General features: G+C 52.2%; 1 protein-coding gene across 17 annotated transcripts; it reads right to left on the bottom strand.

Moving 5' to 3' along the window:
* Positions 1-23,544: 23,544 nt before the first annotated feature.
* Positions 23,545-69,778, bottom strand: TNK2 (tyrosine kinase non receptor 2). 17 transcript variants are annotated; one of them, XM_087861547.1, is made up of 17 exons: positions 48,829-48,944; positions 42,147-42,327; positions 41,000-41,070; positions 38,837-39,058; positions 37,712-37,864; positions 36,935-37,212; positions 35,346-35,472; positions 34,790-34,936; positions 34,612-34,706; positions 29,492-29,686; positions 27,994-28,085; positions 27,303-27,425; positions 26,295-26,689; positions 25,335-26,204; positions 25,137-25,232; positions 24,847-24,974; positions 23,545-24,367 (listed from the first exon to the last, which is right to left on the bottom strand). In XM_087861547.1, the coding sequence occupies exons 1-17, from the start codon at positions 48,880-48,882 to the stop codon at positions 24,361-24,363; spliced, it is 3,234 nt and encodes a 1,077-aa protein (XP_087717673.1). In that variant the 5' UTR covers positions 48,883-48,944; the 3' UTR covers positions 23,545-24,360. The 17 variants fall into 17 exon arrangements, with proteins under 17 accessions (XP_087717673.1, XP_087717677.1, XP_087717672.1 ...); XM_087861551.1 differs by lacking the exon at positions 48,829-48,944 and adding an exon at positions 69,319-69,778 and having other exon boundaries at positions 25,335-26,689; XM_087861546.1 differs by having other exon boundaries at positions 25,335-26,689; positions 38,837-39,007; positions 48,829-48,945.
* Between the last annotated feature and the right edge of the window lie 999 nt (positions 69,779-70,777).

The raw sequence follows: 70,777 nt of genomic DNA, 5'->3' as shown, positions 1-70,777 counted from the left end.
ATTGATAATCACCAAAGAATTGTAAACCCACCCTACAACTTGAAAAATAAAAGATAAAATAAAATTTTGGCATTTGACTTTTGTAAATTTCATTTTTTTTCCTAGTAATTCATTTCTTTAAAAGACTTTATTTATTTATTTGAGAGAGAGAGATGGGGAGAGAGAGCACAAGTGGGGGGTGGGGAGACAGAGAAGCAGACTCCTCCCTGAGCAGGGAGTCCAACGTGGAACTCCATCCCAGGACCCTGGGATCATGACCTGAGCCGAAGGCAGACGCTTAACCAACTGAGCCACCCAGACGCCCCAGTAATTCATTTTTAATAACATTTTTAAAAGAATAATTTTAGATTTACAGAGAAATTGCAAAGGTAGCACCGGTACCCATAGACTCCACACCCATTTTCCCATTATCGATCTCTTATGTTAGTAAATACATTAGTCACAACGAGTGAGTCAAAATTGATACAGTATTGATTAAAGTTACAACTTTACTTATTTATTTATCCATACTTACTGAGATTTCTTTAACCTAAGGTCCTTTTTCTGTTCCAGGATCCCATCCAGGAAACCACATTACACTTAGTCATCACATCTCCTTTTGGCTGCGACAGTTTCTCAGATTTGTTTTTGATGATCTTGACAGTTTTGAGACGTACCAGTCAGGAACTTTGTATTCTGTCCCTCGATAGGAATTTGTCTGGTGTCTTTCTCCTGATTAGACTGAGGTGACGAGTTTTGGAGGGGAACATCACAGAGGTACAAAGTGCCAATGTCATCACATCCTAGCAAGGGTATGTGCTCTCAACATGCCCTGTCCCTGTTGGTGTTGACCTTGCTAACCGAGCTGAGGCAGTTTGTCAGCTTTCTCTACTCTTCTTGCCCCCTTTCCATACTGTAGTCTTTAGAAAGAAGTCACTACGTGTAACCCACCCTTTAGGGCTGGCGGTATCACATAAAGTATTCAAGATTCTTCTGCATAGGACATTTGTCTTTTCTCCCCCATTTACGTACGCGTTCAGTCATTTGTTTTACATCAGTATGGATCCCTGGGTATTTATTTTATACTTTAGATTACAATCCAGTACTATTTTACTTGTTTTCTTGCTCAAATTGTTGCAGCTCTGGACATTGGGAACTTTTTCCATTAGCTCCTGTGTCCATTTGACGTACCTCATCATGGTGTTGGATTTGCATAAGCACTTCCAGCAGACGCTGCGGTTCGCCTTGTACATTTCTTGTCTCGGTCCTAAAATTAGTCATTTCTCCGAGGAACCCAGATTCCTTTTTATGGGAGAATGGCCTTAGAAACCAAGATCTTGACGCCAGGTGTACCCACTGCTGCTTCAGTGTCCCTCGGTGACTAACCCATATACAAACCCACATACATACACGTATTTCTAGATGTTCTTTCTATAGCCTTCTGTATCGGTAGTAAGCTCAACATGAGCTCGTACTGATGTCTCCAACTCCAATCCATTTCCACACGGATAATTCTCCTCTTACTTACCTGTAACTCCTGCTCCCAACAGAGGGGCACCTGGCTGCCACCATCACCATTCACTTAACGGCTCGATTCCAGTGTGTAGTGTTGTCAGGGTTCTTAGCCTGCAGCTCCACGAGAAGGGACTCATGCAGTTCCTTTTGCCTTTAGTCTTAGAGACTTCACTCATTTGGAAAGATTGTTTTGTACATTTGCAAGACAGTTATGTTGTGTTGACACATTCAGTATTCCATGGAGAGGGGCAAGAATTCTTGATGGAGATGTGAAATGTGGGAAAGAAGCTGAGTCCAGAGGTACCAAAGAAGTCAAAATAAAATCACTCTTGGTGACGACGATGAAGATGGAAGAATTTCAGGTAGACTTTGGGTTTCATTTGACCCCAGAGCAACCAACCAGTAGTAACTTCAAGCGTTGGCACTAGGCAAAGCCAGATTTTGCGGTTCCATGGCATTGACTCTGAAGTCACGCTCTGTAACAAAAAGCTTGGTAGCTCTTCTCATAATACCGTATGGATATGAAGCTGAGCGCACTCCTCACGTGAAAATGCAAACTTGTGCACTGCAAAGAGGGCGATCGATTAACACGAAGGGTGACCTGACCTTTGTCTCTGTGGGCACAGACCTGATGCAGCCGAGGGGGGGGGTCTCTGTGGTTCTATGTGTTGATAACTGGCCTCTTTCCTGAGTCAAATACCACAACGACCACGTACTGGCCAGTTCCACTGATGCCTCGCACACGCTCCGAAGGCACATCGCCCAAACAAACTCACTGTGTCCTGAGTCCGCTCTTTTTTTCATTGAAGTTTTTTATTGATATAAAATTCACATAACATAAAATTTATCGTTTGATCCATGTGAGTGTACAATTCCGTGGATTTTAGTATTTTACAGTGTTGTGTGGTGTTCATCACTAATTCCAGAATATTTTTATCACCCCCAAGCCACCCTGCACACAAGAAGCTGTCACTCCCCGTTCGTCTCTCCTCCGTGCCCCTGACAACCACTCAGCTACTTTCTGTCCCTACGGATTTGCCTGTTCTGAACCATTCCTGTAAACAGGACCATACAACATGCGTTCTTGCACGTCTGACTTCTCTCAGCAAATGTTCTCAAGGTTCATCCGTCCCGTGGCACATGTCACTACTTCGCTCCTTTTTAGGGCCAAATGATATTCCACACTACAGATCTAGTACACTTTGGTTATCCTGAACCTGTTCTTGCGCCTGCCTTCTGTATCTCCTGAGTGGCCCCACCCTTCCCGCAGGTTCCAAACCAAAAATCGGGGTGCCTTTTTTAATCTTTTTCTCTAGTTCACCCTCATAACCCATTCCAATAAGATAGAAGTCTTGTTAATTCTATCCCTCTATCTCCCCCCACCCCTCCCCCAGTGCAGGACACCCTCCCCTCTCACCCAGATGACTGCCCCACGGCCCCAGGCTGTCACCCTGCCTCCAGCCCTGTCCCTTCCATCCACCCTCTATGTCATGGTGGGTGTGATCTTCCTTATTTTCAGAGCTGACCATGTCTGCACCCTGCTTAAAATCCTTCCATGCCTGCCCACTGTCCTTGGGATAAAGTCCAAGTTTCTCAGCACGGCTTACAAATCCCTGCTGGCCGTGTGCCCTGCCTGGCTCTCAGGCTTGTCTTGTATCCCACGCACCAGCCCACCGAATGCCCTGTCTTGAGCCAGCCAGGCTGTTCCCCTGACGAATAGCAGCTTGTCGATCGAGACTCACGTCAGTGGCCACTTTCTGTTTCACGCTCTTCGTCTCTTGCCCAGGCTCCAGATCCAACTAGACCCCACATAAGCCTCTCCATGGCATTTGGATCCCTTCTTGTTCACATCTCCACTCAGATGTCACCATATCACCTCCGTAGACAGCCCTTCCTTGGCAACGTCATGCCGCCATCCACCCTGGGTCACAACATTTCACTTTTAGCACTTACGACTGTCTATTTCCCCACACCAATATAAGCGCCCTGAGAACAGGAATCTTACGTTTCTTATTTATCTTGGAACCCCAACTTCAGAACACAGCCTGGCACACAGAAGGGACTCAATAATCACATATCAAATGGCTAATATACGGGGATGCCTGGGTGGCTCAGTCAGTTAAGCATCCACCTTTGGCTCCGGTCATGGTCCCAGGGTCCTGGGATCAAGTCCTGCACTGGGCTCCTTGCTTGGTGGGGACCCTGCCGCTCCCCCTGATTGTGCTCTCTCTTTCTGTTAATAAATAAAGAAAATCTTTAAAAAAAAGATAAATGACTAATATATATTTAATGTGAAAATAGATTTTGTTTGTTTAAAATCACATAACGAATTTCAATTGAAGTAAAATTGGCATAGAACATTATATTAGTTTCCGGTGCACACCAGAATTCGATCTTTGTATCACCACAAAAGGATCGCCACGAGTCTACTCACCATCAGTCCCAGAATGACTGTTTTTAAAGTCATGAATCTGAAGAGCCTTTGCAGAAATGGAAGGCCCCCGTATCACTACCTCGCCCGGACTTCCTCCTCCTTTCCGAGACTTTCTGCTCCCACCTCTGTGGCCCCGGGGCTATCCTGGTTCTTTCTCACTCTGTGACTGGGCCTTTGTCTACTTTCTGTTTCCTCTTCCTCTTGCTTCCCCTCCCAACTGTGGGCTTTCCTCAACACCTGGGTCTTAGTTCTCTCCTTTAGTGGGTAACGCACACCCTCGCGATGCATTGGGGTCCCTCTGTGTGAACAGCTCACCCATTCGTCCTCCCACTACCTGCACCTGCAAGGTCCCACTTGGAACTCCCCATGTGTCTTTAAACCATGTGATAGCAGACCAATGGCTCCTAGCAACTAACAAGGTGATTACAAACTAGACTTGTAATGATTACAAACTCACCACGTTGAAACCTCATCATAGCATTTTTATGCAATTGCATACACCATGTAGCCATTGAAAAGAATGAGACAGCTTCACATGTATTGATTTGGAACAATTTCTGCAATGTATTATGTGAGGAAAAAAACAAGATGTAGAATAATGTGCAGACCCCTATGTTCATAGCAGCGATGCCCACAACAGCCAAACTATGGACAGAGCCCAGATGTCCATCGACAGATGATGGATAAAGAAGATGCAGTCTATATATACAATGGAATACCACTCATCCATCAAAAAATGAAATCTTGCCATTTGCAATGGTGTGGATGGAACTAGAGAGTATTATGCTAAGCGAAATAAGTCAATCCGAGAAAAGACAATTATCATATGATCTCACTGATAGGTGGAATTTAAGAAACAAAACAGAGGATCATAGAGGAAGGGAGGGAAAAATAAGACATAATCAGAGAGGGAGAGAAACCATAAGAGACTCTTAACCATAGGAAACAAACTGAGGGTTGCTGTGGGAGAGGAGGCTGGGGTAACTGGGTGATGGGCATTAAGGAGGGCATGTGATGTAACGAGCACTGGGGGTTACATGCAACTGATGGATCACTGAACTCTACCTCTGAAACTAATAATCCACTTTGTGTTATTTAATTGAATTTAAAGAAAAAGAAAAAAAACAAAAGAAAGAAAGAAGAAAGAAAGAAAGAAAGAAAGAAAGAAAGAAAGAAAGAAAGAAAGAAAGAAAGGAAGGAAGGAAGGAAGGAAGGAAGGAAGGAAGGAAGGAAGGAAGGAAAGAAAGAAAGAAAGAAAGAAAGAAAGAAAGAAAGAAAGAAAGAAAGAAAGAAAGAAGAAAGAAAAAATAATGTGCAGAGTCGTGCTGCCCAGCAGAAATATAATGTAAGCCACACATGTAATTTTAATTTTCTAACTGCCACATTTAAAGTAAAAGGAAACAGGGGCCCCTGGGTGGTGCAGTCGTTAAGCGTCTGCCTTCGGCTCATGGCGTGATCCTGGCGTTCCGGGATCGAGCCCCACATCAGGCTCCTCCACTAGGAGCCTGCTTCTTCCTCTCCCACTCCCCCTGGTTGTGTTCCCTCTCTCGCTGGCTGTCTCTCTCTGTCTAATAAACAAATAAATAAATCTTTAAAAATAAATAAACTAAAAAGAAACAGGTGAAATTAATTTTAACAATACAGTTCATTTAACCCAGCATATCCAAAATAGTATCATTTCAACCTATCAATATGAAAAATTATTAACGAGATATTTAACTTCTTTTCCCACACGCAATCTTTGAAATCCTCAGTCTTCGGGGTGTGCTTTATGCTGACCGCACGCCTCTCTTTGCGCTGGCCTATGTCGGGTCTCCTCAGCCGCCTGCGCCAGGGGCCGCCGTACTGGCTGGTGCTGACCGTGCGCACGGCAACGCTCAGCAGGAAACAACTCCGTGGCCTCCCCAGTCATCTTTCCCACTATGGGACATTGGTGACTGACCATGGGCCACGGGAGCAGTTGGAGGAGCCCTTAAACGTATACTCTAGATCCCTCCCGTGGCCCTGCTTAGACGCCTCAAAAGGGCTGCCATTCAGGGGTCCATGAAGACTCCTCGCACTTGTGCCCAGACTCTGTGTCTCCCCTAGGAAGCAAACTAGCCTCATCCCAACCCCATTTTCATCATACACTTTAGGGGAAATTGGTCAAAATCGATCCATCAGCCAGTCCATCCACAGCCAGTCCTTGTGGGCTTACTTCATGCTGCTTGCTTGCCAGGCCCTGGGCGTGTGAGACACCTGCTTCCCGCCCTCTCGGGGCTCCCAGTCTAGCGGGAACTCTGTCCCCAGCCCCCATCACCCACTCCCTCTGCCTGCCCCTGCTCCTACCCTTGATCCCCTTCCTGCCTCTCTCAGGGCCTCAGATCTCTGTCCTGGCACCCACAGGCAATGACAGGCGGCTCCCCCAGGTGCCGACCACACCCTTGCTGGGCTTGGTTTCCATCTCAGAGTTCAGGCTGGTCTCTGCTCTTCCTGGGGAGGTTTCTGTGTGTTAGTCACTCTGCTCAGGGAGCACAGGACGGCAGCGATGATCGGGTCACTAGGAGGACAGGGAGGAAGTCCGGCCTGCAGAGCAAGGACTTGGCTCGGGCCTCACAGCCCCCAGGGCTGCTCTGGAAGGACGAAGGCCCAGCTCGCCTTGGAGAGGGAGGAAAGCACAGATGGACGTGGGTCTAGTTGGCGCTGGTGCTGGGTGTGGGGCTCCCGCAGTAACTTGCCTGATTGCCCGCACACCCGGAGGACAGAGGAACTGGCTCCCCTGGGGTGTCCGGACCCGCACAGACTCTTTGCTCCTGCAGGTCTGTAACAAACCAACAGACTTCGGGCCCTCAGACCTGCTCCTGGCAGCCGTGCAGCCGCCTCCCTCATCACCTCACTCCCTCACTCTGGTTCATCCTGCACCAACCACCCTGCTCACCTTCACCCGACCCTCCTCCGTGACTCCTGCTGAACAACCCTGCTGGGTCCCTTGCCCTGGCCTCCACAGCTAATGCACCCGTACCTTCACAGCCGTCTCTCCTGCTAACCCGCGAACGACGGGACGGACCACCACGTTCACCCCACCCCAAACTCTGCCTGAGAGGGGTTCTTCAGGGAAATGGAGGAGAGACATAGAGAGGCTCTCAGCATAATAATGTACCACAGCTGTGAGCTGTGGCAAGAGCCGTGTTGGCAAGAGAAAGGCGTGCTGGTTTTGTGGGTGGGCCTTTCTGACACTGGCCATGGAGGGTCATTTCCTTCATCCTCTCCTCCCACACAGCTTCTGAAGTCTCCTTGCCAGCCCCATGAAGAGGAGACTCTGACAGAGCCATGACCCTGGGCTGATGGGAGTTTGATTGGGGTGGGGGGGGGGGGGCGTGGAGAGGGGTTGTTCAGATCAGAGCAGAAAATCCCCAGTGTCCCCAGCTCCCAGTCAGCAACTGACTATGGCAGGGATAGAAACCCGTTCCTGAGAGACACAGGCTCCAGGACTCCCTGACAACTTCGTCAAACCTTCGGTAGAGTCCTGGAGGTCTGTGAAATTCCACGCAATTTGTCCCTCCCCTCTCCTCCCCTGGGGTTCAGGTCTGCACAGCGGCCTGAAGCTCTCCCTGCATCTCCAGCTCCCTCCCTTCCTAGTTCCTTTCACAGTCACCCCCCCCCCCAAATAAAACCCCTGGGCATTTAATCCCAGCCCTTGGGGGGTGTTTTGTGGAGGATCTGGCCTGACACAATCGGGCTGCGGGGTCTTCCCCGCTCATCGTAAGCCTCAGCCAAAATCAATCCCCGGATTCTACCAGCAGGGGGCGTAGCACACACAGAGAGAGTGCCCCTCTGCCCTCCTCCACCAGGCCCAGTCAGGGAAGAGCCCACTGGGGAGAATGTGCTCCTTCGTCCTCCCATCTCCACCCCTACCTCCAAGCCTTTGTCAGCTCCCTCTCACACCTGCCAAACTTAGCTGTCCTTCAGAGCTTCCCTCAAGGTCAAGTCAATTCAAGAGGAAGCTGTAGGGCGTCAGCTGGATACTGGAGTGCCCTCTGCTTGCTCTAGGACCCAGGTGTGGAGGGGTGGGGAGGACCTGCAGAGCCGCTCTCACTGGCACCTCCCTGGTCTGGGCCTGCCAGGTCTCTGTGGGGATCTGTCTGTGGTGGTTGGGGAGGGGGGTGAGGGGGGGAAGAGGGGGAAGTCATCTGCGGTGCCGCCTGAAGAAGGAGGCCTTGGGCTGTATTTCCGTCCGCCCACCCAGGCTCTGAGGGCACAGCACAGTTAAGGCAGGTCCAGCTGCCCTCAGCCTCGAGTTCCTGGCGTCGCCCTGTGTCCACGTGGAGGGTGCCCCCTAAATGAGGTTTATTCTTTTCTGTGATAAACAAACCCGGCCATAGCGTAGTGGCCATACCACTGGATAAACGAAAAACACCTGCAAAGCAACCTGTAGGGGGAAACCGGCAGACTTGGGTTCAAATCTTACTTGCTTCCCACTGACTAGCTGTGTGAACTTGGACAAATTAACTTTTCTGAACTTGAGTTTCTTAGCTAAAGAGGGGTAATAGTAACACTTACCCCCCAAGCTTATTGGGAGGATTAGATGAATAACATGGCAAGTTCCAAGCACAAGGTTTTCTCCAGGGGACGGATGGTTCGAAATGAGGACAGTGATGACCCCTGGAGGACAGTTTGGGAAGTGCTGGGGGTGGTTTCCGACGTCAGCGTGCCTCAGGCGGCTGGTGTAAAAGGCCCGCAACACACGGAGCAGTAAAGCACGAGGAAATGTCCTCTATTCTACATGGCAAAGCAGGTTTTTGTGTAATTTTAAGACACACGGAATCTTCCAGGAAAGCAACTACTGGGTAAATTGAGGAAATTTCATGTGTTTTGTTTCGCAGTTTACCAAGAGTTGTTCACTGATTTAGAAAATCTTACCACTGACAGTATTGCCACTTGTGGTATTTGGCCATAAAGTGCACTTTTCATACTCTACTGTGCACACGCATCCGCTGGGGATGGTGCTAAAGGTTCCGATTCCACCCGGCAGGTCAGAAGTGGGAGCTGAGGTCTGCATTTCTCCCAAGCGCCCAGGAGGGGCCGCTGTTGCAGAGCCCTGGCGCAGCCGCACCTGAGCATCACAGACAGAGAACTTGTATTCCTCTTTTATTCCTCCTTTGAATGACAGGGCACCATCTTAGGGTGAGTTCCCCAGGAAACAGACTCTGAGAGACTTTTGTGTGTCCCTGGGGTATGTTCTCGGAAACCCCGTGAGGGGTGGGAAAGGCAGGATTGGGCAGAAGAAGTTGTGCCATGATGCGGTCACAGAGAGGCCACTGCTGATCCCTGAAGAGCTCAGCACCTGCGGTTGGCCCTTCAGAGACGTCTCACATCGAAGCAGGAGGGGCCGGCTTTTACCCCACATCAAGCAGTCACTGGACGCGATCGGGGCATAACCTTGGCTCTCTGGTCTCGGGCAAGTCCTAGGGAGGCCTCAGCTGTGAGCCGTCCACAGCCAACACCCCTGCCGCTGGAGGAGGGGGGAGGGCCTCTCCTGGATGAGGGATCCCGGTGGGACACCTGGCATCCTGTGTGAGCGGTATTCAGAGTTTTTAAATAGTATATGTGAATGGATGATATTATCTATGAAATTTCATTTTACGGTAGTAAAGAGGATGTTTCAAAATATTTGTTACAGAAAGGGAGCTTTGGGTTTAATTAAGAACCTTTGAACATAGTAATTGGTATAAGTGTCTATTAATAAAATAATAGTTCACCAAACTTGACAAACATTTATTGGGTGCTTACTACGTGTTTTAAGCACTTGAAGATCCATCAGTGAACAAAGCAACAAAGCCCCCTGCCCTGTGGAGGTTATATTCTAGCAAGTGCCAAGGGGTTACAGACTGTGATCCCAGTTTTCAGTTTTAGGCCTGCATCTGCCCTCTGGGTGGTCCGCCACCCATCCCTCAACCCGGGCCAGTCAGTGCTTACCTCATTCACAGAGAAAGCCTCTCCTGTCTTCCTGCTCCAGCCAGGCTGTCTGCGTATAACAGATTCTTGTCCTTTTGGCCTCATCGCTCACCTCAGTCAAGCTCTCATTACTAGCCACAGAAACTACCTCTGGCTACTTCAAACAGAAAAGGAATGTGTCACAAGATACTGGGAGGGCCAGAGGGCCACCTAGTAATGTGCGACAGTGCTAACTCAGCCCCAGCTTGATCGCACCCTACATACCCAACAAAGGAAAGTAGGAACGCTTCTTAAAGGAAGATGCCGTCTGAAGCCTCTTCGGTCCTCTCTACACACTGGTCAGCAGATAATTATCCTCAGGCACAGAAAGAGCTCCCCCCCTACCAAAAAGTGGCTACCCTGGTGGGAAAGTAGACAACAGAATAGACAGACCCACACACGATCCCAATATTGACGGCATTACTCAAGGACTCGAGGACAACTGTGATTACCATGTTGAGGGAAACGGAGGAAAAATGGCTGAGAAGGGCCTTTTCAACAGCTGAAAGTACTTGTCACCAACCAGCTTGCACCGCAAGACGTACTGAATGAAGTTCTCGTACTAAAGGAAAATGGCCGCAGTTGGAAGCACAGACCTGCAGGAAGAAAATGAGATTAGAAAGAATGAACACACACTGAAATGATTATGCAAGAATGCATAACTAAAAAAAAGCTAACAAAGGAAAAAAAGTGGAATAAGAAGTCTGCCTGAGTTTTAAATGGCTCAGAGGTCTCTAGAAGAGAAATCACATCTAACATGGCTGAGGAGAGTCTCCACAGAGCCAGGACTGTGGCCCGGGGCGGATCTGGGAGAATGTGTAGGTCGTTTCCTTGGGGGAGGGGAGGGTCGAGGTGGCAGACGGTGATGGATTTATTATTGGAGTAGTCTTCTCTGCCCCTCCCTACAGCACCCTCTTTACATGGCGCCCCCTGCTGCCAACCTCGGCCCTGTGACTTGCTTTTCGCCATTGGAGAGGAACTGAAGTGTGTGCATTTTGAGGCAAAAATCTCCAGGATTTCTACTTTTGTGCTGTTTTTCGCCCCCCTCTGCAATGAATCTGGTATGTCCGAGAGGGGATCCTTCATCAGCCTGGGGCCCAGAATGAAGGACAGAAGATAAACTTTGTTTCGGTGACGTTAGGGGGGTGGCTCAGGAGTGGCTCCGCCTCAGCTCCAGTGGAAAACCTCTCCCACGGTTCTGCTCTGACGCTGGGCGGTTTTGATGATTTCTTGCCCAACCTTTCATTCGCTCATTCATTTATTCATTCAATTCTTACTAAGTGCCTGAACCCAAAGGTGCTGAAAAACAAAGATGACTAATTCAGTCCCTGCCCCCTCGTCCTAGCCGGCAGGGCAAGAAGTAAACAGCTCTAAGAGAGCGCTGGACTCACAGATTTCCGGGGAGGGGGGGGGGAGTGTTGAGTCAACGCAAACAATTTAATAAGAAAGCAATAGTAGGGGCGCCTGGGTGGCACAGCAGTTAGCGTCTGCCTTCGGCTCAGGGCGTGATCCCGGCGTTATTTGATCGAGCCCCACCGTCAGGCTCCTCCGCTATGAGCCTGCTTCTTCCTCTCCCACTCCCCCTGCTTGTGTTCTCTCTCTCGCTGGCTGTCTCTATCTCTGTCGAATAAATAAATAAAATCTTAAAAAAAAAAAAAGAAAGCAATAGTAATAAGATAAAGACCATTAAATCCCCCTCAATCTCTTCCACTCCCGCCAGTGTCCCCACAGACATGTTCTATAGCTGTCACCAGCATTCTGGGACCATTGGAGGGACACTTCTCACTGCTTTGGCAAAGCCCACACACAGGCCCATGTGGATTCAGGTGGCAGTTTGAGCCCCGTGTTTACTGAAATGCCGAGGGCCTGGGAGGTGCTCAGACCCTCACGGGGGGGCCAAGTGCTAGTGGGGAGTCACATGCTCAGGAGATGGGCACAACTGTGGAGCCAGATGACTGTCATGCCAATGAGTTTGGGAAGATAGGGGACATTTCCGTGAAACTGGGGTGCCCACTGCTGGGCGAGCCAGAGGCCACCTTGTAGGGGTCTCCAAGCCCCCTCTAGGCCTCTTTCCCTCTGCAGCTTTCCCCCCACTAGATCATCCTGCACCCAGGCCCTCCCTGACCCCTTTCTGGAAGAGACGCGCCCACACTGGAGCCCCGTCAAGGAGCTAAAGAGAGGGTCCGCAGCAGCAGGCTTTTCTACAGCAACCCTGGGCACCACTGGCCCCTCCGTGGGGCAACCCCAGTTTCTGCCCTGAGTCTGGATCCCCAAGGCTCAGTCTCAGTCCCAGGGCCCCAAGGACCGCCAGGTAAGGGCCCAAGTGGGGGGACAGAGCAGTTGTCTTTGCAAATGAACATGTACGTACTTTTCTGCGTTTTTCGGAGAGTCCAGGAGCTTGGGTTTCCGGCCGGGCGCCTCCATCGACCCTCTAGGGAATCAGGAACCATCAACCTCAGATAATTTTCTAACTCGCTAATAAATGCAATGATTACAATTGGTCTATTTCTATAATGTTTGATTTCCTTTGAGTACAAAATTATACACACACACACACACATGCACGCATACATGATTTAGAAAGTTGAAAAACTAATTATGTAAGTTATGAAGAAGAACTAAAGAGTACCCACAGTTTTGCCACCCACAGTCAGGCACCACTAACTCAGGATGAATAATCCACTAGATTCTTTCTCTGCGGTTACAATGGAACTGCTATCAATAGCTATTACAACCACAACTGCATTCTTACTGAGACCTTAGCACTCGTTCTGGGAATACGCGTTTAAGCAACAACACTGTTCACTAATTAGGGCCCCACTGTAGCCACGAGCCCGCTCCCGGGACCCTCTTCCGCGACCCTGTTCTCCAGATGCTCTAACCTGCAGTTTGTGCCAAGAGCTTTACATTCTTATTTCATCGAATCCCTACAACCACCTTAAAATGTTTTATTATGCCCATTTTATGGGATGAAGACACTAAGCCTCAAAGAAACTAAAGAGTCTGCCAGAGGCGGCAAGTGGAAAGCCCAGGTCTGTGGGTTCCAAAGCTCATGCCCTTTCCACAGCAGCACGCAGCCTCTGGGGAAGCCCTCTGGGGATTGCCAGGGCTGGAGAAGAAGAGGCTGAGGGAAGATTCGGGAAACATCTTCTGGTCCATGCGGAGGCTTAACTGGAGGGGCTATGCCTGCTCTGTCCTGAGAACAAGGCTAAGCATTTGGCCCCAGGCGTGGCTAAGCATCCCCCAGTGGTAGGGGAACTCTATTTTAAGCCAGGGTCTGCACTAGGCTGCTTTTGAGAGTGAAACGAGAGGCAACTAGCAATACACAGGAGCAAGAGGCATGAATGGAAATGTGCCGGGGAAACTGGGATGGCAGATCACCCTGCTCAGTGGAGGCAGAGGGTGACAGAAGGACTCTCTTACGGGGTTCCCCAAAAGGCCAGAATGCACCATCTCATTCCCTCGGGTCTGTACTGGCCACTAGGAGAGGCTCTAAGAAGTCACGTGGTTTCTTCGGCTATCCTCTGACTCTTCATGACGGGGTTCCCAGGATCCAGTCTGGGGGTGTGCTGCGTGCCTAGCAGGCAGGGAGGTAGGTGCTAGAGTAACCCAGACCTGAATTTGGATTCTAGCACCATCTCTTTCCGTGATTTTGAAAAAAAATCACTTAATCTTTCTGAGTCTCTGTTTCCTTGTCTGTAAAATGGGACCAATAACATCTAATTTGTGGGGTTATTGTATTCGATGAGATGAGGTCTGTGGAAGTGCCTACTGCTTAGTAAATGCTCCATCAAGGTAGTGGTAGCCTCTGAGATGGAGTTTACGGGCGGGTAGGGCTGGGGTCATCAGGGCGATGCTAATTAAGTGACGGGGCCAATGCAAGTTTTCTAGACGGAGATAAATCCTTGACTGACCCGTGGCTTTCTCCTATTTGCACACCCTCAGGAGTGCCAATCTGAGAGTCGGATCCCTGTTCTAGTCTGAGGTCTGCTATTTAAGGCTCTGAAAAGTAAACGGTGGCAGGTGGATTGGGGAAGGAACCCAGACCCCGAAGCAACAGCGAGCCAGCGGCGATGCTTACTTTTTTCTCCCTCTGGCATCTCCTAGCTTGGACTCAAAGACAGCTGAAAACTGGAACTGTGGTCTGGGGGCAGACAGAAGGAGTTCCAAAGAAGCTCTCTATTTCTGGTCCAAGGACTAGAAAAGGGACTCATGGGTTCCAGGGAGTGGAGGATATCTACACTCGTCGGCATCCTGTCCCCGCTCCCTGGCAAACCCGCACCAGCAGTGACGGTGGCAGCCGGAGAGGCAACCACAGCTCCAACGGAGGGAGAGCACTCTTGTCTCTGACCCGACAGCCTGTGGTCCCAGAAGGATGGGAGAAATCCCATTGCTTTCCCCCTCTCTCCATGCCCTCTTTGCTTGGTCCAAGGCAGTTGTAGTCGTGGGAAGTGCATGATAGAGCAGACTCAAGTCCTGGCTATCACACCAGAGGATCAGAAAGGGGGGCCGTGGAAAACAAAAAGGGCAAAGGAGGGGCGCCTGAGTGGCTCAGTTGGTTAAGCATCTGCCTTCAGCTCAGGTCATGATCCCAGAGTCCTGGGATTGAGCCCCACATCGGGCTCCCTGCTCAGCGGGGAGCCTGCTTCTCCCCCTGCCCGCTGCTCCCCTTGCTTGTGTTCTCTCTCTGTCAAATAAATAAATAAAATCTTCTTTAAAAATAAACAAAAAGTCTATTAAAAAGATCATTTCAGGAGAGAAATAAAAAATTTAAAGAACCAAACGGAAATTACAGTAGTGAAAAATACAACCACCAAAATTAAAAATTCACTGGATGAGCACAATATCAGAGTGGGCCACAAGCCATGGGCTGCACAGGCAGCGCCTAGGGCTCCACAGATTTGCAAGTAGAGCCACTGAGGCCAGCAACAAACCAAGTGGGTTTGCTCCTGGAACCCTTAGTGCTGCGGCCACAGAGGCCTACCTCTTGTGAATCCACCCGGTCCTCCCCTGCCCGTGCTCACTAGCTCCCCGCTCAGAACCCAGTTTCGCAGTGGCCCTTCCAGCCTACCATTAGCATTTGCTTAGCCACCTCCTCTGTGAGCCCGCCTCCCCATCCTTGGGTCCGCTCCCTGTGGGAAGGGCCTGGTGGGTTTTCTCTCTCTTCACAGTGCTCTGCACACAGCAGGAGGCACAAAAGGGGATCTGGCAGACTAAGGACTCACCTCCAACTTGGCCTGTGGGGGAGAAGCCGAAGTTAGCAGGTAGTAAGATCTCACTGCTGGAAGCCCTGACACCTTGACTCTCTCGCAGTTGCTCACCCCCATCTCACCAAGAGGAAACTGATGCCTGGAACGAGGGTACACAGGAGCGGCAGCCTGGGGCCGCACCAGGGCTTGTCTAGGAGCCGGGCCCCTACGCAGTGCAAGGAGGGGGGGGGGGCAGATGCGGGCAGAGCGAAAGCATCAGCCTCTCCTCCCTGGGCCTGGTTCTCACAGCCCCAGGCCGGGAAGGGCCCTCTTCCAACCCCGTCCTTTCCGGCCCAGGGAAGGAGAGGGACTTGGCTAAGACCATACAACCAGTGGCGGAAATTTCTGCATTCCTGAGCTCTCTGTATTTAAGGGGAATTAAGTACAATAAGGCTTTTCGAAGTTTCTTTAAGGATTTCATTTTTGCCAAAATGTGTACCATTTAAGAAAAAATGTTCTTAGTTAGGTGTAGACATACTTGATCGATACCTTGCTAAAACAGCATGATGGGTAATTATTTTGTAAGGAATACACCAGATCGGGGCGCCTGGGTGGCTTAGTCGGGTTAAGCGTCTGCCTTCAGCTCAGGTCATGATCCCAGGGTCCTGGGATGGAGCCCCACGTTGGGCTCCCTGCTCAGCGGGGAGCCTGCTTCTCCCTCTCCCTCTGCTGCTCCCCCTGCTTTGTGTTCTCTCTGTGTGTCAAATAAATAAAATCTTTTAAAAAAAGAAAAGAAAAGAAATACACCAGATTAATATTAAGCACTGAGAGAAGTTGATTAAATAGAAGAAAAATGGGAACTACTTCCATACCCGACCAAGGGGAATGACTAAGGACATTTTGGCGGGTGTTCTCAGGGGACGATGTTAATGAAGGTACAATGACGTGAACACGGGGAGGGGGGGCAGGGGGGCAAACAGCAAGATGTTAAACAGTGGTTGCATTCAAGTGTCAGACTACATATGAGTTGGAGACCTTTTTTTCTTATGTTCCAGAAATTCTAACATGAGAATGCTCTTTTGGCAAAGAAGGAAATGTTTTGGGGGGAAGAAAAAGCCCACTCTGTTTCTTTTGGTAGGGGACTGGCTGGAACAATGGCTTGTCGGAAGTTAGGCAAATGGCTTGCCTGGTAGCTCATTCCCCATTTGCTCCTGGCTGTACCTCAAGCTTCTGGATCAGGGTCAGGTCTATGGTAGGAACGCGCGCAATGTTGGTTGAATAAATGCATGGATGACATATGTGGAAATATTTGATACTTGACATTTCAAAATACCTAGCAGAGACATAAAGGGGTTGAGAATAAGAATTATTTCAAATGGGAACTATGTAACTGAGACAAAGAAAAATAAATGCACGTGAGAGGAGGCTGTTAGCCTGTCACCTGTGGGTTAGGCTGTAGGGAAACAGAGCGTAAGCACCAGACAAGCACAGAGCTCATAAACCCAGGGCTTTGGGCAGCCAACCACTTCTCCAAAACATAGGCCAGACATGGATTTTCTGCAGCTCTGCCATCCTTCTCTGACCAGCTCTCCCTTACCTCCAAGGCCAGAACCTTCCTGAGGTTCTGAGGGAAGCAGGTGAGAGAGCTGGGCAGTTGACAGGCCAAGAAGAGCGAGGGTGGGGGGCTTCCCCTGAGGCTGAGTCCTTCCGGAGGCCTGCCCCTGACACGGGGTCCTCGCTGCACCCAGGGGCCTCCCTGGTGCTGGCAGGGGAGGAGGGGACTGGGGAGCCAGTGATCTGCCTTCATAGACAGGATGTCTTCATTAATACAATTAATGTATTCTACGTACCGCCAGCAGCCACTCACTCAGTTCCACCAGGGAGGAAGGGTGGAAGGAGAGAGGGAGGAAAGGAAGGGAGGAAGGGAGGGAGGAAGGGCTGGGAGGGAAGAAGGGGAAGGGGGAAGGAGAGAGGGATGGAGGGAAAAGGAGGGAGGAAGGGAAGTGAAATCAAAATGCTAACCCATAAAACAACAAAAGCAAATAACTGCCACTCTTCCAGGAGCGCACGCACGAAGAGGAGGAAGATACACGTCTGCTCGTTAGAACTTAAAACCTAATCACAGAAACAAAACCATCCCCTGAGGTCACCTTTCCAGCTTTTTTTCTGGGCTCTCCCCTGCTTCCAGGCACCCCGGGCCAGCCACCCCTTCCCACCACACGATTGTTTCTGCGATTTCAGATCTTTGCTCCTTCTAAGCTGCCCCTTCCTTTCAGTGACTGAGAGCCCAGAGAGCTCGCTACGAGCTGCACAGGACCCACAGGACCGCTGGGCAACCCCTCCAGGCCGTGGGCTGCGCAGGCATGCGCTGGAGGCCGCTGGCTGGAGCGGCTGGGACAGCCGTGGGGAAGGTGGCACTCCACAAGGGTTGGGGACCATCCGCAGGACTGCAAGCAGTCCCTGGACAGGTGTAGAGCCAGGCTAGATGGGGATGCCGAGAGACACGTGCATGGTCCTGCTCCTCCAAGAACAGGCTGATAATACCCCGAAAAAGACACAGCCGCCGCAGAAGGAGCGCGTGCGTGCGTGCGTGCATGCGTGTGTGTGTGTGTGTGTGTGTGTGTGTGTGTGTGTAGGGAGAGCCAAGCCCACGTTGCATGCTTGGAGAGACAAGCAAGGCAGAAAGCAGTGTTCCCAAGGCTGGTGAATCCAGATGGTGAGACCTGAGGCCCAGGTCACGGCGCCTAGCAAAGGGGCAATTAGGACAACAAAACCCAATCACCCAATTAAGAAATGGAAGACAGACAAATGACCACGGGACGGGAAGGATGCTCCACATCACTAATCATCAGGGAAATGCGATCAGAACCACAGGACACCACCTCACGCTCATTAGGACGGCTGCTATTAAAAAAAAAAAAGCATAAGTTTCATGGTATGTGTATTTTACAATAAAACAATTGGAAAAGCAAACTATAACAGGAAGCCATTTTGCAGTAGAACAGGATACAGAAGTTTAAAAAAACTCATATCTCAGAAATAATCAATTTTAATGTTAATTGAATATTAATCAAATACTCTTGTAAGAATTCTTTGATTTGCTGTGTTGATCCCCATTCTATGGATGAAATAGTTGTATCTGACCAATCCCCTATTGTGATACATTCCGATGGCTCCCAATTGTTTACTATTATAAACGCTTGGCAATTAAATTCCTTGCCAATATTTTTAAGTGAATTATTTATTCAAAAAGGGCAGTTAGGATGGGTGATGGGTGATGGGGGTGGGTCAGTGGGACAAGGCAGGGAGCACAGCCCTGGCCTAAGAGATCAGGGGCTCCTGGCAGCCAAGCAGGGCTACCAAGGCCCACCAGCTCTCCGCAACCAGAACAGAGCTGCCCTTGCTTCAAGGCTTTACGCTCTTGATCATTTCCACGACCCCCTGGTAATCTTGGTAGAACGAAGATTCTAGTTCAGTGGGTCCAGGATGGGGCTCAGGCTCTGCATTTCTAACAGGTTCCCAGGTGATGCTGATGTGGCTGGACCTCACGCTTCCCTTTCTGTAGCAAGGCCTCAGGATCAAGTGTCAACATAGGGGATGGGGCCTGTGACAAGGCTGGTGACAGGACTGGAGAGGTTTCCCTCAGGATTTGGTCCTGTGGTTTGTAAAACTCCACCCTGACTCTACCTCACAGAGGCCAGCAAGAGAAGGGGGTTCTGAACGCTCTGTGCCAGGTCACACATCCCTGGGGGCCATCCTGGTGGTGTCAGCAGGAACAGAGAAACGTGCGAGGGCAACTTCAGGGAAGACGGGGCGCCCAGTGGGGATGTCCCCAGCTGCAGACGCATGCATTTTTGCTTCCTGTTTTCTTGTGGAAAGGAACATCCACCATCCTGAGTACAATAACCCCTTATACCCCGTCATCATCCCCTTCAACAATTATCAACTCATGGCCCATTTCCTCCAACCATCTAGACTATTCTCAATGGATCACGTCACTCAAAAATATTTTACAACATATCTCCAGAATGTAAGTCCTCTCTTTACATAACATATGTGCTTTGTTTTAATAAAGAAAACAAAGTTTTCTGGAAAGCCATTCAGCAGTATTTGGTAAAAAAATTTGTCACAAAATAAGGGCATCTGGGTGGCTCTGTCGGTTGAGTGACTGACTCTTGATTTCAGCTCAGGTTGTGATCTCAGAGTCATGGGACCGAGCCCCACATCAGGATCCGTCCTCAACGGGGAGTCTGCTTGAGATTCTCTCCCTCCTCCCCTCTCCCAGCCCTCCAGAGCACATGCGTGCTCTCTCTCTTTCAAGTAAATAAATTAAAAAAAAAAAAATCATTTGTTACAAAATAAAAATGCTAACAAAACAATGTATTAAAAAACAAAATTTCGACATTTCATTTCTACAGAATGAGAACTATGCAGTGCTTTAAAATTTGACATTTAATAACATTTGAGAAAATGAATTTCAAGATACAAAAAACTGCCTGTGGTGTAAAATAAGTGTAGAAAAAGGGTTACAAAACAGTAGAAGCAGGATGACCTTAATTTCATAAAACTATAATACACACAACATGTATGTACACAGGAATGAAACTGGAAGAAAATATATCAAAGTTCCAAGTGGCTTTCTGGGTAATTTTAATTTTCTCATTGCGCTTTTCTGTTCGATGAACAATGAGTATGTATGGCAATCATAAAAACATTAACAAAAGATACAGCAGTGCCTGGGGCTTCCCAAAGGGCGCTGGTGTCTTCCTAGGACTTGTCCCCGGTAAATGACTGCATGCGCTCCCTTAGCCCGCAGCATCTTCCCAGGCAGCTCCTGGTTTCTTTCCTAGATTTAGGGGTGGTCTTCAGAGCCCCCTACCCGGTCCCTTTTCCTGGCATTAGATCCTAGCTGGCCCCTTCTGGCTCCAGATGGTGGGCAAACCGGTCCCCTCCCCTCCCAGCTTCGCTGGGATGAGTCCCCTTAAGCACCCATGGGCCCGGGGCCAGCAGCTTTTGGATTTAATGGATTTATTGGGCAATGACTTTACACAATCTTATCTCTTCACGATCTGAAATTTAGTCTGACTGCAATGTCTTATTTGGCCAATAGGTGGTGCTGCGTAACACAAAAGCACTAGTGCCCAGCAGTTCCGAAGATGGATTTCAGGGATCCTTATAATAATTACTGGAGAGAGCGTGCTAACAGCGCATAGCTACATAAGGGCTCGCAAATTTGCCACCTTCCACTATCGCTACCACCATCATACAGGAATAGCCATTTCAATGTAAATGTAGAAAGACAGAAATCTCAGAATAAAGGCAATTCTTGAACTTGAATACATTTTAAGAAAAACTCTGTTGTATGGTTCTTATTCTTATCATTTCAACTCAGACCAATGAAAACTTGACCCTAGACCAGCACGACCCTAGACCAGCACTGGCGCTGAAATGGCCTTTGGGAACACCTGCTCTAGCCAAGGATTCCAGGAGTTAGAGGTCCCTCCATTCCCCAAGGTCAGATTTCCATAAAAATTAATTTGCTTCAAATTAAGAACACCGTTGTGTTCCAACTGTGCAGTGAGACACGTCTACTAGACCTTTCCTCCACTCCTGGTTAAAGGGGAGCAGTGAGCCACTTTTAAGCAGAGCATTCTCTCTTAAAAACACAGGTTGGGGACTCCTGGGTGGCTCAGCCAGTTAAGTGTCTGCCTTCAGCTCAGGTTATGATCCCAGGGTTCTGGGATCGAGTCCTGAATCGGGTTGCTTGCTTAGCGGTGAGCCTGCTTCTCCCTCTACCTGCCGCTCCCCCTGCTTGTACTCTCTCTCTGACAAATAAATAAAATATTAAAAAACAACAAAGCAAAAAACAGAGGTTGACTACATCATTCCTCTGCCTATTCTCCTCTGCTGTCTCCCTTTGCCTACAGTCTAAAGGACTCAGGATATCACACCAGCAGCTCCATGATCCAGGCCAGCCTCACTCACCAGGATCAGGATCGCATAAAAGCAACCTCCAGCTCACCCCCAAAACACAACAAAAGGATGGCCTCCAGCCTTACCGAACTTCAGGACTTAAACCAGTCCGTTCCCTCCAGCTGCAATGTTGGCGTGCTCCTCACCTTCCTGACACATGCCTATTCTTACCGACAAGTCAGCACAAGGTCACCTACTCCAGGAAGCCACCTCCCCTGCTCCCAAGGCGCCTGGCACATAATGATCTTAGAGTACTTATCGCCTTGTTATAATGCCACAGTCTTCCGGGCAGATTGTCTGTTCAGCTTGTGTTCCCTCTTCAGGAGTTGACTCGGTAAGCTACCCAATGAATCCTTGCCGATTCATTGATTCTTCTTGTTGGCAAACAAGCCTGGGTCAGCTTTTTCAAAAGCCTCCCTTAAGATCTTTTCAATAAACCCGGGAGATGCTGGCAAAAGCTGGCAGGCTGGTTGGAGTGAGAAAAAAAGCAGGAAGCCCTAGGACTTAGGGAACTGGGGATCTGGCAAAAGTACATTGGGGCTCCTGATACTGAGGAGCCCCCGATCCTTTGGCGTCACCCTTGCAAAATACCTTTCTGAAATGTACTAGCTCTGCCGTCGTTTACTGAGAAACATTTTTAAAAATGGAGTTGAGAATGTCCATGATCTATAAAAAGGAATGACTCTGTAACAAAAGAACAAATTATTTCAAAAAAATAAAATGAAATTAAGGGAAATGGGAAGAGAAGACAAGTGTGGACCAGAGTGGTGGTCAGTGAGTAATGTAAGCTACTGATAGAAACCGCAGGAACATGAAAAAATAAAATGTCTAATGATTACAGTTTATTGGGTCCTTGTCATGGTCCATGCACTAAGCAAAATACTTGATCTATGCAACCTTATTTAATCCACACCTCCATTCTAGAAAGCAGGGATGACTGTCCCCCAGCTTATAAACTCGGAAAGCTTAAGTAACTTAACTGAGAATGGGATCCAGGTCTAACAGCAAAGCCCAAAATTAACTTAATATTACCTTCTTCTCTTTGGTGATATATCGTGACCCAATTTTTTTAGGGGCCCCTGGGTGGCTCATTCAGTTGAGTGTCTGCGGCTCAGCTCATGATCTCGGGGTCCTGGCATCGAGCCCCGCCATCAGGCTCCCCGCTCAGTGGGGGAGGTCTGCTTCTCCCCCTCTCTCCCCCCACTCGTGCTCACACACTCATACGTTCTCTAATAAAATCTTTAAATATTTTTAAATCACAGTTAAATTGAATTCTTGACTTAGTACACAGGGTATGCAGACATGTCTGGATCTGAAGGCTCCAGACCTCCCAGGCCTGAAGGCCCACCGGGCAGGCCAGCCTGGAGCAGCAGACACACAGCCCCAGGCCCATCCTATATGGTCTTGGTGTTGTTTTTAACAAACCTAACCCATCAGCTTCCTCTCTCATGATTTAGCTCTCTTCCTGCTCAGATGCTTGGTGAAACTCAAAGGGCTAATTCCCTTGATCCGGTCATTTTCTAAGAACTACTAACAGACTCATCATTTACTTTTTTAAATGGGCCCAGGGTATGAATAGGCGGCTCGGAGAAAAGGAAATACAAATGGCCCAAATCATTTTTCATGTTTATTCACTCATGAGAGAAATGCAAATTAAAACTAGAGAGACCTGTCTGGCTGGCAAAAATCAGAAAGCTCCGTAACACATGGAAAGCCCTCCCGTGCTGGTGGCGGTGGCTGCCGGGACACCCTCCCCCGTGGAGAGCCAGTCGGCGAGACCCATCATTTGAACACATACTCTGTGGAGTTAGTTCCACTCCCGGGCACGCAGCCTTCAGATTGACTTGCAAGTGAAAAATAATCACATAGGCCATTTATTGCAGCCATGGTTGTAATTGTAAAGGACTGGAAACAACCCAAACACCCTTCATCAAAAGGGGCCTGGTCAAACAGACTATGGCACATGCATGGAACCCCAAAGAAGAATGCGGACGTTGTTCAGTACGGCTATGAACGCTTCAAAGCACCGTAAGCGAGAAAACAAGACTCTGACGCTGAAGGCAGCCTCCCGGGAGGAGAGGTGGCGGCGGGGGCGGGAGACTTCGCTCTAGGCTCCTCCATACCTTCTGAGTTTTGAACCATAGGAAATAGAAAACCAAAACTGAAATACATACTGAAGCTTTCCTTATTTCAGAAGTTTCTGGTTTAGCTCCAGCTCTCTCTGGCAGTATACCCTGCCTCTGGGAACTCTAGAGCAAGAACATGGGGACTGTGAGTCCGTGACTACATGGGGGGGGGGGGGGCTCTGCCCTCTGCCAGCCCTGAAGGGGAGGGAGCCCCGAGGCTCACCCAGGCCGCACTTCCTCCCTCTGCCCACAGGTGGCGCCACAAGGCCCGCTGGCCGGACAGATGGTGGCCTGGGAAGCCCTGGGGCCTCGGGCTGCTGACCAAGAGGCAAAGAAACAGGCAGGCACAAGTAAGTAACGTAAAATAGAAACTAGCTTTATTTCTCTGGAAGAAGCAGGGATCCACAGCTGGGGCAGCAACTTTGGCGGCAGACGTTGGCAAGAAAACATGGAACAGCACAGGGGAGGAGCAGGGTCAAAGAGGAAGCTCTGGTGTCCCTCCAGGGCAGCTGCCCCCTTGGTCTCCTTCCAACCCTGGGGCCTTGGGCCCTGGTCCCTGCCAGAGAACAATCTGGCACCCTTGCTCTGCTTCCTGAGCCACTTAGGGCTATTTCCAGGCACAAGATCCTAAGACCAGCCAAGTCCCATAACGTATCCATGGCGAGGCCACAAGTCACATTCTCTCCGACACCCCAACTGCCCACCAGGGGGATCCCTGGAGAAGGGCCCTGCCCCGGGGAGGGCCTGCTGGGTGCTGGTCCGCCCTTCTGTGTGGCCAACACATCCTCCCTGCACGGGTCAAGCCTGGCTTCCCCGCGGGCAGAGCCTGGGGACACGCTCCGGCCACAGGCCCCACACCAGGGGCTGGAGCCAGAGGCAGGTCAGCTGCAGGGCCTGCTGAGGCCGCCACCAGGCCTGCCTTCACAGGGCTTCTTCCCACCCCTTGGCTGAGAGTACCAAGGGCTGATCCAAAGTTGTGGGGACAGCACTGGGTGAGGGAGGGACGGCAAGGCGGGGCTCCCGGTCTCCTACTGCCTTGGCCTGGCTCCGCCACTAGGAGCAGCAAGTGGCAGCAGGTCCTCCAGGCCCGAGCGGGGTCTCTCCCCACCCCTGTGAGATGGACAGGCTCAAGTGATTCCTTCAGGGCAGACCCTCTGGCTCTCTGGACATCTCAGCGCCTAAAGGACGGGAAACAACCAGAAAGCCCCTCTATCAACAGAGGGGCCGATGCAACAGAACAGGGAGCGTCTAGTGTGGGTGGGCACAAGAAGGCCTCTTGGAGCTAGGCTAATCAGTTGAAAAGTCAGCAACGATTTTGGAACTTATCGTCCTGGGATGCCTTTTATCTTTAATAACAGTAATAATAAGAACAGCAGTAACGTTTCTTACACTATCAGACTGCACAACAGGCGCTGTAAACGACCCCCACGGGAGGACAGGCTCCGGGTCCCTCTTTTACTCATTAGTTCATTTGAACCAAGGGGCTAAAAAGTCTCAAGGCGCTTAGGAGAAACCGTGTTCAGCCAGAACTGTCTGCATTCCCAGCATCGGGCTGCCTGCCCCACCCCAGGCTGGGGAGCCCCGCATCCCCGGACCACGCGTGGCCCGCGAGGTGTCCTCCGGGACAGGGCTCCTCGAGGGGACGGGGCTCACTCACTTGTGGTGGGCAGGGCCGCAGGAGCCCAGAAGGTGGCAGCCGGCTTGCTCCAGGTTCCAGTCGCACAGCTCCAGCACTTTGTGGCACTCGCTTCGCGGCCGCAGACCCAACCCGAAGAGCTGCTCCACCTGAGGGGAAGAGGGTGCGGCCATGGGACACGCGGGGCTGAAGCGCACTGGGAGGGGGCGGAGAGCCGGAGGCGGGAGGGCGGGGAGGGGCAGGGGAGGTGAGAGCGGCAGCACCAGTCTTCAGGGCCCCTGCAAGCCAGAGCGGGCAGGAGGTGGCGGTACCTTCAGATACTGGGCAGCCCTCTGCACGCTCCAGCTGTGGCTCTGCAGGGCCGCCTGGCACTCCTCTGTGGTCACCCCATGCACCATGGCCTGCAGCTGGGCACACCCACCCACCTACCCGTCAGCGCCACTTGGGCCCATTCCTCTGGGGCCCTGGGGCCCCTGCCCCTCCACCCGGCGGCCAGGCCCGGCACTCACCATCTGGATCTTGTCTGCCGGCCGTCCAGCCTCTGGCCCGTCCCCAGGGCAGCCCCTCTGTGGCAGCCGCGCCGTGGCCCTCAGGGCTGGTGGCCGGGCCCCTGGGTTACTGTTGTTGGTGGAGAAGTTGGCCTTGGGGTCTGGGGCGGCCTGGGGCATCGGTCGAACAGTGGCCGTGGGGGCGGCAGGGGCTGGGGTGCTGGGCGGGGGCAGCAGCAGGGGCCCAGGCAGGGGGGCCGGCTCTTCGGGGCTCTGCGCCTCACGCAGGAAGCGCTGATAGCGCTCCAGGTAGGGTGGGCGCTCGGGCAGCAGGTAGTAGTGGGTGCTGCTGACCTTCTTGCCGTCGCGGACAATGGGCAGGATGCAGGGACCAGCCCGCGGGCCAGGCGCCTGGATCACTTGGGGTGTGGCATACTTGGGGTCTGAGGCAAAGCTTTGGGTGGTGGGCATGGTCTTGCCCGGTGAGCTGGAGAGCCGGGGCGGCAGCGGGGAGCTTCCGGGCGGTACCAGGGGGCTAGGGGTCCTCGAGCCTTGAGGGGACAGGGGCTCCCGGGGAGGCACCCGGGGAGGGGAGGCTGGTCCAGGCCACCGCCCCATCTCCTCCTCGCCTGAGGGGGCCGGCGACAGCTCGCCACGTGGGCGAGTGGGCCTCGGGGGGATGGGCACGCGGGGGGGCACCTGGGGCTTGTCCTCACCCACTGGGGCCGGGCCGGGAGAAGGGCCCAGGGAGCCCACCGGGACCTGCAGCTGCCGCATGCACTCCTGCTGCAGCGCCTGGAAGATCTCTGCCGTCTGGGCCGAGCTGGGCGGCTTGCTCCCACCCTGGGGTGGGAGGAACAGACTGTCCTCCAGGGGAGGGAGCAGCTGCGCCTGCTCGGGCACAAAGGCGTAGTTGGTTTCACCCTGGCTGGGCCCAGCACAGACCCCTGCACCCACTAGGGTGCTGTTGATGGAGCAGACCTCAAAGTCATCCTCATCCTGGGCCACATCGTCGTAGGCAGGAGGCGGGGGCAACGGGCGCGCGTCCCAGTCCACCACAGGCGTGGGGTGCAGGGGCCGGGGCAGGGCCCGCGTGGGGCTCTGTGGCGGGGTCTTGTCCAGTAAGGAGCAGGCGTCCATGGCCAGCTGCGCCAGCGAGAGCGCGCAGGGTCGCGGGGCGGGGACGACGGGCTCCTCGCCAAAGTCAATGAGCGTGACCTCGCCCCCGCCGCCACGACCTGCCTTGGTGCCCGGGACCCGAGCCGAGGGCTTCGCTAGCCACAGCCCACGGGTCAGGGCTGGTTTCCGGAGGCCCAGCCTCTTGAAGTCGCTGGACAGGGGGTCCTGGTCCTCACTTACGGGGTCATAGGTTGGCTCTAGGATAGAAAGGGAGACCCCAACAGGAAGGCAGTGTCAGGCAGGGGAACCGGGGGAGAAAGGCATGTATCTTCCCCCAACTCCCCACTCCCACTGCCCCCAGAGGTTAGCCCTCGGCTGCCAGAATTCTCAGTGCACACCAACCCTGTTCAAACAGGACAGAACCTGCTCGCTCCACACGGGCTGATGCGCCCCTGCCGCCGTCTCAGCTACAGCAAGCAACACCCCGCAGCTGCCTGACACCCCAACACACAAGACCCCAAATACCCTGGGCTCCTGGGCCCCGGTTAGTAATCACTTACCCCACCCCATTATGGCACACCATTAGTGCAGGCAGGGGCTAAGGGCACCCCCCCCCCACCCAGGGCAGCAGGCACTCCTGACCAAGCACCGTGAAAGCCCAGACACAGCCCCCACAGGTCCCAAATACTGCGGCAGGGCCAGGCAATGGCACAGAGGTGGGCGCCAGGACCCCACACTTGCTCCCGAAGCCCAGGCTTTTGGGGGTTGGGGGAGAGGCAGGCATGCTGGGCCAAGGTCAGCAGTAAAAGCTCACAGCACACACCCCACGTCCCCTCCCACACAGCCAGCCAGCCCACCAGGGCTCTGTACCTTCCAGAAGGAGAGGAGGAATGAGAGGAGAGAGGGGACGGGGGCAGGGGCCAAGGCATCGAGAGCAGCCCCACTTACTCTGAGCGAAGATGGCAGGCTGAGGTGGGCGAGGTGGAGGCTCCCCTGCAAGAAAGGCCATGCGGAGAGTAGAAGGAGCAGAGCGGGACAGACAGAGGACAGGGGAGGGAAGACAGCCAGACGAGAGGGCAGAGTGTGAAGAGAGACAGAGAGAGGGCAGTGAATAGGGGCGCGTGAACGTACGAACCCAACAGCAATGGGAAGCAGTGGGGCGGCAGGATGGGGAAAACTGTGTTCCGGAGCGACAGGCACAGGATCCGGGAGATGGATGGGGCTCCTGGCCAGCGGGAAGCCCGTGGGGTGGTTTTGGCTCGGGAGAGGACAGCAGGATTAGGGGGAGTGAGGAGAGCCAGCATCTGAGCACGGCGGGGAGGAGGGAGGAGGGAAGCTGAGGCGGGCCGGCCAACACAGGAGACCGGCCGAAGATGCCCACCTCGGCGGATACAGCCGCCTCTCATCTCCCACCCCACAGCCAGCGGGAGCCGGGGCACAGCTGTCCCCCTGCAGCCCTGACCCAACTGTCCCCGAGCCAGCGCAGCCGGCTCAGCGCGCTCGCAGACGACAGTGCCTCTTCCTGGGCAGCTGATGAACCCGGGGCAAGCTGGGCTCTTACTTTTCACCCTTCCTAGATGCTGGGTGGGTCGGGAGGTGCTCAGTTCTACGCTCAGCAGGTCAGGAGGGTCCATGGGGTTTCCCAGGTACAGTCTGTGGGGAGACAACCGGATCAGAGGGGGGAGGCTGGGGGAAGAGTGTGCAGTGGTGAGAGTGGGGAAACCTCAGGAGGAGAGGCCCGGGGCCAGGCAGAGAATAAAGCCCCGAGGGCGTGCAGGGAACCTATCTTGCCCAAGCCCCGCACAGAGCTGGGTGGGGAGCACAGGATTTCCAACTCCCTGCAGCTCCCCGAAGACTGTACCCAGGGGAGGTGTCAAGGAGAGAGGGCAGGGCAGAAGTTCTGACTATAGGCTGAAAGGCCTGGGCCGAAGAGGCTCCAAGAATACCCCACAGGAGCAGAGATGGCCCTCCGCAACTGCCATGGCACCCCTCCCACGCCTGGCAGCCACCTGCGGGCGCACTCCTCTGACGCACCCCGGCCTCACTACCCTGTCAGGGTGGGCCAGAGGCACCCTCTTGCCCCACTGCCCGGTGGAAGAGGGGCTGGGCCACCTGGCCTGCTCCCGATTCACCCTCTCAAGCCCTGTGCTGATTGTCAGGCCCTGGGACTTAGTCACTGGGCTGATTAAAGCCTGGAGGAATGGGGCTGGGCTGGCTACAGCACGCCAGGAGCAGGGCAGAGGGCGCCGGGGCCTCCTTTCGGAGGGCGTCTACATACCTCGCCCCAATACCCTCAGGCCCGCGCCTGGCTCTTGGGAGGTAAGAGACACCAGCTGCCCCCCGCCGGGGGCTGCTGCGCTCTGGTGTGAGGGCAAGGGGGAAGGCCTACTTCCCGGCACCTCTCAGGGCAGAACCGAACGTCAGGAGAAGTCAGAGGAGAAAGGGTGGCCTGGAAGCCCCCTGGGGCCGGTAGAGAGAGGAGCGGCCAGGTGGCTTGCTGGGGCAGGGCACTCAGGAAGTGACTAATTCTCTTGTCCTCCCCAGATGCCCCCCAGTGACCTCATCCTTTCGTTTAAAGGAGACTGAACCCCCCCTGCCAGGCACAGAGTGAGCAGGCAGCTGGGGTGCTGCCTAACCTTCCTTCTGGAGTCTCCCCACAGGGAGCTCTTTCTCTGCGCCTGCAGGTCTGGGAACACCAGCTCACTTGACCCCCGGGCCAGCAGGCTCAGTGTCCGGGACCCCACCAGCCGAGTGGGAAGCTACTACACAAACACTGGGGAACATGACAGCTTTCCTGCTGAGCCCCTTCCAAAGGCTGTCCCCAAGTCCCTTTTCCTAAGGCCAGTGTGCCGGCAGGGGTTCCACCAAAGAGAAGTGTGTCTCCATCCTTTGAAGATCCTAATCCCGGTTCTGTCTACAGGGAACAGCTTCTGGGCAGTGAGACCCTCTGCCCCACAGTTGTGACAAGGACCTTGGAAGCCAGCGAGAGCCTGTGTGCTCAGGGAGGGGCTGCAGACTCTGGAGCCACAGGAGAACCCCCTACCCCCAATCACACTCACTCGTCGATCTTGTCGGGGAAGCCCCAGCAGTGGCGGGGGTCACTGTCGCCATGTCCCGTGTGGATGAAGCTATTCTGCAGGGGTTGACTGATGTCCTGGGCCGACAGGCCAGCCACGGAGGTCACCACGTTGCGCGGGAAGGGCCCCACACACAGCGTCCGAGTGTTCTGCCCACGCCACCAGTAATTCTCAGCCCTGCTCCACAGAGATGACATGATGAACGCCAGGGCGTGATGGGGGGGGGGGCAGGGAGCAGGATCCTTTTCATACCAAGCTCTCTAGCCATGATATATGACAACTTTGACAGAACGGGGCCTGAGGGCTACGGCCCTGAGACCAGGGTGGTCTGCCATGAGCCTGTCTGCCCCATGACCAGTCACTCCCCTGGTACAGGCCCCAGCTGTTTGCACACACCTTACCCCAAGATACCTAGGTGGGTCAGACAGCTTTTCCTACAGTTTACAAATAAGGAAACAGGTTCAAACAAGTGACAGGACTTGCCTACAGTTCCCAGACAGATCGTAGCAGACCCAGGATTCAAATTCTGTTGTTAGTCTGCAAGCCAGCACCCTTCCTACAAAGCTGCCTCACCTCCTTCCTCCTGGCAAGGCCTGGACCCCCACCCTCTGGCCACCGAATCCTGCTCTTCAGCCCAGTTTCCGGGCATCCTGAGCTGCAGGGTCCAAAGGAGCACCACAGCCTCAGCACTGGGCTTGGAGCCAAGCCCTCCAACTACACTCTACCTCCTGCACGCAGCCCCTCGTGCATTTGGAAGCACTCAAAGCAATCCACGCTGTCCCATCACCGGTTCTGTATCTCCAGTGCCTTCCACAACCTCTAGGCAGGGCTGTGGGACCCTCCCCCTAACCCCCAGCCGTCTCCTGGGGAACTCTACTCTTGCCTTAAATACGAAGTCTAGAAAGGGACCCAGCTTCCCAGTGTAGCCAGACTGTGGGACCACCAGCCCCTCACTCTGATCTGACAAGAAACCTCTGCTGATGGAGCCTCAGCCCGGCCTGGGGTGGGGGTCAGGGCAGGAGGAGGCCCTCTTGGACACTTCGAATGGCAGACTGTGGCTCCTGCATCTGTCACCAGGATCACTCACACCTGACAACGTGGGCGGGCTCTGAGCTAGGCAGACAGAATGACAGCCTCATGCCGCTGTGGCGGACATGTGTGCCTACCCAGGCAACCCCATCCACGCGGCCGGGAGCGTAAAGGTCTCCTCCAAACTGGAGCCAGACCGCAGGGGCCAAGGGGGGATGAAGGCGGAGCTCCTGGACCCTCCTCTGAAAGGTGATGTGGCCCGTTGGGAGCAGCATGACCTCGCATCACCTGCTCTGCAGACCACAAGTCGAACCCCACGAGTACGGCAGTGCTTGGGAAGCCAAGAGGTGGGGCAGGGGAGGGCTGGGAGCCCAGCCTCCCTATAAACAGGGCCACTGACCAGCCCACCACCAGACACAGCAACCCTGTGATTACACCCTGCCCTGGGGTGGGAAGGGCAGGAGAGGAAGGAAGAAGAGAGGACAACACCCAAGAACGGACAAAGCCCATCGGAAAACAGTAGGGCCATTCCGGCCGCTGGGAGCTGGCTGAGGCTGATGTCTTCCCATGAAGCAGGGGTGAAGAGGGATGCCTGCCACCAGGGGACCCCGCTGCTGCTCTCCCCCCTCCCTCCTGCACCAGCTGGCTCCCTGGGTTCTGCGTGCCTCTCCACAGACTTTCTCAGACACCAACCCCAGGCTGGACGTTGGACTCCGCTCTCCACCCCTCTTCGGAGGTGCTCATTAACCTGGGTGAGGGAGGCAGCCGAGGCAGAGAGGTCGTTCAGCGGAGAATGGAATCATGTCCAAGGCCAGGTCTGCCCTGTGACCATGTCCTCCCTGTGGACCCTGAGCAAGGCCAGACTGGCAGGAGGAACAGAGAGCCCCTCCGCCCCTTTCCTTTTGCCAGCACAGCCAAAGTCCTCACACAGCGGCTCCTCTGGACCCGCTTCGGAGAGTGAGAGACACCAACCCACCTCCCCTTATTACAGGTATGGCCGAGGCAAGAGCCCCCATGACTGCTGGGAGTCCCGACATCATTTCCCACAAACACTTTGCTCCTGGGGGAGGGGAGTTGGGAGACAGGGCATGTGGAAGAAAGAAAGAGAGACACCCTCGGAAGTCACATCCCAAGCACACTCAGAAGCAGCATCCTCCCGAGAGGGCACAGATGTAACTCTTGAGATGGCCAATGCTATACTGCGCTGCCTGCCTAGCCCCCTCTATGGTTTGGTGGGACCCAGGTGCCAGTGGCTCAGAAAGGCCACCCTCCCCACCCGGCCTGCACTGGCCACACCCACTCCCCCGAAAAAACAGACCAGAGTCTGCAACGGGAGGGTCAGGCCCACCATAGGCAGACACTGCGGTGCAGACAGAAGTCCCCGGGGGAGAGAGAAAAGGGCCCAGCACCTCCAGCGAGAACTTTCTATTTCCTGCTGCCTGCCAGCATCCTGGGACAGGCAAGAAGCAGACGGGCACCTGGGAAACCAAGGCCTGAGCTGAGAATTGCCTAAGGCTGTCCCTGCTCTATTTGGGACCAGCTTCTGGAAATCTCAGCCCCCTGTCCCAGTCCTGGCCTAAGGTGGTCCAGTCCAGAAACGGCTGATAAATGTTGCATAAACATTCTGCTCAAAACACGGCCCCCACCCACTTCTCTCTGAGTGACCCAGGCAGCCCCTGGGTTTGAGGGACAACCCCCCGCCTCTGGACCAAGCAGAGGCTCCGGGAACCAGGCCAGGCCAGGGCCCCGAAGACAGATTTCAAAACCTGTCTCCCTTCTCTGGTTCTATCAAAACGGAACATGGAAGTGCTCCTGGCCACCCAGCTTCGAAGCAAGAGCCCCCGGAAAAGACCCGTTCGTCATTTGTTCCTCCATCTAGACAGCACCTCACAAGCGCGACAGAACGTCTGGTGTCCCCTCCCTGCCCACTGCCTGGCGCCCCGAGAAGCACTGAGCTGGGGACGAGGGGATCCCAGACTCGACCTGGAAACAAACACCGGCACCGCTTCCACAAAAGGAATCCAGGGCTGATGGAGGAGCAGAGAGCTGAGAGCCCGGCTAAGAGCAGACGGGAAGTAGAGACCCACACGTACAAGCCCAGACCCCAAAAGCCACAAGTGAACCGACAACCCCTCCACCCAGAGACATGGAGACAGAGTCAGCCAAACAAACACAGAGACATTTGGGCACCGAGAAAACAAGGGGGCAGAGTGAAAGCTCTGGAACCACCCGCACACAGGCCCATCCCCAAAGCCTCGCCGGCTGTTGTGGCCTCCTGCCCCTCACCTCCCACCTCCTGAGCAGCTCCAGGAACCACGAGCAGGCACTGTGGTCCAAGTCGGCCGTGGCCCGGGAGGAGGAGCCCAGCTAGCCCACACTGGCAGGCCGCTGCAGGGCCAGCAGCTGGGGCCAACCCGAGCCTGGGACGCAAGGGTGGGGCAGGGCACGACCAGGGTGCCTCCCAAGAGGAGTGGCTCCCCCGGGGCCCCACCTGCTGCCTGCCTAGCTCTGGTGGTAACCCAGGGCACCGGCTCCAGAGACACACACCCAGAACACAAGCAGCAACTGAGTCACCCCCTGGGGAACACTGGACCCCCGCTGACAGCAAAGGATGGGGGGAAACAAAGCCCTGAGGGCTACAGTGCACAAGAGGGGTCAGGTCCAAGGTCTTCAGGCTCCTAGAGATAGGAATGGGTATAGATCCAGACTTCTGACTTAAGGCCCTGCAATGCCCCTCCAGATGGGCCCTCACCCTCATCTTCCTATTTCTAGAATGTTCCCCAGAGAGCCATACCTATAGTCCCGTCTGGCCCCCAGCCCCAAATCCAGAGACTATCTTCCTTCCTGACCCCTGGGCCTCTCTCATCCTAAGAGTTTTCTGCTTTTGTCCACCACCACTTACCCCCCAAACCTCCACCCCCACAACTCGTTGATATTTCATTTGTATTCCCAGATACTGGGCCCAAAGGCTAGGGGAGCCCTGGTCTGGGGAGGAGGTGCTGGGGCCACAGTGGGGGCAGGTCATGTTCCTCCAGAACCATCCTGGGCTCCAAGGCCTACTCCATCACTCTGACTCAACCCAGAAGCTCTCGTCTCTTACCAACCCCCATGAGGCATAGGATTTAACTAAGAATCCCAGACCCCCAAACCTGAGGTCCAGGTAGAAAGGGCTCTGTGGGAAGCGACCCCTGCCCCCATGCCTGCCTGGCCCTGAGTCACAGAAGCTGGGAGCAGAGGGGATTCCCTCTGCCTTGCTCCTCTTCCTGGTCCTCCATGCTCACCCCTACCCCAAAGGCACCTCAAGCCTGCCCTGCCCCAACCAGTTCCTCAGCCGCCCTGGGGATCAGATAACAGAGGGTGGGGTGAGTGGTGGGTAGGGCCTCCTGGGCAGAAGGGCTCCAACAGGGGCTACAGGAAGGAGACGTGACTCAGGAGATGCCACCTGGAAGCAGAGACAAGCATCCCAGGTGTCTGGCGGGAGGGAGGGGTCAGGAACAGAGGGCCCTGAGATGGGGACTGGGGGCAAAGGAGCCCAGGTGGGCAGCCCAGCAGAGAATGGAGGGGAGCCCCAGGAGGGGGCAGTGGGGCTCAGTGGGAGGGCCGAGGCTGCAGGAAGAGGCTGGGTTGCTTTGGGGTACTGATAGGCACCCAGGTGGGTAGTCAAGAGTCCCTGTCCTGGGAGGAGGCGAGAAGGGAAGGGGGAGATAAGAGGAATGTTCAGGAGTTCCAGAGTCCCTAGTTGTGGCCCCGAGGCCAAGCTGGGCCACTTCCTACGCCTCACCATAACGGCAGCTTGGCTATGACCCACACAGCCAGGGCTGGAGCCCAGTGGGAAAAGGGTAAAGGAGGTGGCCTTGGGCAGGGAAATTCCCTTGGAGCGGCAGCATCTGGTACTTAACCCCAGGCGCTCAAGAGCGAAGCCAGGCCCGTCCTCCCCTTACTGCACAGCTCAGGCTCCCCCAGCCTGTGTTGTCATGGGAACCCTGGAGACAGAAGAGCTCTCAGCCAGCAGGCCCCTCCACCCCCACCCTGCGCCCTTCCAGGCAGTGCAGGTGCAGCCCCGCGCTCCCTACCTTCCCTCAATGACGGTGATGACATCGTTCATCTGGATGTGCAGCTTGTCTGGTTCCTCAAAGTCCTGAAGGGCCCGCATGTCCGTGGGCTGGGCCTGGGGGCAGAGACAGGTCACGGCCCGCCTGGGCCTGACCCCTGCCTGGATACCCCAGCCCCGGGGCGCAGACCAGCCCTCACCTCCAGCAGGAAGTCCCGCAGGGCCACAAAGGTGGGTCTGTCCTCTGGCTTGTGGGCCCAGCACTGAACCATAACGTTGTAGATATCCTGGGGACAGTCCTCAGGCCGTGGCAGACGCTCTCCCTCCTTGTCAATCTTATGCAGAATCTGGCGGTGGGACGGTGCAGTGTGAGCCGAGCAGAGCACCCAGCTCTTCACTTCCCACCTGCCCTCCAGCCCATGGAACCACTGGAGCTGGGGGCCACCATGCCTGCACCCCGAAGAAACGGTCTGTCTCCAGGAGCCTATCCCCGGGCCCCTGACCCTTACACTCTGGTTGGGGCCTCTGGGTAGGTGGCCATGGCAAGGGAAAAGAATGTGAGCAAGCCCTAGTCTGTCCCTCTCCTCACCACTGGGGGCCCTTCTCTCTACTCAGCTGAGGGGTCATATGCGGACACAGGACAAGGGGGACAGGGGCCCTAGGAAGTAAGAGCCAGTTCCAACAGGGCCAGGTTGGGAGCCAGGAATCCAATCAACCCCCACCCATCCTGTAGGGCGCACATCTCCAGCCTCTCACCTGACTTCCATTGAGGCCAATCCAGGGCTCCTGGCCATAGGTGAACATCTCCCACAGTGTGACCCCAAACATCCAGGTGTCACTGGCATGGGAGAAGGTGCGTGTCTTCAGGCTCTCAGGAGCACACCTGGCAGAGGCAGGGGTCAGACAGAAGGCCTCTCAGAGCATGCCCACCCACAGCAGCTCAACGGACATAAAACATTCCCTCAACAGCATGTTGTGGGCCTGTGTGCCAGGCTCAGCAGCAGCAGGCACTGGTGACACGTGCTAAGTGAACAGGGACAGGACTCACTGACTGTGGGATGCACACACTTGGAGAAAATCATCTGTGCTCATGTCTTTATTCCCACGGAGCCTGGGTGGGATGAGGGTGAAGTCTGCAGGTCAGGGAAGCAGTGGGGGGGGAAAGGTCAGAGGCTCCAGGAGTTGGTGAGGGGGAGGAGAGGGGATAAAATCTCAGGCTGTTTTCTAATTGTGGTGGGAGGATGACAATTTCCGGATTTGGGGCAGGATCCTGGGATTTGGGTCATTTCAGCAGGAAGGTGTGGGTGGAAAATTTGGATAGGGTCTGAGGAAGAACCGAAATGGCTGGAAACAGTTATACCGGCTTCACCCAAATATCCCACAGTCCCTCTGGAACTCCCTTTTGGGTGAGACAGAGAAATGCCACCTCAGCAGAGCCAGGAGAGGGGTATTCCCGGGTGGGCTAAGGGGCACAGTGATGGGAAGCTGACCTAACACAGCACCAGAGACTCTCTCCTGGGACTGGAGAGCTGGCCCTGCCACTCAAAGGGGGTGGGACCCAGGGACAGTCCCTCAAGATCCCCAAGCCTCATGTTTCTCACCTGTGAAATGCAAGTAACCATGATCTGCTCATCTCACGGTGCCACCGTAGGGGGACTTTATCATTTACCACCCAAACCAGGGTGCCTGGGTCTGAAGGCAGTGCTACTGACTACTCTAGAGCAAGAGGCATAATCCGGAATGTGTGGTCAGCCTGATGTAAAATCAGTTACCCATGAGGGGAGCTGTGCATCCTGGGTTAGAAGGATTTTCTGGCAAGGAGAACTAAACCCTGCTTCTCACACCCCAAAGCAAGGAGACCACACTCCTTCAGGTGCATCCAGAACCAATGGACTATGGTGGTCGCAGCACAGGAGAAGCTCAGAGAGGGGCCAGGGCAGGGCCAGGTACCCCCTCAGTGTGCAGGTGACTGTCCCTGGTCAGCCTGCCAGGCCCAGCGTGGTCCGGCCCTGCCTGCGGCCAGCTCTACCTGGGACATCCTTGCCAACCAGTCTGCCTGGCTAACTTCTGATATTTCAAGAGCTTCCTATGGAGTCCTCCGGGAAGCCTTTCCGAGCCCCCACAGCACTCATCCCCGTGCATTGCCCTATCTGGCACACAGGCCCAGAGAATTCCTACATGGACAGGTGGATGGACTGCGCACAAGAATGGCGCCCCGGGCCCAGAGAAGACAAAGGCTACTGTGGTTGGAGAAGCCCTGGAGGCTCTGAGGCCTGGGTGTGCAGGGACCGGGACAGGGCAGGACGGGGTCCAGGCCCTGTGAGCCGGCGGCACCTGTCCCTCACCAGGCAAAGGGCACCTTGCGATGCTCTTGCATGACATAGTGGTCATCATTCTGGGGAAGTGCACGCATCAACCCGAAGTCCCCGATCTTGACCAGGTCTCGGGCGGCCAACAGCAGATTTCGGGCAGCCAGGTCACGGTGAATGAAGCGCTTGGACTCCAGGTAGCCCATGCCCTCTGCTACCTGCACAGCATAGCGGCTCAGGGTGCCCAGGAGGAAGTGGCCCTGGTGCTTGCGCAGCCGGTCCAGCAGCGATCCGAGCGGCGCCAGCTCTGTCACCTGAGGCCATGGGGGAGGCAGGAGGGGTAAGTGTGGCTGAGCCCTGCTCCTCCCTCAGTGCCCCATGCTGGGCTCCCAGGCCCTCTCCTGAAGGCCTGAGCCACACTCCATGCTCCTTCCTGGCCTGCCCTCTGGGGACCTCTAGGACCTCTCCAGCTCCCCAAGCTTCTCCCTCCAGGTAACATGGGAACCCGAGGCCCAGAAAGAAGCAACGCACAGAGGCTCAGATTAGAAATTCTAAAAATGAACCTCTAAGGCCAGCCCCTCCTCTGAGTGCAACTCTGTGCCAATGAGCACAAACAAAAGCCAAAGACGGACACGGGCTCCAGCGGACACGGTACCAGCCTAGGCCCCTCGGAGCCACTCTGCCGCATCAGTGGGGGACCAAAGCGTCCCTCATCAGGATGGAAGGACGAAGCCCAGAGCAGGCAGGGCGACGGGCAGATCTGGGGGTGCAGAGACCCTGCCTGAGCACCCGTCCGCCACCCGCAGCACTCACCATCTTCATGGGCGGCGTGAGCACCACACCGTACAGGCGAATGAGGTTGCGATGGTCAAGCGAGTGCATGGCGTTAACTTCCCGGATGAAGTCGTCCATGGCCTCCGGCTGGCTCAGCACGTCAGGCTTCAGGCACTTCACGGCCACACTCACCTGCCCGGAGTGGGCATGGGAAGGCGTCAGGACAGGCCCCAGGCCCCAACACTCTGAGCCAACCTGCTCCTCCCTCCAACTCAGTCCAAACAGCCCTGCCTCGGGTCTGTTCACCTGGATGGGTGAGCACGTCACAGGGGCCTGTGGCGTGGCTGGGGCAGGGCAGCCTCCCCTTCCTGGGAAATGCCCAGGTTAAATAAGAGATGACCAGTGTGATGACAGAATATTAAAATGTTGTCATAAAATGCAACACTAAAAATGTCTTTGGTGTGGAAGGAAAATGTTGTAAACATAGTGCAAAAAGGGGCTCCTGGGTGGCTGGCTCAGATGGTTAAGTGTCTGCCTTCAGCTCAGGTCATCATCTCCAGGTTCTGGGATCGAGCCCCACATCGGGCTCCCTGCTCAGTGAGGAGCCTGCTTCTCCCTCTCCCGCTTCCCCTGCTTGTGCTCTGCCTCTCTCTCTCTCAAATGAAAAAGTCTTAAAAATATATACATATATGGCCAAAAAAGGAACCTATGGTGACAAAATCAGAAGAGTGCTTCCCTTGGAGGAAGAGGATACTCAGTGGAAGGGGCAAGAGGGCGCCTTCTGGGGTGCTGGGGCTGTTCTCTATCATGATCGGGGCAGTGGTTACATAGGTCCGTGCATACGTAAAAATTCGCTAAGCTGAAATGCTAACTCTGCTTCCTCTGAGTGGCGTATTACAAAAAATTGTTTTTTTCTTATTTTTTATATAACTTCCAAAGTTTTATAATAATTATTTTTAAAATTGAAAAAAAGAAACAGATGTGTCTAGTTAAAGCTGAGCGTGGAGTCCAGAGGAAGCCCCTTTTCGACCTGTGCCCAGCCCCATTAACATCCCAGTAGAGGGGAAAGATCTGCCTGGCGGGGGGGGGCACGGGACACGACTGTTCCAGAGTCTCTTAGAGGCCTGTCCCTCCGCCACATCCCACAGGACCCAGAAAGCTCACCGTCTTCCCCGAGGGGGCATCCCACTCGCCCCTGCGCACCACGCCAAAGGAGCCATCTCCTAGCTTCTCGAATAGATGCAGGTCCTTCTCCCCAATGAGGCAGGTGAGGCTCTGCAGAGGCCCTTCTCCTGCCGGGCCCCCTGGGGTGGGTGAGGTCTTCCGGAAGGTGCTCTGAGAGTGATGAGGGGGGAACTCAGCCTCCAGTCGCTTTCCACTGAACACCTGTTTGAAGGCAGCCAGGGGCCAGATGGAAGCCTGAGGCCCCGGAGCCAGTCCCTCAGTCCTGCCCCACAGGATCCTCAGTTAGGCCTCCAGAGAGGTCCTGGCTTTGCCAAACTGCCAGGGGGCAGCCTGGCTGCAGGCCCTCCCCTCCTCCAGACCACACCCTCAAACGGGAACCCACAGTCTCAGTGTGGCCTCAGGGTATGTGCCAGAAATGGACTGACAGGCATGTAGCTTGTGACTGCTGTGGCCCCACACCCAGCTGTGGGGTCAGGGAGAGCCCAAAGCCACTCCAGACCCGTCTTCTGCACCACCTGTCCCTCCCTGTCCCCCTACCCAGCACAGACTCCAGCCCCTAACCCGAGCAGAGGGGCAGGAGCCTGAGGGGCCCTCCACAAACACCTCCCTTTCCATTTTTAGCCCTGGCCCCTTCTCTGGGTTGCCCATTTGGCGCTGTCTGTCTCCACCCTCCCTGGGGAGCTGACTGCCCTTCATCCTGCCAGGAGGAGAGGATAATTTGAGCCTGAGGTTGGACCGTGAATGTGTGTGTGGCGGGGCGGGGGGGGCGGGGCAGATGAGGCAAGGCCTTGCTGGGGAAGGGCCTGGGAAGACAGCTGGGCTTCTGGAGGGGCACCTAGAGCCGAGAGCTGAGAAAGGAAGACTGGAGGGGACTCTGCACCCTGGGCTGTGGAGGGAAGGGGCCAAAGGTCAGGGGACAGGAGGAAGGGGACCCTGAGTAGCAGAGCTGGCCCCATCGATCTGACTTAGCCACCCGCACCGGGGCATCCAAAGCCTTGGCCTCAGGCTGCAGACTCTGTCCATTTGGGCCCCTGCCTCCCAAAGGCTGGCAGAGCCTTATCTGTATGGGTAGGGGGTGTCTCCAATCTGAGGGCCTCTTCTAGCCACTGCTCTGTCCTTCCTTCCCATAACTAAACTCCCTTATGTTTGCAAGCAGTGCTCAGCTAACAAGACCCTCCACAGCCTTTACCTCAAGGGACCTTCTCCACCGCCCGCTGAGGTGAGCCGGACAAGTGCCGCCAGCACCCTTACTGAAGACAAGCCTCAGGTCTGGAGAGGTTCACTGACCCACCTGAAGCCCTCCTGTGTGGTGGGTCCATGACCCCTGAATCCTGGCGCGCTGCACAGCTCTTCCCTCCTGCCTTCATCCGCCCAACAAACTCATCCTTCCCTAAAACCTGGGCAAGGGACCAGGACAGTGTCCCCAGAAAAGGCCACAGGCTCCCAAGAGACAGCCCCTTGGCCAGATCACAGCCAGGGAATCTATGCTGCCCAATCCTAGTCCAGCTGTTCTGCCCTGCCCACCCCGCCCCCACCCCAGCCCTGAGGCCAGAAGCGGGGAGGGAAGGCCCTGGCTGGTTCACTTCCTCTCGCATTGTCTTCCAGACAATGGGCAAAGTTCCACTGAGTCAGACCAGGGACTCACCACTCCATAGACCCAAATTAGGGCAAAGGGAGAAGGGGGGCAGGCTACGGGGAAGGAAGCTGTCAGCAGGGCCAGATGACCAGAGAAACCCCTGTAGACTAGGGAAGGTGGGGGAGGAGGGAAGCAAGGCAAAGATGTCCTGGGTCCAGACAGTCCCCACCACTCTGCCCTGGACACTGGCCCCAACAGTCAGACAGAGCAAGGGCTCAGGTTACGGCGCACTTGTCAAGGAGCGCCTGTTCCACGCCCAGCGCGACTGCACAGCGGGAGGGGATGTGAAGCCATTGCAGCACACAGGCTACTCATGTGCCATCTCTGGTGGGGACGAGACACTTAGCCGGGCAGTTCTACAAGCCCTGTGCCCAGTAAGACCCTGGAGGAGGGAAGTCTGTACCAAGGACGGATGACACCTGCCTGGGAATTGGGGCGTTTCCTAGGACTGACATCACAGGGAGGCCTGCGAGGCTGCCCACCCCTCTTGCTCCTCGTCCACGCACCTTGCTCATCCAAGACTTGCGTTTGCACATGGCCTTTCTCCTCTTCACAGCCTCCCATAACCGCCTCTGGCCTGCAGGGAAGGAAAGGGTTTCAGATGTTGTTAAGGGAGCTCACAACTCGTCTGCATGCTTCCTTGGTTCCCCTGGGGTGGGTCCACCGCTAGACAGAGCCCAGCACAATGACACCAAGGAGACGGACCATTCCAACCAACCAGGGGCACAGTTAACCAGCCGGCACTCCACTTCAGGCAGTGGCTCTCGAATTAGACGGAGGTGTTTAACCACCAAAATTGAACAGCAGTGGTCTTTTTCCAACTCTCAAGAAAGTTAAAAAAAAAAAAAAAAATCAAGGTAATGGGTAGAAGTTGCCCAATTTTGAGTTTTTTCTCCCATAAAATTTTATTACCAACTATAGTTGGTATAGATACCAACTATCCGAGCCAAAACTAGCATATGTCAATGTCTAACTTAGCATGTTATCAGTTACTCAGCTATTTTAAGTTGAATGTACTAATAAGTTTCTAATGCTCTACAAGGAATACCATGGCTTCTAGATGTTATAATCAGTACTTTCAGGACAAAGACACAGAAAAGAAATGAGTTCAGCCGATACAGCAGATCTGGTGAACGGGAAAGAGACAGAACGCGCTCAGTTTACAGCAGATCTTTGTGAGAAAGAGACAGGTTAAGAGAAAATTAGCAAACCATCTGAAGGTTTTTATCTTCTCGTGTTCATACGGCTCTCTGGACACTGACCCACCCCTCTGGTGTTCAGGATGGTGAACAGAGCAGGCTCAATCCCACATTTGTCGCGGAGGAGGAGATGGAGGAAATGCATCCGCCAAATGTCTGAGCAAGCCGCAAGGGTGTGTCTAATCCTGGGTGTCCAGAGTTTTAAGACTTCACTCTCCTCAAAGTCCAGTTCACCTTTACAACTGCCAACTGCTCTCCCGCGCTCACGGTGTGCGGCAGCTACCGATGCCCCGCCACCCCACCTTGGGGGCTCCCGGACAGACAGCGAGCCTTCTCAGCTATGCCACCCCATGGAATGAGGAGGAGGGCTCTTCCATGCAGTTGGCAGTCCTGAGGACAGAGGAGGTAAATGGTCAGTGGGGAAGCAAGCAGCAAGGCCAATGTTCCCACCTACCAGGCCGGCCCATGCCAATCTTCTCCAGGTCCTCGTTCTTGACATACTCAAAGTGGGACAGGCGGGTAACGTTGAGGTCATCCCGGAGCCGCAGGAAGTACTGTTGCAGCTGCACCTCGGACAGCAGCTCCAGCAGCCAGCCCGTGCCCTCCTCCGGCTGCATGCTGCTGCTCCCCAGCCTCTGTGGGGAGGGAAGGACGGCTCAGGGACCAAGGGGTGCAGGGAGGTGGCGGGGCACCCCGCCCTGAGTGCCCTGGGCTCACCCACATCCTACTAAGTGGCTTCAACGAAGGACTTGAATCACCTTCTTGCTCCCCAAAACAGCTGTACAGAATGCCCTGTACCCCTGTGGCCCTCTCCCCACCAGCAACAAGGGTAGAATGGGGGCAGCTGGAATACAGTCCCAGCCCTGGCGTCGGGGTCTTAAGCCCAAACTCTGTATCTGTGGCTAAGTGACCAGAGGTCAACCTCTCTCTCTGTTCTCAGAGTCACAAACCCTTTGAGAACCATGAAAACTATAGATTGTGTCTCTAGGAAAATAGACACATTCTTACTCATATAAAGTTTGCATTAAAAAATTGGGGAGGAGCACCTGGCTGGCTCAGTCCGAAGAACATGTGACTCTTGATCAGGGTTGGGAGTTCGAGCCCCACACTGGGTGTAAAGATTATCTAAAAATAAAATATTTTTAGGAGTGCCTGGGTGGCTCGGTCAGTTAAGTATCCAACTCTTGATCTCAGCTCAGGTCTTGATCTCACGGTCATGCGTTTGAGCCCCACACTGGGCTCCATGCTGGCTGTGGAGCCTACTTAAAAAAAAAAAATATATATATATATATATATATATATATATAGACACACATATTTTTTAGTTGGGGGGTGTGTGCAGGGTCCCTTGAGACCCATCCATAGGCTCCCCAGACCTGATGAGCCCCAGAGAAAGCACGTGGACCAGATGAGCTCTAAGTTCCACCCAAGGCCTGATATCACCAGAGTCTCTCCCCCCAGATCCAAAGACCATCCCACAGGAGATCACTCGAGTGCTGTCAAGACCACACGAGTGGAAGACTGAAGGGGAGCAGAGGGTGGGGTGGGCTTTTATTTATTTTTTAAAAAAGATTTTACTTATTTGACTGAGAGAGAGAGCACAAGCAGGGAGAGTGGCAGGCAGAGGGAGAAGCCGGCTCCCCATCCCAGGACCCAGGGATCATGACGCTTAACCGGCTGAGCCAGCCAGGCGCCCCTGCAGTGGGCTTAGATGCCGGCTCGAACACGCAGCCCTGCTCAGCTCTATCCACGGCTGTCACTGCAGACCGCTGCTCAGCATTGTTAAAAGCTCTCCATTTTTTCAAGAAATACTGGAAATCTGAATCTAGATGTGAAATCTCGCCATTAAAATTCTTTTTGAAAAGGTAATATGTGCACATGATAAAATATGCAAAAGGCACACAGGAGCCATAGAGTGACATTCCCTGCCCTACTGCACAGTCACCTAGCCCCCCGCCCCCAAAGCCAGCTGCCATAAACGCCTTCTATGTACCCTTCCAGACTGTTTCTCCCCCAAAACATTCACCCATCAACCACATCATTCTGTTCCTTGTTTTCACTTAACATTACAACTTTCTCCTGACTTTTTAATTATGTCAACCAATTCAAGTTTGAAACACACACACACACACACTCTGTGCTGGCCAAGCAAAACACAAGTGCAGGCTATAATCAGCCAATGGGCCACCAGTGAGTGACCTCTGACCTACACTCTCTGTGGCCCAAAGAGCACACAGGCACCCTTGAAACCAAGCAGCCTGACCCACTGGACCCAAACCCATCCTTGTCCAAGTAAGACACTTCAGAGCTGAGGACTTGACCAGCCCAACCCCTGGCCGCGTTCAGTCCCCCACCAAAGAAGACCCACAAGAGGAAAAAGGCCAGTGACCCCTCAACACCCCCCCAAGTCAGAGGTGGCCTTGGCCCCCAGCTCGCAACACAGGCCGCACTCAGAGAAGCAGATACTAGCAGCTCAGGCCTAACATGCGCCTCCTGCCCCCACAGCTCCCAGCGGTGCCGCCAGCCCAGCACCAGGACTTCAGACCTTCCCAGGCAGCTCAGGGCAGTACAAAGAGTGACGAACGGGAGAGAGAGGTCCTCAGTTCAAACCCTGGCTCCTCCACGAAGGCAGCAGGGCCACAGGGGGCTTTCCAAACTTCAAGCTGTGACCCTTCACCCAGATGGTTCTCATGAGGGCTGTATGGCCCTCTAGGGGACATTCTTGGCTGTCATCATGCTGGGGGGCCGCTAGTGGCATTTAGTGGGTGGCTGGACACAAGAACACAAGTTATCCTGTAATGCACAGGGCAATCTCACCCACTGTCCCGAATCCCACACAACTTAGTTCATGCAGGTGAAAAACCGGTATATAATCATCTGAACCTAGAACTGAATTCCATCTCACATATGAACAAAACAGTATTTTGCAATTTCAATACACACTGAATCCGTCCTAGACTGGAACACGTAAACTGAGGGAAAACTGGCCTTTGTTTTATTCAGAACTTACCAAAAGTCGTTTGCTAGTCAGAAAAACGTCACTGAAGGCAACCCACCCTTATGATTTCAGAACGCGCCTCAGTGAGCAGCTGCAGGCGCTGCTTCCATGGTGGTTCGAGGCCCAACACTGACCGCTTCAGCGTGTCGGAACGTCCTGACAGAGCACAACACCTGAAATGTCACCCCACCTTCCTTTCGTGTCTCCTTCGCACTAGACGTCATGTTGACTGACTATACGGTAAAAAGGACATGTTTCTATGAATTTTATTTAAGAAGAATAACAATAAAAATAACTCTAACACTTGAACTACACTTATTATACGCCAGGCAGAGTTCTAAGCATCTAGCTGTATTCACTCACTTACCCTCAACAAAACTATCTTATGCACAAAGGAGTGTGGACATAAGAGGGCAGGACATTGCTGCTTTCCAGAAGAAGGTCCCAAGGGTGCACTGTGAAACTCACTGACCCAGGCTGCAGCTCTCCAGAAGAAGGTCCCAAGGGTGCACTGTGAAACTCACTGACCCAGGCTGCAGCTCTCGGCGGCCTGGCCAGGCAAGGCCAGCCAGTACTTCCACCATCACTCCCCTGGCCCCGGAGCGAAGGGACTGCACCCTCTGCATACCCCAAGATGTGCCTGCCAGCAGGGCGAGCAGTCTAAAGACCCCCTTCTCTTCTTGCCCAGTCTCCCAGTCTCAGGGCTTCTGCCTCCCCACTCCCACCCTCCTCTGGAGGCAGCTCTCCTCAGAACAGCTCAAAGCCATGCCCTGGGGAGTGAGGACTCGGGGAGACACAGAACCCTTCCCCTGAAGCTGCTCAGAAAGCACAGTCTGGCCTGTTTCTTTTCCCCGAGACACCAGCGAACAGACGTCCCTGCTCGGCTGGACACTCCCCTCCCTGCTCTCCAGCCCCAGGAACAGGGCTGCTCTGCGTAGGGGTGTGTGGGGAACTGGAAGAACACTGGGATCCCAGTGAGAAGAGAGCAATCAGGGTCTCAGTCCTGTCTCTACCGCCAGGCCCAGGGTGAGCCTGGACAAGCCCCCTCCCCTCGGCTAAATGCCCCTTCCACACCAAGTTTCTTTGTCTGTGAAGCACAGGGAGGGCACTGCCTCAGCTTCTCCCCCCTCCCGCTCACACTCTCCAGTTCTGTGTGTGCCGGGCCCCAGCACAACCACAGTCCCACACCTGTGTCTGACGCATGGCACGGCGCTCTCCTGGCACGCACACTTCCCGCGTACATTTTTCTAACACACTCACCAACCAGAATGCAGCAGCCGAGGGGAGAGGCCCCGAGCCCAGAACCCCTGTCAAGCCCTCAGCCATTCCCAGTCTTGTACTCTGCCCCTCAGTGAACTGCTGGCTCTGGGGGACTGACCCAGTCCCCGGTCAGTCCTACCCACACCCCCAGCCTCCACTCACTGTGTACAGGCGTCGCCGTAGTCTGGCCAGGAGAGGGAAGGAGAGCTCTAGGCCAGGGAACCGACGAGCTGCTGGCATCTCCACGGAGTTGGACCCCCTGACCAGGTCACTGGGGCTCTGGCCCAAGAAGTGGGGGAGCAGGGGCTTTGGCTCCTGAATTCAAGGTTCTGCCCAGAATGGAAGTTGACCAGAGGTCTGCCCCAGGAGTCCCGCAAATCCCACACCAGGGGTGGGAAATGGGGCAGAAAAACAGGGTGGGCCCCTTTTCCCTGCTGCACAGCTGTTTCCACAGCTGGCTAGTCTGGCTGGAGCAGGTTAGCTCTTCTCTGGGTTGGCTGCAGCCTGGGTCCTCTGTCCTGTTTCTCTGACTTCTCTTCAGTGCAGTGGTCACAGCTCAGCCCTACTCCCTGGCTCCCCCGCCTGACCGCCCTCCCTCCTTCCTCCCTCCCTCCCCAGCTGAGCAGCTCTGACACTGGCTGCAAAAGGACCTTTCTGAATCACTGCCAAGAGGGTGGCGGGAATGGGGGGACTCTTCCTCCCAGCCACCCGCGCTGGCCCCCCTGCCTCCCCATACACAAGGCCCCCTGTCTCTGGCTTCCACCCCAGCCCCCATAGTGGCAGACAACTCCTGGGATTTTAGGGTGGGGGCTATGTGAATCAAGCAGCAATGTACAAAGAGGGGCTACAGGCTCCCATATGGACTTGTCTGGGGTTGTGGGGGCTAGAAGACAGCCTGAGTTGGGGGCTTGGGCCCCAGACAGTCATTCCTGGGCCCTGTAGGCAGACCCTTCGGAGACCCTCCCCCATCTCCAAGTCCCAGCCTTGGCTGGGCGTCTCCTGGCTCAGGCCCTAATGTGGCCCTGTTACCCTGGTGCCCGACGGAAATAGGAGGCCGGCAGCCTGCCAGAGTGGGGCAGTCCAGCCAAGAGCGAGGGGGGGTTGTGGGGGTGAGGAATCTCCACCCCCTCCCCTGGGGTTGCCTTGCACTGCCCACAACATCCAGGGTGCCTCCTCCCCCAGACCAGCTGGCTAAGATCCAAAGCCCCCTCAAAACAAACAAATATGCCCCTAGACCCTGCTGGGATGCCCCCACCCCAAAGCAATAAGATTCCAGACTATAGGATTTTTCTTGTATAGCACCCCCACGCACAGACAACAGCCTCAGCTAAAAGGAACTGGAGACACTCCATCAAGCCCCCAAAGGCCCCCCATGTTCCTACAGCTGACAAATGATCCCTCTGCCCCTCCTCAAGAGTGCCAGCTGCTCTTACACCCCCCTCACTACAGCCCCCAGACACACCTGACAGCTGCAGGAAGTCCTCGCAGTCTCCCTCAGCAACCCCTCCCCCCTCAGCAGCCATGCCCAGGGAACCCGCTTCTTGTACACTGCTCTCTTGTCCCTATCCAGCTGGCTACCAGCACTGGGAACCCCAGCTGGCTGGTGGGGCAGGCAGCTGGGTGAGAGTTTGGGGGAGTTAGCATCTTAGGCTCTCTTTCCAGGACCTCTCTTAGTACTCGACCTTCCTAGCAGGGAGGTTACCAGAAAGGTCTGCCATTTCCTGCTCTGACCCCATGGGGGGGAGAGGGGGGAGAAGGTAGGTAGGTAGGGGGTGTGGGGTATTGGTGGACACTCCCAGCACTCAGTCCTTCTTACCCAGCCCCGTGTCATCCACCACCCAAAGCCTGTGGAGTCAGCCAGGTACAGCCTCCCCTTGGTCCAGTGAATCATCAGTCTGAAGCTGGGGTCAGAGCTAATGGACAAGATGAAGTCAGGCTGAGGTCACACTGGAACTGACTTTTCCCCAAACCCTGGCAGACAATGCCCATGGCTCAGAGAAGCCTACTGCCAACTTCCCACCAGGTACCACCCTGAAGGAGCCCTGGGGACCTGACTTTAGGGAACAATTCAAGCAAAATTACTCCCTCTACTGTAAGATAGGGGCTGCTGGATCAGAATGGCCAGATTAAAAATTCTAGCTATCCCCAAAAGATGTGCCCCAAATCCATCAGAACCCCACGCCTAACTCTTCCCTTAGACGTCGGGTAAGAAAACCTCACAGCAGCTTGCTCAGCAATCCAGCTGGGAAAGGCTGTGAGGAAAAGCAAAGCATGGTCAGAGATCAGAGCTCAAGCCAGTTCTTCGACCCCTTCTCTTAGTCCTGGAAAACACCCTCCACCTTCTCTGTCCCCCTTTGTCCTGTCAGCTACCGCCCTCTGCCGAACGAGAGAGAAAGTGCTTGATCTCCAAGAAGGGAAGCGGCTCCATGAATACAGTGATCATCTTTTCTACAGCAAACAAGGACATTTAGCTTGATATGCATATTCGGAAAGTAAGCAGGAATGTCCAGGGAACAAGGACTCAGTGCCCATAAAAGACTACACCCAAATTCTGGCGCTGCTCCTGGCGGCTCCCGTGGAGAGTTGAAGAAAGCCCAAAAAAGCAGTTTCATTGGGTCCCAGAGAACGCAGAGACACTGAGGCAGGTGGCGGCATCGGTCATTTACCACCACTGCCTTGCCCCTACCTGTCACACACACACACAAACCCCTTTTCACCCAGCCTCTCAGCCCCCCAGGATCTGTCCTGGGGCCCAGAAGCACAGACACCCCTCACTCCCGAGAGCCTGCTGCAGAGCCGGGCTGGGCCTTCAGCTCCTTGGCAGATGATGGGGTCTAGGACCCGGGTACCTGGCTATCCCCCAGGCTTCTCCCATTACCTGCTGTCCCTCCTCACCCCCAGCCAGGCGCTGATATGCAGATCTCTCCCCCATGGCACCCAAACTCCCGGCCTTCGGGCCAGGGAGGGGAGCAGAGCCCTCCCGCAGCCCCCGCCCCTCCGGCGGCACCGGCAGCGGCAGCGTCACTGCCCTGCGTCCTGAGGGGCCGGGCCTCCAGCATCCTCCAGAAGGAGGGCAGGGGCTGCTAGAGCGCCTCAACCGGGGAGGCCGGTCCATGGCAGCCCCGCACACCCGCCCACAGCCTCTCATCCGCCGCCGGCCGGCCGGCCAGAGCCCGAGCCCAGGCCGGATGGTCGCGGTCTCCTGCGCTGGGCCCGCGGCCGGCCCTTCCCCCAGCCCCGTCCCCAGCCTCCATTCCAAGGAGCCGCCGCCTCGGCGCAGCACCACCACCGGCTGACCCCCCGGGGAGAGTCAGGTGCCGCAGCGCGGCCCCACCTCCAATGACCCCAGGGCTACAGCTCCCCTCAGACCCTGGACCACCTCCAGGACCCCACAGCTCCACCGCCACCAATTAGGTCCCGGGGATTCAAAAAGGAGCCCCCTGTTCCATAAGGAGGTCCATCCATGAAGCTCACATAAGAGGAGCCCCATCCTGACCTGACCTGAGAGCCCTCCCCTCCTTGGGGCCTGATGCCTATCCCTCCACCTGCCGGGCTTCCACACCAGCAGGCTCCAAGCATGCGCCCACCTGCCGGGCTCCCTGAGGCTCCACTCCGCTCTCCACTCCCCCAGCGCCGGAGAACCTGCCCAGCAGCGGAAGCCACGCCTCCCGCACCGGGAGGGAGAGGGAGACCACAGCCCGCCCCGGCCCCACGCCTCTTCCCAGCCCGGCCTTGACCCCCTCCTCCCCACCCCACCCCACCCCACCCCCCGCAAGACTGCACAGGCTGTGTGCCTGGGAGCTCAGGGCAGGGCACAGCGCTGGGGCTGACCTCTGGCCTCAGAAGAGTGCCCCGAGTGCCCACACGCCCCACGGGAGGAGGTGCTCCAACACGTGCCCACGCAGGGCTCTGCCACCCAGCACTGGGGTGAGGCCACTGCTAGCAGAGGAAGTCCCACTGCAGAGGCTCCTCCTCTCCCACCAGCCCTGAGGGCCCCAGGGTGCCCCACGCACACCCTCTCATTCTGCTGGCATCTGAAGCATCCACTGACTCCATAGTACCAGGTATTTAGGGCTGAGCTCAGGGAACCCTCCCCTTCCGGGGTTGGGGCAGAGGAGGAGGGAGATGCTGGCATACCTGCCCCCCAACACACACACACAAACTCAACCTCCCCCAATAAACTCAACCTCAAGACTGAGGAAAGAGACCCCAGAAGGATACTAGGTGAGTTCCTACAAGGCTCACTCTCCTCACAAGCTCCTTCTCCACCTTGAAGCACACTGGAGTGGGGGGGTGACCATGCCAGGCAGGAGATCTATTCCAGGCAGAAGGTCCTGGGCATCTGACCGCAGCTATAGCAGAAACTAGTTTTGTGGGAGGCTGCAAGAACCCAAAGTCAGGAGGCTGTACTGACCCAAAGTTAGAGAAAAAGAGGCTGAAAATGCCAGGCCCACTGCTGAATGAAGGGTCTGATCCAAATCATTCCTCTTTCCTGCTTTCTCCTTACCCCCCCCCCCAAATACTCCCCTGCTTCCTAAGGCCATCCTAAGGCCTCAGGGATCCAAACTGCCTCTAGGATTTGGGGAATCCACCCTACATGTATACCCCTCCAGTCTATAACCTGCCCCTAAAGGGAGCTGGGAGTGCCCAGGAACCAGCTTGCCTCTGCTGTCCACTCCCTTCCCCCAGCCTCTCCAGCAGCATCAGTGAAGTGACAAATCCACTCCGAGGAGCAGACATGACATGTAATTTCCGGCCAAGAGATTTTTCCAAAACAATCTACCGTATTCTTGGGAATATATGCCAACCTCACCTCCAAGCCAGCCCTCTCCCACCCCTACCCTCCCTCTTCTCTAAGCCCTGGAGGGAAAACAACATATTGGGGAAGAAGAGGGGGGCTTATAGTTCCTCTCCCAGCCAGAGGATTATCTTGCCTCCACATGCCAGCCCCACCAAGCCCCGACAGCCTCAACTCACCCCTCTGTACGCAGGCCCCAAGCTTCTGGACCAAAGCCAGGCTGGCTCCCCTTGGGACCTCACCCCAGAGGGAACTGCACCAGGCAACCCCACACCTTCAGGTCAGCCCAGGTCTGACATCACACTGGTCTGGGGAGGAGGCTGGCCTGGGGCCATCGGAGAGAGGGGGTGATTCAGACACACGCCATGGCTGTCCACACCCTCTCCATCTCCAGGACGCAGGGACCAGCCCCTCCCAGGAGAACTTGGCAAGCTGCAGTTCTGAGGAGAGACAAAGCTGAGGCATACTGGCTTAGCAGTGCTGGGCCCCCAGGCCCCAAGTCCAGCCCTGGAGCCTCCTCACCCCTCTCCTTAACTGCTGATATTTCCCAAAGACTTCTGAACTCCCTGTTCCTTCTCCTCTCGGTGGATGCTCTGCTTTCTAGGTGTCACTTCCTCTCCTCCCAGGGCTCCAATTACCACGTGCTCTCTCTCCATTTCTAACCTCCTGAAGCTGTAGGCCCACATTTCCAGACAGTTCCAGGACAGTTCCACCAGGAAGAAGCACAGGTACCACAAATTCCGTATATCCGAACTGAGCTCATCATCACCCCCTTAAAGCTAGCTAACGCATGCTCCTATATCCTGACTAAAAATACCACGAGCCAACACTGGCCACCCAGGCTAGAAACCTCACCCCCACCCCACCCCCAACCGTAACTTCCTACCTTCCCCACAGGGCAGGCCACAAAATCTTGTTTCTGCCTCCTTACTCCTCTGATCAATACCAATGGGATCAAGAATTAGACAGACCTGAGCTGAAATCTTGGCTCTGTCACTTTCTAGTTGGGCAACTTTTGGGCAAATGACTTAACCTCTAAGACTCAATTTCCTCATCTGTAAAATGGGAATAAACAGCACCTCCTTCGTAGTGCAGATTCAATGAGATAATGAATAGCACCCTTAGCACAGCAGCTGGCACACAGCTGCCTATTGCTATTACTGTCATCTGAAGCCCCCCCCCCCCCCGGCTTATTTCCTTCTGTAACTCAATAAGCCAAAAACAAGGCCCTTCAGGATCCACTCCTTGCCAATTTGTCCACCTCCACACCTTATCATTTTCTTCAAATGTCTCCATGTTCTAATCAAATCAGATACGTGCCCTTCCCGATATAAAATCCATGCACAGAAATGAGTTGCATTTCTATACACTAATAACGAGACAGAAGAAAGAGAATTTAAGGAGTCAATCCCATTTACGATTGCACCAAAAACCATCAGATACCTAGGAATAAACCTAACCAGGTTTAGGCAAAGGATCTGTACTCAGAAAACTATAGACCATTCATGAAAGAAATTGAGGAAGACACAAAGAACTGGAAAAGCATCCCATGCTCATGGATTGGAAGAACAAATAGTGTTAAAATGTCTGTGCTACCTAGAGCAATCTATACATTCCATGCAATCCCTATCAAAATACCATCAACTTTTTTCACAGAGCTAGAACAAATAATCCTAGGATTTGTATGGAACCAGAAAAGACCCCAAATAGCCAAATGAATGTTAAAAAAGAAAACCAAAGCTGGTGGCATCACAATCCCAGACTTCAAGCTCTATTACAAAGCTGTAATTATCAAGACAGTATGGTACTGGCACAAAAACAGACACATAGATCAATGGTACAGAATAAAGAACTCAGAAATGGATCCTCAACTCTGTGGTCAACAATCTTCGACAAAGCAGGAAAGAATATCCAATGGAAAAAGACAGTCTCTTCAACAAATGGTGTTGGGGGGTGCCTGGGTGGCTCAGTCGGTTAAGCGTCTGCCTTTGGCTCAGGTCATGATCCCAGGGCCCTGGGATTGAGCTCCACGTCAGGCTCCCTGCTCAGTGGGAAGCCTGCCTCTCCCTCTCACACTCCGCTTGCTTGTGTTCCCTCTCTAGCTGTCTCTCTCTGTCAAATAAATAAAATCTTAAAAAAAAAAAAAAAGATGAGGGCCTCTAAACAAACAAACAAACAAACAAAAAAATAAATGGTGTTGGGAAAATTGGACAGCCAAATGCAGAATGAAACTGGACCATTTCCTTGCACCACACACAAAAACAGACTCAAAATGGATGAAAGACCTAAAGGTGAGACAGGACTCCATCAAAACCCTAGAGAACACAGGCAGCAACCTCTGTGACCTCGGCTGCAGCAACTTCTTGCTAGACACATCTCCAAAGGGAAGGGAAACAAAGGCAAAAATGAACTATTGGAACTTCATCAAGATAAAAAGCTTTTGCACAGCAAAGGAAACAGTTGACAAAACCAAAAGACAACCTACTGAATGGGGGAAGATATTTGCAAATGACATATCAGATAAAGGGCTAGTATCCAACATGTATAAAGAACTTATCAAACTCAACACCTAAAGAACAAATAATCCAACCAAGAAATGGGCCGAAGACGTGAATAGACATTTCTCCAAAGAAGACATACAAATGGCCAACAGACACATGAAAAAGTGCTCAACATCACTGAGCATCAGGGAAATACAAATCGAAACCACAACGAGATACCACCTCACATCGGTCAGAATGGCTAAAATTAACAAGTCAGGAAATGACAGATGTTGGTGAGGATGTAGAGAAAGGGGAACCCTCCTACACTCTTGGTGGGAATGCAAGCTGGTTCAACCACTCTGGAAAATAGTATGGAAGTTCCTCAAAAACTTGAAAACAGAGCTACCCTACGACCCAGCAATTGCACTACTAGGTATCTACCCCAAAGATGCAAATGTAGTGATCCGAAGGGGCACCTGCACCCCAATGTTTATAGCATCAATGTCCACAATAGCGAAACTATGGAAAGAGCTCAGATGTCCAAAGACAGATGAATGGGTAAAGAAGATGTGGTACATATATACAATGGAATGTTACTCAGCCATCAAAAAAATGGAATCTTGCCATGTGCAACGATCTGGATGGAACTAGAGAGTATTATGCTGAGCGAAATAAGTCAATCAGAGAAACACAATTATCATATGATCTCATTGATATCATATGATCTCACTGGAATTTAAGAAACAAAACAGGATCATAGAGGAAGAAATAGAGGAAAAAATAAAACAAGACAAAATCAGAGAGGGAGACAAATCATAAGAGACTCTCAATCACAGGAAACAAACTGAGGGTTGCTGGAGGGGAGGGGAGGGGAGTGGAGGGATAGGGTACCTGAGCGATGAACATTAAGGAGGGCATGTGATGTAATGAGCACTGGGTGTTAAATAAGACTGATGAATCACTGACCTCTACCTCTGAAACTAATAATACACTATATGTTAATTAACTGAATTTAAATTAGAAAATTAAATTGAAAAAAAAAGATACTTGCCCTTCCCTGGACACACTCCCTTCTTTAATTTTAATGTCTCTGAGCTATTCTCTTTGTGATGGTCCTTCTCTATGGCTACATGATGAACTCCTACGCATCCCTCAAGACCCATGTCATCTTCTCTGTAAATTGCCATTTCCTACCCCCAAATGGTTATTTTGCACTCTTTCCATGTTAGCCTTAAAATAGTATTTGAAAAAAGGAATGGTATAAACACATAATATAGTTAACCCTTGAACAACATGGGTTTGAATAGAGCAGGTCCACTTATACGTGGATTTTTTTTGATAAATACAGTACGGTACTGGAAATGTATTTTCTCTTATGATTTTTAGTAACATTTTCTTTTCTCCAGCTTACTCTGTTGTAAGAATACAGTCCATAATACATACAACACATAAAATATGTGCTAATTGACTGCCTATGTTATTGGTTAAGTTTTTCAGTCAATAGTAGGCTATCAGTAGTTAAGTTTTTGGGGAGTCAAAAGTTATGTGCAGATTTTCAACTGTGCGACAGGGGTCAGCAGCCCTAACCCCAACGTTGTTCAAGAGTCAACTATGGGGGCACCTGGGTGGCACAGCGGTTAAGTGTCTGCCTTCGGCTCAGGGCGTGATCCTGGCGTTATGGGATCGAGCCCCACATCAGGCTCCTCCTCTATGAGCCTGCTTCTTCCTCTCCCACTCCCCCTGCTTGTGTTCCCTCTCTCGCTGGCTGTCTCTATCTCTGTCGAATAAATAAATAAAATCTTTAAAAAAAAAAAAAAAGTCAACTATGGTATAGTACATGTGGAAAACAGCCAAATGAATTTAAAAAATTTTTATTATCCATCATGCTCTGATCCTTAATGGGTCACCATTCTTATAACAATCTGCATTAGTACATAATTCTACTGCGAGAGTCGCTACACAAACCTCTACTACTGTGGTTTGTATCTTGTAAAGTAACCATCTGTTTTTATCTGTCAACTTGAAGGCAGAAGCTGGCAAGGTACCTGGTCAAGAGAGCTTGCTGAGAGGGACTTCAAACCCGTAAGATGCACCCTGGGGAAAGGAGGGCTGCCTTCCTTCCAGCAGACACCAGGACTAAGCCTCACTGGCTCCCCCGCCTCCGCCCGCCCTGGCTTGGCTCCCTCCCAGTATTTCTAATCCAGAAAAGCAAGCACCTTTGTGGAGAGAGGGGCTGCCAATCTCATTACAGCCACTCCTGTCCCAGACCCACTAAGCTACTTTGCTCCCACAAAGCCGTTTCAGCACCGGGGACTCCACGGCCAGTCCCTCAGGCAGAAGACAGCGCCGGGAATCGCCTTCTGCAGAAGGCTGCACTCCCACTAGACTCTGCAGGGAGAGCTGGAGCACAGCACACCGCAGCGCTGACGGGAAGGAGTCCAGTGTGTCGGGCATCCCAGCCTCACCAAAGAGAGGGAGGGGGGCGAGGGAGTGACAGGGTGGGAAGGCAGGGCACAGAAGCAGGGACCCAGATCAGATACAGGGACCTGCTATGCCTCATCTTCTTCAACTGCAGCAGAGAAGGAGATGTGACTTTCAGAGAAGAAAAGGGAAAGAATCTGACTAACACCACTGCACAGACCCACACTGAACTCGACACCTCCCCGCATGTACCAACTTGGTCTTGAAAGTATTCTGTTGCTGTTTCATGCTCCAGCAGATCAGGACTGGCCTGCCAACCCTGACACCCAGACACAGGACCCTGAGAGCCCTAACACATTCCCGGAGCACTCCTCCCACCAACAGAACACCACTCGTGTGCGGCAGAGGATAAATTCCAGCAGCTGTCTGGGCTTTGTGCACATGCACACCAGGCATGTCCTGGTGCCAGGGCTGGGATGCAGGGTACTGCAGAGAGCTGCCTCTGCCAATCCTCTGGTCCAGGCATCATCACAGCACCCAGTGATGCAGTGACTCCCGGGAAGGGAAGCAGGAGGCAGTCCAGCGCCCCGCAGCCAGCCGCTCCCAGAGCTCTTCCAGGGCTGGGCAGGGGCTGCCTGGCTGGTCGTCTGCCTGCTGGCTCAGGCCTCACCCCACCCCCACCCCTTCAGCAAGAGCCTAGAGCTGAAGGGGCCTATTGTTGAGCCCTGGAGGTGGGGTGGGGAAAGAAGCCAGAGCTGTGACTGGTAGAGCAGTTATTCTGCAAGAGGGACTGCTCATCCCCTCTGGACCATGTCCATACCAGAGCCCCAGGAGCTAGCAACATCCAGTGTAGGACTGGCTGCAGAGCTCAAGAGAGGAAGGGTCTGAACCTGGGAGAGACCGAAATGATGGACTACGTCCCACCCACTATATCCTGCCTATCCATTTTACCAATAAAGAAACTGAGACCCTGAAAGGGGAAGGGACTTGCCTGGTCCAACGCACTTACAGAGCTATCATGCGGAACTGGGGGAGATCAACAGTTCAGAGGGGTGGTGATTCTTTTCTAGCCAGAGGGGCAGCCACGCCAAGGTCAGGGACGAGTAGAGAAAGGTAAGGGGCCAGGAGAGGAGACCCTGCCTTATTAAGAGACACAGCAAATAGGAGACAGGCAGAGACAGGAAGGACCCAGTGTTCTCACACTCAGCTGAGGCCCTTGGCTCCAGGGCTCCCAGGAGGCACTGCTGCTGAAGCAAGAGACCAGGCCAAAACCCTCACTCCGACGACCCCTCAGTCACTCTCCATGTACCTACTACGCGCTCACCCTGTGCTAGGGTTCTGGGGAAACAGGAAGGAGAGTTACAGTCTGGGTCCTCGAGAAGACACGAAGTGTGGGTTCTTTGTTTTTGTTTTTTTGCTTTTTAATGGAAAGCAACGGGTTTTTTTAATTAATGAATGAATGTGTTTGTTTATTTTAGTAATCTCTACGCCAATATGGGGCTCAAACTCAAGACGCTGAGATCAAGAGTTGCAAGCTCTACCGATGGAGGCAGCCAGGTGCCCCTGTGTGCGGATTCTTTAACATCTTTACCTAGGGGCGCCTGGGGGGCTCAGTGGGTTAAGCATCCGACTCTTGATCTCAGCTCAGGTCTTGATCTAATTATTAATTAGATCTAATGATATTGATCTAATAATTAATTTAGTTTAAAAACAAAAAAGCTTTATCTTTTTTTTTTTTTTTTTTTTTTGGTGGGCAGCAAAGTTTATTGAGCGGTAATAAAGTTTATTGAGTGACAGAATACAAAACTCCCGAAGAGGGAGGGGACCCGAGAGGGTTGCCCAAGCTTTATCTTCACTGACTGATTACAATCCTCCCCTTACTACCCTGCATTATCCTTGTTTTACAGATGAGAAAACCAAGGTTTGGAGAGGTGACCAGGGTCACACAGAGAGTAAGAGAGGAAGCCAGGACTCAGCCCATATACAACAGCACACTGAATTTCTTGGCTCAAAGATGCGGGCCCATGGAGGGCAGAGCTGGAGTCCTATCATTAAATACATACCGGAGGAATCCAGGGACTCCGTGAGGAAGTTTAAAGAGAGGATAGAGGTTCCAGGAAAAGACAGCAGATTGCACATGCACACGATTCCACTCCTTCCTGAAACCCCACCAAAACTTCAGTTTTAAAAAGAGAAAAAAAAATTGAAGAGAAATTTTTTGAACGGCAGAAGTCCCTACGGATGGGAAGAACAGCAGAGAAAACAGCCACAAGACTTTGGAAGTGACAAGTGGGAGGAGACCAGAGAAACATCACAAGCCCCAAGGTGAGAAGCACCTGACTGGCCCCATAGAATCCTCAAACGGCCTGGGAGATGGAAGCCCCAAAAACCTCTACAAGAAGAAGAGGTGGGGGAGGGAAGTGCTAAAAATATAGAGTATTACTTAAAAGCTATTTAAAAAGCAGTAAGACCACCCCCCCAGACTCCTTCCCCCATACAAAGCCACTGGATGACTGTCCCTGTACCACTCTGCAAAGGCCAGGGATTTCTCTAGAGGGGATAAATGGAACATCTCGACTGGCACAGTGGGCCTCACGGAGAATGGAGGGCAGGGGGCGGGAGGGAGGTGTGTGTGTGTGCTACGTCTCAAACAAGGAGAGCACGCACTGATGTTGAGATCCCAGTCCCCTTCTCTACTTGCTCCTGGAACATGGAGCCAGGCTTCCACCTCTTGGCAGGAGACAACAGTGTCTTTTCTGGCGACTCTGACAAGGTCAAGAAAGATATAAAGATACCGATGCCAGGAGTTCCCAACAAATGGCCCATCCAGGTCACCACACAAAGAAGCTCCAGCAACAAGACAATCCAGTGCTGTAGCTTCCCACCCCTAGCTGAGAGCTGACAACACAAAATTACCAGACACCCAAGGCAAGCCTCTAACATGGAAGAGAGAGAGCAAACTGCATAGGAAAAAGCAACCAAGAGGACACAGACTACGCAGGAGAAGAAAATTTCAGACAAAAAGAACGCTCATTAATATATATTCAGAGAGATAAGATGTTGTCTCTCTGGATATTATTGGGGGGGGGGATCACAAACACTGTAGTGACATAAAAAATTCAACAGATCCATCCCTACCCCACCAAACCAAGAGTTTGGCCCACAGCAGGTGCTCACGCATAAATATCTATTGAATGGATAAATGAAATAGTGATTCTCAAACTTTAATGCACACAGATCACCTGGGATCTTGTCAAAATGCAGATTCAGAGTCCATGGATATGGGGTAGGGCCTAAGATTCTCCATTTCTTTTTTTTTTTTTAAGATTTTATTTATTTATTTGACAGAGATAGAGACAGCCAGCAAGAGAGGGAACACAAGCAGGGGGAGTGGGAGAGGAAGAAGCAGGCTCATAGCGGAAGAGCCTGATGTGGGGCTCGATCCCAGATCGCCGGGATCACGCCCTGAGCCGAAGGCAGACGCTTAACCGCTGTGCCACCCAGGCGCCCCTAAGATTCTCCATTTCTAACAAGCTCCCCAGTGACACACGTTTTGGTCCAGTAGACCACACTCTGGGAAGCAAGGGTCTTCTGGAGGTGTTCTTTGCACTGGCTATGCATTAAAATCACTTGGACCTAGTGGAGTGTCCGCGTAGAGCACCCCCCCCCCCGCTGAGATTCTAATCAACTTGGCCTAGGCGAGACTGACGCATCATATCTTAAAGCTTCTTCAGAGGAATCCAGACTGGAGTTGAGAACCACTGCTGTAGAGAAAGCCAGTAATTGTACCAATCATTTGACCTGGCCAGAACAGTCCTATTCTCACATATTCTCTCCCACTGTTGATACTGACCACTCTTCCAGAAGGCCCTTCTCACCATGGCCATGAGCAGCAGTTTACAGGATGACTTATTATACCAGTGATATTTCTTAATTCTGTGTAAGTCCCACTAATGTCAGTGGATGGAGAAATCATTCTACTGAAGTCCCAAGAAATTCATTCTGAGAATGTTCTTATTAGATTCTCACACTTACCCTAACCTTCCTAATTTCTTTGTTACTCTGGACCTTAAAACTTTCAGGTTAAGCCCTTTTAGGGAGGAGTTTTTTGTTTGTTTTAGTGAAATGTGGGTATTTCCCTAATCAAAAATCCGAATCTATTCTCCCAATGTTCCTACTACTAAAGTTGAATTCAGGAGTTTTATGTCTATCTCATCCATGCCACACATGGCATAAAATAATATCAACAGACATTTACTGCTATTAAAATTGCTAAAATTACAATAGAAAAGATAGAGGATAAAGTTCAGGTCTTCCACAATAAAGAGCAAAAGACACAAAGATGGCAAACAGAAGAGAAAGAAATAAGAAAACCATATGATCAGTAGAAGAAGGCCCAATATCTAAACAAAAGGAGTTTGAGAGAAGGTGGGGAGGGAGGGAAATGACCAAAATAATACAAGAAAACTTCCCAGACCTGACGTACAAGTTTCCAAATTAAAAGGGTTCACTGAGCATACAGCGCCAGATGAAAACAGACCCACAATGAGCTACATAATTAGGAAATCATTAGGAAACAGAATACTGGAGAAAAAGAGAAGATCCTACACACTTCCAGACAAGGGAGAGGGTCCCACACAGGTCCGACACAGGACGCGGAGTGACTTCAGACTTCCATGTTAACTCTAGAAACTAAAAGAATATCCTCAAGACGCCAAAGGAAGGTAATTTCCACCCTAGATCTGTACATTCAGTTTATTAAGTATCAGGCTGGCAAGGTCTCCAAATAATCTCCCACCCATATACCCTCCTCTCAGGAAACTACTAAAGGACAGGCTCTACCAAAACCAGACAGTAAAACAACAAAGGGGAAGACATGGACACAGAAGAGCAGTGAAGGAGATGCCCAGGATGCTGAAAGGAGGTCCCAGGAGGATAGCTAAGCATCTGTGATAGACAGCAACCAGACCATGCTGCTGCAGGGCACAAGGCTCTGAAGGAGACCTCTACAGAAAGATACATTCAACAGAACAATTACAGAATTAACATTGTGAGAAATTTAGACAGCTATTGGAATTTGGCTAATTGAAACATGCATAGAAAACTAAGCAAACAAACAAAAGCAACTCCAGGGAGAACAAAAAGGTGTGCAGGAAAGGAAAAGTCATCACAATTTACTACACCATAACAATGTGAACATAGACAGGAGACTGAAGGAAAAATGAGATACTTCTAGAGTGGACAGACTGAAAAATGAGAAGGGTGAAAGGTTGACAATGAGGGAGATAAACTCAAAATCTCATCTTTGGCCAAGGAATAACATGGATCACATTTACTCTCCTGACTGAAACAACAACAACAAAAGTGCAAAATATACAACATGGTTTTGAAGATACCAGGTATCAGGAAACAAAAGAAAGGATACCTGTAACAAAAGAAGTCAGCCCTATGGTTGAGTTTTCAGGCTACATCACAGAGAAGGGAACCAGTCAGATCCCAAAAGACTCTGTGAGTTGAGGAGATAGAGCTGAGAGTCTGAGGAGTCTCAAGAGGCCAGAGTTCACAGAACAGAGCACCAGAGAAAAAAGAGCACCACAGAAGTTTGTAAAGGGACCCCCTCAAGTATTTAGCTAAATACTAATCACCGCGTGAATGTGCAGAAATTACCCAAGGTGGGGAAAATAACTACCTGAAAGGATTAGAAGTAATGATGCCTGGTGCTCACAAGGGGGGTAAAATGTGCCTGCTTCCACCAGCCCAACTGGAAAAGGTAGGCATTGGGTAGAATTCACAGATGGGTCTTGCCTCAGCAGGAGAACTAGTAGCCCTCTATTGAGCATAGCTCTGGTCCTACCTAACAAATCTTAAAAGCAAGACCTAAGATAATGAAACTGTTTCCAAGTCACTGCATCCCAGAATAAAGCTCAAGAATAGTTACAGGAATATAAAACTACCCAACAACAAATCAGGTAAAATTTACATTTTCTGGCATCCAATACAAAATTATTAGGCATGCAAAAAACTCAGGAACTATGACCCGTAATGAGGACTTAAAGCAATTAATCAAAACCAACCCAGAACTGACACAGATGTTAGAATTAGCAGACAAGTAAATTAAAATAATTAAACATTTAAAAATTATTAAAATTATTACTATAGAACTGTATTACTACATATATATATATATATATATATATATATATATATATATTTTTTTTTTCCTCCCCCTTAAGTAGGCTCCACACCCAGCATGGAGCCCAACACAGGGCTTGAACTCATGACCCTGAGATCAAGACCTGAGCTAAGATCAAGAGTTCGATGCTTAACTGAGCTACCCAGGCACTCCTAAAAATATATTTTTAAAGAGAATGTAATTGAACTTCTAGAATAAAAACTACATTGCATGAGATACTCCTGAATGGCTCAGTCAGTTAAGCATCCGCATTCAGCTCAGGTGATGATCTCAGGGTCCTGGAATTGAGCCCCAAATCAGGCTCTCTGCTCAGCAGGGAGTCTGTTTCTCCCTCTTACTATCCTCTCTCTCTCAAATAAATAACAAATAAATAACTACACTGCATGAGATGGAAAAATAAACTGAATGGAATTAAACACAGATTAGACACTGCAGAAGAAAACGTGGTGAACTTGAAGACACAGTAATAGAAACTGTGGAGAAGAAAAATAAAATTCTTTTTTAAATAAACAAAGCATCAGTGAGCAGTGGGACAATTTCAAGTGGCCTAACATTTGTATCATCACAGTTCCCTGAAAGGAGAGCAACTTGGGAATAAAAACATATTTGAAAAGTTAATAGCCAAAATATTTCCACATTTGACGAAGAGCATAAGCCCACAGACTCAAAAAGTTCAATGAACTCCAAGCACAAGACACATGAAGAAAAATATACCAACACACCTCATAATCAAATTGCTCAAAATCGGTTATAAAGAGAAAATCTTGAAGTGTAGCTAGGGAGGGCAAGGGAGATAGGTTATAGACCGAGAGCAAAGATAACTATGACAGCAGAGGGGGCGCCTGGTTGGCTCAGTGGAGCATGTGACTCTTGATCTCAGGGTCGTGAATTCAAGTCCCACATTAGGCATAGAGCTTACTTAAAAAAAAAAAAAAGATGACAACAGATTTCCTACAGAAATGGAAATGAGAAGACAGTGGCACAACATTATTTAAGTACTGGAAGAATAAACTAATGACAAAGAATTCTAGTCTAATGGAAATACCTTTTTAAAAAAGACTAGGGGTGGCCTGGTAGCTCAGTTGGTTAGGCGTCTACCTTTGGCTTAAGTCATGATCCCAGGGTCCTGGGATCAAGCCCCACATCAGGCTCTCTGCTCAGCAGGGAGTCTGCTTCTCCCTCTGCCCTTCACCCCGCTCATGTTCTCTCTTTCTCCCTCTCTCAAATAAATTTTAAAAATAAATAAAATAAAATAAAATAAAGACTAAATAAACTTTTTAAACATACAAAAGTTGAAAGAATTCATCACCAGCAGACCTGCACTACCACAAAAGAAGTCCTTCAGACAGAAGGAAAATAATACCATATAGAAATATGGATCTATGCAAAGAAATGAAGCACAGGACGGGCAACTGGGTGGCTCAGCTGGTTGAGCCAACTCTTGGTTTCCACTTATGACTTCAGGGTTGTGACACCGAGTGCCCGGTCAGGCTCCACACTCAACACAGAATCTGCTTGAGATTCTTTCCCCCTCCCTCACCCCGATCCCACCCCACTCCTCCCCTTGCTCATGCTTTCTCTCTCTAAAATAAGTATATAAATAAATCTTAAAAAAGAAAATGGGGCACCTGGATGGCTCAGTTGGTTAAGCATCTCCCTTTGGCTTAGGTCTTGATCTCAGGGTCTTGGGATTGAGCTCCACATCCAGCTCTCTGCTCAGCGGGGAGTCTATTTCTCCCCCCTGTGCGCTCTCTCTCTCTCTCAAATAAAGTAAAATCTTTTTTATTTTTTAAAGATTTTATTGATTTACTTGAAAGTGAGAGCCAGAATAACAGAGAGAGAGAGGGAGAAGCAGACTCCCCACTGAGCAGGAAGCCCAACACGGGGCTCAATCCCAGGACCCTGGGATCATGACCTGAGCCAAAGACAGAGGCTTAACCGACTAAGCTACCCAGGTGCCCCTAAATAAATAAAATCTTAAAAGAAAAAAAAGAGGGGTGCCTAGGTGGCTCAGTCAGTTAAGTGGCTGCCTTCAGCTCAGGTCATGATTTCAGGGTCTCGGGATCAAGCCCCACAACTGGCTCCCTGCTCAGTGGGGAGTCTGCTTCTCCCTCTCCCTCTCCCCCTCCCCATCCTGCTCGTTCTCTCTCTCTCTCAAATAAATAATAAATAAAATCTTAAAAAAAAAAAGAAATGAAGCACTGGAAATAGCAACTACATAGATAAATAGTTAAGATGTTTTTATTAGATTACTTCAAAAGATAAATTGACTGCTTTTTTTTTTTTTATAAACTGACTGTTTAAAGAAAAATGAGACCAGTATAGTGTGGGTTTATAAGGTGTATAAGAGTAATTTTTGGCAATAATAGCATAACCAGAGGAGAGAAATAAAAATATAGGTTTTATACTATTATCTACTTATATAGTTACTAATAAAAATATAGGTATTCATACTTGAAGGCAAACTATAAATTAGATGTATATTATGAATCCCATAAACAGTACAAGAAAACTGTCCTCATAAACATAGATGCACTCTTCACTACAGGAAACAAACTGAGGGTTGCTGGAGTGGAGGTGGGAGGGGGATAGAGTAACCGGGTGATAGGTATTAAAGAGAGCACATGATGTAATGAACACTGGGTATCATATGCAGCTGATGAATTACTGAACTTTACATCTGAAACTAATGATACATATGTTAACTAAGTGAATTTAAATAAAATAAGTAAAAAAAATAGATGCAAAATTCTTAACAAATTCTTTAGCAAATAGAATCCAACAACACATTTAAAGAATAATACACCATGACTAAGTGGAGTTTGTTCTAGGAATGCAAGGTTGGCTTAACATGTGAAAATCCGTTTTAACAAATCAGTTAATTCAACATATTAACAAACTAAAAAAGAAAATCCTACAGTCACAGAAAAAAAAAATTCGACAAAAACAAAACAGAAATAGAGGAAGCTTCTTCGAACTGATAAAGATCATACATGAAAAACCTACAGCTAACATCATGTATAATGGTAAAAGACTGAATGTCTTCCCCTGAAGATCAGGAACAAGCAACCATCTTCTATTCAACCCTATACCAGAGGATATAGCCAGTGCAATGAGACAAGATAAAGAAATAATTATCAGGCATAAGGAACAGAAAGAAAGAAGTAAAACTGTCTTTATTAGCAAATGACATGGCAGTCTACGTATAAAATCCAATGGAAGCTACAAAAAACCTACTAGAATACATTTAGCAGGTGGTAGGATTCAAGGTCAATACCCAAAAATCAGTTGTATTCACATATATACTAACAACAAACAATAGGAAGTTGAAATTTAAAAACAATACCATTTTATAGCAGCATTACTGACAATAGCCAAAAGGTGAAAGCAACCACCAGTGGATGAATAGAGAAACAAAACGTGGTATATTCTTACAATGGAGGAAATTCTAAAACATGGTACAACATGGATGAACCTTGAATACTTCATGTATGGTAAGGGAAAAAAGCCAGTCACCAAAGGACAAATACTGTATGATTCTGTTCCTATGACGTGTTTAGAATAGTCAAATTCAAAAAGACAAAGTAGAATGTGTGTGGTTCCAAGGGGGAATGGAGAGCTATTGTTTAAAAAGTACAGAGCTTCAATTCGGCAAGATGAAGAAGTCCTGGAGATAGACGGTGGTGATAGTTGCACAACAATGTGAATGTACCTAACACTACTGAATTCTACCCTGAAAGACGGTTAAAATGGTAAATTTTACGTTATATTTTACCACAATTAAGATAAACAAAAAAGCCAAATACCATGTAAAAATACCATACACAATAGCATAAAAAATACATAATACTTAAGTATATATATGACAAAAGATGTGAAAGATCTGTATACTAAAACTACAAAACACTGGTGAAATTCTTAAAAATCCAAATAAACACAGACAGACACATTGTTTATGGGTCAGAAGGTTCACTATTGCTAAGATAATGGACATCTCCCCAAATTCATCTGTAGATTCAGTGCAATCCCAATCAAAATCCCAGTGGGCTTTCTTGTAGAAATTAACAAGTTGATTCTAACATGCACATGAAAGTGCAAAGAATGTGGAATAACTAAAATAATTTTGAAAAGGAAGAACAAAGTTCAAGATCTTGCCCTGATTTTAAGATTTGCTATGAATCTACAGTGATCAAAACAGTGCGGTACTAGGATAAAGACAAATTGATCAACGGAACAAAAGAGAGCCCAGCATTACATCTACGCATAAACACAACTGATTTTTGACAGAGGCGCAAAGGCAATTCCGCGAAAAGATAAGTCTTTTCAACAAATGGTGCTGGAATAGTTGGATCTCCACATGCAAAAAGCTGAATTCATACCTTGCACCATTTATAAGAATTAACCCAAATGGATCACAGACCTAAATGTAAAGCCCTTAACCATAAAACTTCTAGAAGGGGGGCATCTGGCTGGCTCAGCCAGTACAGCATGAGACTCTCGATCTTGGGATTGTGAGTTCGAGACCCCACGCTGGGTGTAGAGATTACTTAAAAACAAAACCTTAAAAAAATAATAATAAATAAACCTTCTAGAAGAAAAATAGGAGAAAACCACTGTGCTTTGGGTTAGGCAAAGATTTCTCGGACATGACACCAAAAGCACAAACCATAAAAGAACATGTTGTTAAACGGGAGTTCATTAAAATTTAAAACTTCTGCTTGTCAAAAGACACTGTTAAACAGAATTAAAATGCAAGCCAAAGACTGGAAAGAAATATTTGCAAATCAAACATCTCCAACCCCAACATATTCAATAAAGGGTTTGTATGCAGAATATTTAAAGAACTCACAAAACTGAATATGAAAAAACCCCACAACTGAGAAATGGGTAAATGATGTGAACAGACATATCACCAGATATACAAATGGCAAATCAGCACATGAAAAAATTAATATTAGTCATTAGGGAAATGCAAACTAAAATCACAATGAGATAACCACTGCAGATCTATTAGAAAGTCTAAAATTAAAGAGACTGATCACACCAAGTGTTGACAAAGCGGACGAACTAGAACTTTCATCCACAACTGGCAGGTACGTCAAATATGACAACCACTTTGGAAAAGTCTGGCAACTTCCTTAAAAGTTAAATGTATCCCTACCATATGACTCATAATTCCAGTCCTAAAGATTTACCCAAGAGAAATAAAATAAGATGTCCATAGAAAAACTTACACATATATTCACAGTTTTATTTGTAATAACCAAAAACTAAAAACAATCCATCAACAGGAGAATGGATAGACTGTGGTATATACAAATAATGGAATGCTACTCAGCAATCAAAAAGAATTAGTTACTGAAATACACGACATGAATGAATCTCAAAATAATTATGTTGAGTGAAAAAAACCAGGCAAAAAAAGAGCACACACTGTCTGATTCCACTGACATAAAATTATAGGTAATGTGAACTAATGTACAGTGACAGAAAGCAGACCAGTCTATTGGGGGAAAACGGATAGCAAAGGAGGGGCACGATGAAGGAATTAGGAAGGGGCACAAAAAACTTTGGGAGGTTTGGGAATAATAAGTATGTTCATTATCTTGATTGTGGTGGTGGTTTCACAGATATACACATATGTTAAAACTTACTGTTTTAAATGTTCCATTCACTGTATATCATTATACCTCAATAAAGCTGTTATTAAAAACGAAAAGAATAAACACTTCATTTTCCAGAATAAAGCACAGGGCAGGGGATAATCTTGGACTTAGGGACCAGAGGACAAGGTGTGGGAACACCGACACCCTCTCCCCGACATCTGCCAGCCAGGGCTCCTGAGAAAGCGGGCACCAGACTGCCAAAGAGGGGTCTGAGCCCTCTACACTCAGGACAGAGTAGGGAAAACCACGGCCCACTGCACAGAAACTGAAGCCCAGAGACATTTTCTTGCCCCAGGAGGTTACACAGCTAGTAAGTGGTCTAAACTCGGATCTGTCAAAGTGCTTCTCCTCATCTACCACAAACTGAAAAAAGTGCACCTGAAATAGGATAAAGATAATACGCTTGTGTGTATATGTTTAGAACAGACAATTCTCTCCACTGAAGCCAGAGAGCCAGAACCAGTCTGGCCATCCCAGAAGAGCCAGGCACCATGGACACAGCAGCTGAACTTCCGGTGCATGAGTGTTTGGGGTGGCAGTGTGACAGGCAGGCGTGGGACAAAGCTGACAGTCGGTCTGGGGTTTGCGTGAGGAGCAGACTAACCGGCTCCTCCAGCACAGTCCCAGCAGCTGCCTGCCTAAGGCTTTGCCGGGCAGCCACCACCACCACCACCGCTCCCCCTGCCCAGACAACAGAGGACTATCTCCACACACACAGGTTCGGACAAGGGTCTGGGGGCCCTCTGACTCAGAGACCACGCCTTTAGTTGGGTCAAAGATGGGACCCAACTGAGGCCGGCAGCAACTCTGCAGCCACCCTAACCTGAGGGCTATAGAAACAGGAACTCACATGGTCCCAGGTAAGAGGTGAACAACCCTAGGAGGATGAGGCCCACAGACTGGCCAACCAAGCCCCTCTAGGCCAGGAATGAGTAGGCCTGGCACCCAGGCCACGGGGGGAGTCAACAAGAAGCCAAATTTAGTCCCCACCCCTGCAAGCCCCACTCTACACTGCGCTAGGAGCTAGCCCCGGCTGGTACAGAGCCCATGATGCCACAGCTGCCCATCTGTCCACCTCCATGGGGTGGGGCTGAGCTCTGGGCCACAGAGGACGCCCAGAGTCCAGTAGTACAAACATCCCTCCTCAACCACCCCTTTCAGGTTGGGGTCCTGAGAGCCCACACCGGGAAGGCCTCACCAGCAGTTCTCTGCCCTTCTGCCACTATTCATCTTTGGCCCTGGGCCCTGGGTTATTAACCAGCTGTGACAAGAAGGTGTGACAGGAGGTCAGGTTCGTGCTCAAGTCACGAGCGGCCACACTCACATCTCAGATCACGTGGCAAACAGGGTTCCTAGATAAGGTCCTGTTAATGCAATGCTGCCCCTTCCCTTTTATGGAATGTGTTTGGAGGACCTGAGGAAACCTGTGCTGATTGCACCATCCCAGCCCTGGCATGGAGACACCCCATCAACAGGGGTAGACAGGTGGAGGGGTGACTACCTCCTCTGCAACCTTAGCCTGGGGCTACCCCTCTCTTCCTTCTGCCCAGGCCTGGCAGCCACCCAGACAGTCCTCATCTCCAGTCTAGACTCTAAGGAAATGCCCCATCACTCCAGTTGGCATTTTCGGTGGTTGGGGGAGGGATCCTGTCTTGCTGTTGAAAACTGCACTGCTTCCTCCCTCCCCAGATTTAAACACAGGAGAGTGCACAGGAGCGGTTTGGAGACCACCCTCCCCTGAAATAACTGCAGCCCCCTGCTTCAAAACACACCAACTCCTGCCGCGAAGAGAATTCGGTTTCCTTACCTGCTGCCTTCTGCTGCCTCCCTGCAGACAGTTTCGATGAGGTCCGGCTGAGGTGGCAGAAGAGGATCCAGCAGGACACACTGCCTGCTCTCGGGCAGTGGCTTCCAACACTCCAATCCCCAAGCCCCTACATCTTGCGCTCACCTCGGCCCTGGAGCGATCCTCGGGCCGGGCAGCCGGCCTGTCGGTTACCACCTCCTCCGCCGCCGGCGCCTCCGGATCCTGTGCCCCTCAGGGGGCCCCTCTCCCTCCTGGGACCCCTTCTCGTCTAGGTATGTCTCCTGGACAGCCCGCACTACCTGTCCTTCCTGCACCCCAGGAAGCCAATTTGCTTCCTGCACCCCCAGGCGCCCCTCCCCCTCAGGCCCCTGGGGCCCCACAGGCCGGGCTCTCCCCACTAGCTCAAGTCTCTCCCGGCGTGCCGGGGCCGCTCCCAGGACCACCGCCTCCCGCCTGAGGTGCCCGCAGCTCTCCCAGTACTGCCCCCCCTGCTCCCCGGAACTTTCGAGCCCCTCCCCGCGCTCCCAGGAGCGGTCCTCGAACTCGGAGAGAGGCTCGGGCTGCTGCAGCAGCCGGCGTGGGCTCCCCTCCCCCTGCTCCTGCACCCCGGCGCGGGCCTCCCCACGCTCCTGCACTGCGGGGCTGCCTCCCCGCTTCTCCTGGTGCTGCTTGCGGGGCCCCAGCCCCTCCTCCTGCACCACAGGCCAGCCCGCCGAGCCCGTCCACGGCGGCGGGCGCCTCCAGTCCGCGCCGTCCGGTAGACCCCACACCACCCCCAGGCTGGGCTCGTGGCCACGGCCGCCCCGCTCCTGCACCCCCGGGCCCACCCCGCCCTCCTCCTGCACGGCCGGACCCACGCCCCCCTGCTCCTCCACGCCGAGCTTCAGCCCGCGGAGCTGCTGCGGGCCCCAGCTGAGAACCCCGACCCGCTGTGGCTGCTGCTCCGGCAGCCCCGGGCTGAGCCCACCGCGCTCCTCCTGCGCTCCCCGCCCGGGGCCCCCAGCCCGCACTGCCCAGCGCACTCGCCTGCCCCCAAGAGGCCGCGCGGTCCCACCCCTCCAGATGGTGCTACCCTCTGCGCCCGCTCACACCGCCCCCCGCCCGGCTCTTTCCGCCCCGTCCCCCGGGAGGGGGCTGCGGGTTGGCGTCCCCTCGGGTTCCGCGGCCAACCCCACGTCCCGGGCCCGCCTCCCCGCCCAAGCCTCCCGGCGTCGACGTCCGTCCGCCGGGCGCCGCGCCCAGCGCCGGCCCCCGCAGGTGCTGCGGCCCCGCGCGCCGGCCCGCGAGCCAGGAGCGGCCGCCCTCCCGCCTGAGTTCCTGGAGCCTGCCTGCGCGTGCGCCGCCCCAGGGGGGCGGAGTCCGGCGGAGTTGGCCCGCCCTCTTAAGGGGCCAGGTCTCTCTTGCTCCTCCCCTCTCCCCTTTCCTCAGTCCCACCACCAATCCCTCTTCTTCACCCGAT

The sequence above is a fragment of the Ursus americanus genome, chromosome 4 (assembly GCF_024610735.1).
Source record: "Ursus americanus isolate L20-20 chromosome 4, mUrsAme1.1.p, whole genome shotgun sequence".
Classification (NCBI taxonomy): Eukaryota; Metazoa; Chordata; class Mammalia; order Carnivora; family Ursidae; genus Ursus; species Ursus americanus.
The sequence above is the reverse complement of the archived record's forward strand: the minus strand, read 5'-3'. Positions and strand labels throughout refer to the sequence as shown.

Coding starts and splice junctions, on each gene's coding strand:
- TNK2 (XM_087861549.1), bottom strand. CDS start 46,190: ATGCCAGCAGCTCGTCGGTTCCCTGGCCTAGAGCTCTCCTTCCCTCTC. Junction 35,473..36,934: donor CGCAAGGTGCCCTTTGCCTG/GTGAGGGACAGG, acceptor TGCCTCTGCCAG/GTGTGCTCCTGAGAGCCTGA. Junction 27,426..27,993: donor GCATCTAGGAAGGGTGAAAA/GTAAGAGCCCAG, acceptor CCTTTCTTGCAG/GGGAGCCTCCACCTCGCCCA.